We start from the raw sequence: 51,552 nt of genomic DNA, 5'->3' as shown, positions 1-51,552 counted from the left end.
AACTCCTCTTCATTCCCATCTTTTTCTTTATGAAGAATGGGTATGAAATAAAGAGAAAGAAAAGTATGAGAAGATATGATGGAGATAAATACACAATTAACAATGATAACTATGAATGCGAGTAGGATGAACTCAAAAGAGCAGAGAAAAATGTATTACAACTCAGAATACAACAAAAAGTTCTATATAAGAAATACACTTGAAAGAGAAAGCTTCACACAGAGTTAAAACAAAAAGTGGGAGTAAAATCAATTATACTTTAGTTGAAGCGCATTGGCAAAGGTGACCAAAAAAGGGAAAATGACAAATTTCTAGAAGCTGTGAGAAAAAAGTCACATTGTCCAGAGTCACAGAGCTAGAAAATATCGAGTCAGATTTGAGTTCCTAATTTCTGATGTCAAGTTCAGCATTCTGTTGAATGTTACTGTTCTGTTCTGCTTAGATTTGTGGTTCATTATTATCATTATATTAAATACCCTGGACTATGGACTGTACCATTGTAGTAAATAATCTTAGATTTTGTATATTTTGGTAAGTGTGTTACAGAGTTTTGGAGGGGAATGATTTGTACTAACTATACCATAATGATAAATACAGTAATTCTTGTTTCTAAAAGCTAAGTCTGACTAACATATACATGTTTATATATAATGTAATATACATAATATATATAATGTATATATGTATAAATCATGAGGAAAAGCATATTACTGGGGACTTGAGTACTATAGCATGAGAAAAGATGATCCCTGAATCTTTCAGTCTTCTTGGAGAATCCAACCTTCCATTTGAGAGTAGGCAGGATAGTCCCAGAACAATGCTAACCTAGGCTGCTGACTTTTGGCACCATCATTAAATCTAACAGGTATAGCTGGCCAATTTCTAGCACTCCATCACGCAGAATACTCTTTCCTTCCTTGTCACCAAACGCTGCCCAGTGACCTGCCATCATCAACATTTCCCTTTCCTAGGTGGAGGCGGCGGGACCCTGTTCACAGATTGTTAGACTTGAGTAAGAAGATGAGACTCACAGGTAGGACAAAGCACTTTGAATAAACATATGCTAACAAAGCAAGTTATCTGGAAGTAGAATTGCTAACTTGGGAGGAAGCTGATTTTTAAAAATTAAATATCAGATAAAGGCTAAATGATCATTTGTTAGGTGTATTTTAGCGGGAATTCTTTTTTCATGTATGAGTTTAGCTGGATGGTCAATGAGCCAATTTAGATACCTAATCTTACAAAGAGCTGCTGCATCAAAGTAATGTATATTATGTCTTTTGAAGATGTTAGAGTGATAGATAAATGTCAATTATTAATTCCTCTTCCTAAATGACCACTCTACAAAACTTGATGATAGTTTTTATGGATTCTGCTCCCATCCAACCACATCGGGAGTATTTTGTTCTGGACGCTGCCGTTTGACATTGATGATCTAGAAAGTGTCCAAGGGATATCAATTAGAGTGATGTAGGACTTTGAATTTATGCCATTATGAGGTTGAAGGAATTGGAAATGTTTAGTCTGGAGAAGAGCCCAGAGGGGGATATGCACCAGGGAAGAGTAGGTCTCAGACCCACACAAAGGACACCCCCAAACTGTCCTGGGGGTGGGGGGAAACCCCCAATGTCACACTGGAACATTGCAACAAGAATAGGTGACCCCTGGCAGCTTAGCAAACTCAGTCCCAGGTCATAGATCTAGGGTGAAGGGAAAAGGGAGCCCATGTGGTAGCAATGTTCCCAGAAATAAGAATAAGGGGGTGGATAGAGAAAGGAGGACATTCAGAAACAGCAACAGCAGCAGTGGTGTAGCTCAGACCTCAGGCAGAAAGCAGGGGTCTCACTTCCAAGTCTAGCTTAGCCTGAAGGGAATAATCAGGGAATCCAGCAGTATAATTCTGCTGCTGGAAGCCAAAAGAGCTTTCCCCCCGTTGGCTGATGGGGCAAGGTCCAGCAACAGTCAAAGCTTGGACCCAAATTCAGGTCAGGAACTTGTAGAGCTCAGAGTAGCCTGAAGGTGGGGAGTTAGAAAAAGCAATAATTAGACTAACTCTAGATTATTTGGAGAGCACTGAAAATCTAGATTTCTAGAATTTATCTAAAAAAACTAGATAAAATTCTAGATTATTTGGAGAGACTGTTCCTGATATTCTGGAGTAACACAATACTCAATGTTTCCAAGAAAACAGGAACAGGATCAGCCCAGACTTTCCCTCTAGAAGTTTTAGAAGACCAACATCAAGTTCAAAGTCAGGAAGTAGACTGAAGGAATAGGCAAGCAAAAAACACCCTCACCATAATGAGGTATCATGTTGGCAGGGATGCTCAAGCACAAACACAGAAGAGAATTATTCCAATTCCAAAGCCCTACAGGCATTACCACAGAAAAAAACATAGCATAGAAAAAACTCAGCTAGAATTCCTGGAAGAAATTAAGCAAGGAATTAAAAAGAATTTTTAATGTTTTTATAAAATAAATAAAAATGCTTAAAGAAAAAATTGGAAAAGAAATGAGAGCCATGGAAGAAAGAATTGGAAAGAGGATTATTTGCTTGGCACAGGAGAAGTAAAACCTTGCCCAAACAACAAACACCTTAAAAATTCATGTGAACCAAAAAGAAGCCAATGACTCCATGAGAAAAGAAATTTTAAAGTTTTCTTTAAGAAGTTCAAAAAAGAGAAGAAAACATAAGATATCTCATAGCAAAACCAAGTTGGAAAACAGATAATGGAGAAAAAATTTAAGAATCCTTAAGCTGAACACCATAACCAGAGTTTTAGACCAATTTCAAGAAATGTTAAAACTGTCTAGATCTTTGAGATTCAGTGAACAAAATGGAAATAGAAAGAATTCACTAGTAAATTCCTGAAAAATACACCCAAATGAAAACTCTCAGGAAGTTCCATAGCTAAAATCCAGAGTTTCCAGATTGAAGAAAAAAAATACTGTAAAACAGTCAGAAAGAAAGGATTCAAATATCAAGAAGTATCAGTAAGGACCACACATAATTAAGCAGCTACCACTATAAAGAAGCAGAGAACTTGAAATATGATATTCCAGAAGGCAAAGGATACGGGCTCACAGCCAATAACTTACCCAGCAAAATGGAGCATAATACTTCAGAGGGGAAAATGGGCTTTTTAATGAAATAGAGAAATTCCAAGCATTCCTGATGAAAAGACCAGAGCTGCAGAGAAACCTTAAAGTACAAACATAGGAATGAAGAGAGACATAAAAAGGTAAATATGAATGGACAATGATAAAGGACTAGGCGAAAAATAAATTGCTTACATTCAGATATGTGAAATGATACGTGTATGTCTTGTGAACCTTATCATCATAAAGTTTCATAGAAGGACTCCAATTAGACAAGGCCTAAGAGTGGTTCTATTATGCCTTGGTCTTTTTTGGTTTTTAGTCATATTTTATAATATATACATTTATATTTAGACATACATAAATAATTGTTTCTATTTATAATATAACTTACAAAGCACATACATAAACATATAAATTATTAGATATGCATATATTTTACTTATAATATATATTCACACAATATACATATGATGTTTTAGATTTATTTTGTGTGTTTATGTGTATGTATATATATGTGTGTGTGTGAATGTATGTGTGTATCTATCTATAGAGAGAGGGAAAGAAAGAGAGAGAGAGGTGGGGAGAGGAGAGAAAAAGAAAGAGACAGAGAGAGAGAGAGAGAGACAGACAGACAAAGAGTTTTCTCCTAGTAGAATGTAAAATTCTTGAGGACTGCCTTGATGATCTTAAGAAAAGAATGGAAGGAGAAGAATACACATAATGTGTAGAAAGAGGAAAAGGGAAGAAATGAATATGGGGAAGTAAAAAGTGAAGGAGATTAAGAGAGAGATTAATCCCAAACAAAACAAATGCTAAGTATATATAAAAAATTTTAATTCCTTTTGAGATGTCAAAGAATAGGAATTAGAAGGGGTGCCCATTAACTAGGAGGTGGATGAACAAGTTATGAGATATAAACATGATAGAATGCTATTGTATTGACTTCTAATCAGAAAAATGATTAACCGGGACTCCAGAGGTCTAATAATGAAACATACTACCCCCTTCTATTAGAGAAGGAAAGGCTGAGGATAAAGAAAGAGACAAATCTTTTTTAGAGCATGGCCAATGTAGACATTTGTTATGAATAACTATACGTGTGAGTAACAGGTCTTGTTTTTCATGTGCTCTCAATATGTGTGTATGTGTGAGCAGTAAAAAACTAATATTTAAAAATTAAAAAAATTATTTTTCTAAAAGTCTATCAATGGGGTAGATAGATGGAGCAATGGATAGATTACCAGTCCTGGAATCAGGAAGACCTGAGTTCAACTTCAATTTCAGATCTTACTAGCTGTGTGACTCTAAGGCAGGTCCTTTAATCCTGATTGCCTCCCCTACCACTTATGTCCTTCCTTCAGCCAAAATGCTATCACATGAAAGAGAGAAGAGAGCCCAAGAGGATAGAATTAGAAAAGATGGAAGTTGCAAAAAAAAAAAGCTCAGTTAGGCTAGTTAGAGAAGGATACTTTCTAGTAATTAGAATGAATAAAGTTGTAATGAGCTACATTAGAAATAATGAGTTCTTCCCCTCTGGAAGTCTTTAAGCAGAATCCAAATGACCAATTGCTGGTATGTTGTAATGGAGATTATTTTCCAGAGATGATTATGAAGGTTCATTCTAACTCATCAGCATCATCTATTTCTCACTCCCTATATATAAATGTATATAATACATATATACATTATACATAATACATAAATAAATATATATAAATATATAAAAGGGCTCTGTCCCAGGTCTTTATATTTTTCACTCCAGGCTCTCTTGTGACCTTATTAGCTCCTATGAGTACAATTATCACCTTTATGTAGGTGTCTCACAAGTCTATATATCCAGCTTTTATCTCTTTCCTTCACTCTAATTCTACATCACCAGCTACCTGCTGGATATTTCCATTACTATCTCAAAATATCAAAAATGGCCCTCATTATCTTTCCCCAAAACTAATTCTCCTAATTTCCCTATTGCTTGTCAAAAATACCATTATTGAGTATTGATTGCAATCCTAAAATATCAGGCTCTTCCTGAGTAAAGATCAGAGTGTGAACCAAGATAGCAGTGATCACACCAAATTATACCACCTCAGAGGCACGAAACATTTCCAAACACCCAGAACTAATAGTGAAAACAGCAGTGTGGAAAAAGCCTGAAATGTAAGCCAGATCCCATTCCCCACCGCACCTGGAATGGAGCCCAAGATTAATATAAAGTTCCAAATCAAGAAATGGAATATATACTAGTCAGTATCCCAAAGAGATTATAAAAGAGGAAAAAGGACCTATACGTACAAATATATTTGTAGCAGCCCTTTTGGTAGTGGCAAGGAATTGGAAACTGAGTGGATGCCCATCAGTTGAAGAATGGCTGAATAAGTGATAGTATATGAATGTAATGGAATATTATTGTTCTATAAGAAATGATGAGTAGGCAGATTTCAGAAAAGCCTAGAAAGACTTACATGCACTGATGTTGAAGGAAGTGAGCAGAATCAAATCATTATTCACAGTAATAGCAATATTATGTGATGATCAACTATGGTAGACTCAGCTCTTCTCCATGGCGCAGTGATCAAAGACAATTCTAATAGACTTGGCATGGAAAATGCCAGCTGAATCCAGAGAGAGGACTATGGAAACTGGATGTAGCTCAAAACATAGTATTTAAACATTTTGTTGTTGTTGGTTGGTTGGTTGCTTTTTCTTTCTTGTGTTTTTTCCCCTTTTGATCTGATTTTTCTTATATAACATGACAGATATGGAAATATGTTTAAGAGTACTGTACATGTATAACTTATATCAGATTGGACTTTGTCTTGGGGAAAGGGAGGTAAGGGAGAAAAGGAGAAAAAATTTGGAACCCAAATTTACAAAAATGAATGTTGAAAACTATGTTACATGTATTTGGAAAAATAAAATAATGTTGAGAAAAAATAGAGTGAAAATTAGCAAATAAACAAAAAAGGTAACCTGCCCATAAAAAGCTATTATGATGATAGGGAGGATCAAGATATAAACTTAAAAGAAGACAACGAAGTCAAAAGAGCTACAAGCAAAGTATTAAAGAAAAATTTCCGCAAGAATTTCTGGAAGAGCTAATTCAATAGAGTGTTAGAGGAAAAATTAGGTAAAGAAATGAGAGCAAAGGAAGAAAACTGTAAAAAGACAATTAACATCTTGGTAAAAGAAGTGCAAAAATATTGAAGAAAATAACATCTTAAAAACCAGAATTGACCAAATGGAAAGAGAGGTACAAAAAAATCACTGATGAAAATAACTCCTTAAAAAGCAGAATTGGGGGCAGGTAGGTGGTGCAGTGGGTAGAGCACCATCCTTGAAATCAGGAGAAGCTGAGTTCAAATCTGGATCTCAGACATGTAACACGTCCCAGCTGTGTGACCCTGGGAAAATCACTTAATCCCAATTGCCTCAGCAAAAAAAAAAAAAAAAAAAAAAAAAGCAGAATTGGCCAAATTCAAAACTCACTAAGAAAATAATTCCTTAAAATTAGAATTGGACAAATAGAAAATGATGACTTCTTGAGACACTGAGAAATAATAAAACAAAGTCAAAAGAATGAGGAAAAGAAGAAAATATGAAATATTGTTTTGGAAAAACAACTGACCTAGAAAATATATTAAAGAGAAATGATTTAAGAAGTATTGGATTACCTGAAAGTCATGATCAACATAAAAGCCTGGACATCATACTTTAATTAACAAGGGAAACTTCCCCTATGTCCTGAATCCAGAGGATAAAATAGAGACTGAAAGAATCTACCAATTACTATCAGAAAAAAGATCCAAAAAGAAAATTTCCAAATTCCAGAGTTCCCAGATCAAAGAGAAAATATTTCAAGCAGCTAGAAAGAAACAATTCAAATATCATGGAGCCATAGTTAATATCACAAAAGATTTAGCTGTTTCCATGTTATAAAATCAAAGGGTTTGAGATATGATATTCTCGAGGGCAAAAGAGCTAGAATTACACCAAAAATAACCTATTCAGCAAAAGTGAGTTTAATCCATCAAAGGAAAAAGTTGTATTTAATGAAAAAAAAGGACTTTCAAGCATTCCTGAAGAGAATAGACAATTCCAGAGCTGAATAGACATTTTATTTATTATTATTATTATTTTTTTGCTGAGGTAATTGGGGGCAAGTGACTTGCCTAGGGTCACACAACTAGGAAATGTTACACGTCTGAACCAGATTTGAACTCAGGTCCCCCTGACTTCAGGGCAGGTGCTCTATCCACTTAACCACCTACCTGCCCCCTGAATAGAAAATTTTAACTTTCAAATACAAGACTTGAGAAGCATAAAAAAAAAAAGACCTGGGAAGATTTATATAAACTCATGCAAAGTGACGTGAGCAGAATCAGAACACTGAACCTTAACAGTGATATTCTAAGGGTAATCAACTGTGAAACTTTTAAGACAATTCCAAAGGGCCCATAATGAAAAATGTTATTCACCTCTAGAAAGTGAATTGATGAACTTTAAGTGCAGATTGAGGATACTATTTCAAGCTTGCTTTGTTTTTATTGTTTTATTTTGTTTTGTGTTTTCTTTTGCAACTTGACTAACATGTATAATTGTTAGCATATGTATAACTGAAGTCAAAGTGTTTGCCTTCTCAAGAAGGAAGGAGAGAATTTGGAACTCGAAATTTTTTTAAATGATTGGCAAAAATTCTTTTATATGTAATGGGAAATAGTTGACAAAATGAATAAAATTTTCAAAAAATACAACTGTCTTTCTTAGTCATTCATTTCCTATCTGACTGCTCTTCTTTGGATTTCTTTAGGACTTGGTATCTCACCATCCTATAAGATCATATGAGTCATGGTACTTATACCTTATAAATACTTTCTTCCCTGAAACCCCTCTGATTGGAGAGTGGAACAAAGAGCATGTAGTTTCAATGACAAAATATAAAGGCTCTGACAATAAAACTCAAAAAATCAGAAAAGTTTATCCGTAATTACATGGGCTTTCTGGGGTATGTGCTGAGCTTCCTGGGTCCCTTTGAAATTATTAGAGCAACAGAATGTCACTAACTCCTTGTGTGAATAGTACTGTTTTCTTATATTCGCTTGGGACTGGGTCTGGAACATCCAATTAAAAGTTATAGTTTCTTTTGTTTTCATCCCAGTGATTCTTCCCATGCATCTCTTAACTATTTCATTTTATTTAAACTCATTTATAGTTACATTTGGCATAAAGTAGTTAATAACAGGTAAAAAAGTAGAAGCATAGATTATCCATTCCGTACATTCCTCATATTTTACCCAGGCATTTCTCATCTCCTAGGCATGAGAATAACTCACAGATTGTTAAATTTATGTTTATTTTCATTTGGGAATTGAGCAAAGACAAACTACATGTCTGTCTCCTTGTTATATAAAAAAAGTAAAGCTTCCATGTGGTTTGGTTCCACAATGATAAGGGCAGCATTTGAGTGAAAATAAATGCGAGCAAGATTAGAAGTAACATTGTAATTTGAGGATATTACAGACTACTTATTCAGGAAGAAGAAATATATAAGAAATTCAGTAAGCCATATTGGATTTACATATATTTTTTTTTACCATGTTTAACATATATTGGATTCCTTGCCATCTAGGGGAGGAGGTAGAGAGAAGGGGATGGAATTGGAACATAAGGTTTTGCAAGGATCAGTGGAAAAAAATTATCCTTGGATATGTTTTGAAAATAAAAAGCTTCTATATCCCAAAGAAATCTTAAAGAAGGGAAAAGGATCTGTATGTGCACGAATGTTTCTGGCAGATCTCTTTGTAGCGGCCAGAAACTGGAAACTGAGCGGATGCCCATCAGTGGGAGAATGGCTGAATAAATTGTGGTATATGAATATTATGGAATATTATTGTTCTGTAAGTAATGACCAACAGGATTTCAGAAAGGCCTGAAGAGACTTACATGAACTGATGCTGAGTGAAATGAGCAGGACCAGGAGATCATTATATAATTCAACAATACTACTATATGATGATCAATTCTGATGGACGTGGCCATCTTCAGTAATGAGATGAACCAAATCAGTTCCAATAGAGCAGTAATGAATTGAACCAGCTACACCCAGCGAAAGAACTCTGGGAGATGACTATGAACCATTACATAGAATTCCCAATCCCTCTATTTTTGTCCACGTGCATTTTTGATTTCCTTCACAGGCTAATAGTACACTATTTCAAAGTCCGATTCTTTTTGTACAGCAAAATAACCATTAGGACATATATGCTTTAACATACTTAACATGTATTGATCAACCTGCCATCAGGGGGAGGGTATGGAGGGAAGGTGGGGAAAAATTGGAAAAAAAGGTTTGGCAATTGTCAATGCTGTAAAATCACCTATACATATAACTGGTAAATAAAAAGCTATAATGAAAAAAAATTTTTTAAATAAAAAAAAAGCTTCAATAAAAATTTTTAAAAAATAAGAAATTCAGTAAACCAATTGCAATAAACTTAGAATAGAGATACAATGTTGTTAAGTTACTTCTCCGAAAGACCATTGAGGGGCAGCCACATAGCACAGTGGAAAGAACACAAAACCTTTGAAACTTGGAACAGCACACCCTGCACCCTGGAAGCAGAGCCCTAATTTTTTTTTGTTATAGCTTTTTATTTACAAGACATATGCATGGGTAATTTTTCAACATTGATCCTTGCAAAACATTCTTTTCCAACTTTTCTTCTCCTTCCCCCTTCCCCCTTCCCCTAGATGGCAGGTAGTCCAATACATGTTAAATATGTTAAAGTATATGTTAAATACAATATATGTGTACATATTTATACAGTTCTCTTGTTGCACAAGAAAAATTGGATTTAGAAAGAAAATAAAGATAATCTGAAAAGGAAAACAAAAATCAAGCAAACAACAACAAAAGGAGTGGAAATGCTATATTGTGGTCCACACTCATTTCCCATAGTTCTTTCACTAGGTGTAGCTGGTTCTCTTCATTATTGAACAAATGGAACTGATTTGGTTCATCTCATTGTTGAAATCATCCATCAGAATTGATCATTATATAGTCTTCTTGTTGCCGTGTATAATGATCTCCTGGTCCTGCTCATTTCACTCAGCATCTGTTCATGTCAGTCTCTCTGGGCCTTTCTGAAATCAACAGCAGAACCTTATTTTAACAAAGAGTTGAAAGTCAAGAAATAGACCAGGAAAATGAGCAAACAACTGAAAAATATTCTGATCACATAAAGTTACTATGGTGACAATGAAGATCAAAACAAACACTCAAATAACAAATTCAAAGCTCCTCCATCCAAAGCCTCCAAAAATGATTTGAATTTATCTCAGACTATGGAAGGGCTCAAAAACAATTTTGAAAATGAAGTAAGAGAGATAGAGGAAAATTTGGGAAGAGAAATGAAATTGACATAAGAAATTCATGAAAAATAAGTATGCCTTAAAAGCATAATTGTCAAATGGAAAAGGAGATATAAAAGCTCACTGAAGAAAATTAGAATTGAGCAAACAGAAGCTGCTAACTTTATGGGAAATCAAGAAACAATAAAACAAAATCAAAAGAATGAAAAAAATAGAAGACAATGTGAAATACCTCATTGAAAAAACAACTAACCTGGGAAATAGATTAAGGAGAGATAATTTAAAAATTATTGGACTATTTGAAAGCCATTATTAAAAAAAGAGCCTAGACCTCTTTCAAGAAATTATCATGAAAAACTGTCCTAATATTCTAGAACTAGAAGGTAAAGTGCAAATTGAAAGATTTATTGATCACCACCTGAAAGAGATTCCAAAATATTATATTATATTATAGCCAATTTCAGAGCTTCTAGATCAAGGAGAAAACATTGCAGGCAATCAGAAAGAAGCAATTTAAATATGTGGAGCCACAATCACAGTAACAGAAGATTTAGTAGCTTCTACATAAAAGAATAAGAGGGTTTAGAATGTCATATTCTGGAGGGCAAAGGAGATAAGGTAACAGAACTTTTGAATATAGTCCTTTAGGGGGAAAATGAATATTCAATGAAATAGAGAACTTTCAAACATTCTTGATGAAAAGATCAGAATAGAAAATTAGATTTCCAAATATAAGACTTAAGAGAAGCATAAAAAGATAAACAGAAAAGAGAAATCATAAAAGACTTAACTATTAACATTCCTACATGGAAAGATGATACTTATAACTTATTAGAATTTTCTCATTATTAGGGCAGTTAAAGGATATATATAGACAAAAGTCATGGCAGTGAGTTCAAAATAAAGGGATGATATCTTTAAAAATTATTTTTATATAATATATAAATATGATACTATATATAATAAATATATAAATATATATTTATATATAAGGAGTGAGAGAGCAATATGATAAAGGGAATAGGAAAGGTAAAATAGAATAAGTTATCTCACATAAGAGGCAAGAAAGAGCTTTTACAGTGGAGGAGAAGAAGGAAGTAAGAAGTAATGAGTGAACCTTATTCTCATCAGAGTTGGCTCAAAGAGGGACTCACATATATATACTCAATTGGGTATAGCAATCTATTTTATCCTGTAAGAAAAAAGGAGATGAAGGAGGTAGGAAAAGGAGGGGTGATAGAAAAGAGGGAAGATTGGGACAAGAAAAAGTCAGAAGTAAAACACTTGAGGAAGAACAGGGTAAAAGGAGAGAGAATGAAATAAATGGAGGGGGTAGGAGAGAGAGAAATACAGTTAGCAATACTAACTATGAAAATTTTACAACTTGAAGCAGGTTTTTCTGATAAAGGCCTCATTTCTCAAACATATAAAGAATGATGCAAATTTCTAAAAATAAGATCCATTACTCAATTGAGATGAACAGTTTTCAGATGAAGTAGTCAAAGCTATCTATGGCCATGTTAAAAATGTTCTAAGTTACTACTGAGTTGAAAAATGCAAATTAAAACAATTCTGAAGTACTAATTCATGTGTACTGGATTGGCTAATAGGACAAAAAAGGAAAATGACAAATGGTGAAGGGGCATGGGGGCAAAGTAAAACATTAATGCATTGTTGGTAGAGTTGTGAACTGATTCAACCATTCTGTAGAGCAATTGGAACTATGTCCAAAGGGCTATAAAACTGTATATACCCTTTGATCCAGCAATGCCATTTTTAGATCTGTACCCCAAAGAGATAAAAAACAAAAAAGAAAAAGACATACATATAAAAATATTTATAGCAGATCTTTTTTGGTGACAAAGAATTGGAAACCGAGGGGATGCCCATCAATTGGGGAATGGCAGAATAAGTTGTGATATGTGATTATGATGAAACATTATTGTGCTATAAGAAAGGATGAGCAGGATGCTCTCAGAAAACTTGGATAGACTTCCACAAGCTGATTCAAAGTGAAATGTACTGTGCACAAAATAACAGCAATACTGTAAGATGATCAGCTGTGAATGACTTAGCTATTCTCAGCATTATAATGGTCCAAAAAAACTCTGAAAGACTTATGATGAAAAATGTTATCCATCCCTAGAGAAAAAACTGATGGTCTCTGAATACATATTGAAGCATAGTTTTTTTTAACTTTATTTTTCTTGAGGTTTTTGTTTGTTTTGGTCTGTGTTTTCTTTCACAACATGACTAATATAGAAATATTTTGTCTGACAACACATGTATTACCTATATCAAATTGCTTGCCTTCTCAATAAGGGGTGAAATGGGGAGAGAGGGAGAAATTTGGAACTTTGAGTTTTTAAAATGAATATTAAAATTGTTTTTACATGTTACTGGGGAAAAATAATATAGTAAATAAATTCAAAGAAAAAAAGATCATTGAGTAGGGGAAAGTTACTGAAAGGCTGCAAGGGAATATATCCCAGATTATTTTAAAAGCGAAGAGATTCGTTTTTCAAAATGAACTTTGGGTTTTTGCTTAAGACTGAAATCAGTAAATGTAATTTCAATTCTTGGAAAAACTCTAGAAAATTAAAAAAAAACAATAAGCCATACTCAGTTCAATTCAGAATTGATAAAAATAGAAATAAGGCTAGGCAAAACCATAATAGGCTTAAATTATGTTCTTAAAAACCAACACATTTTATATCCTATATTCTTGACGTTATTATTTGGGGTCAAATACTCTGCTTCTCTCCTGTTCTCCTCTTATGTGTCCAAACAATTCAATTCAATTTAATAAAAATATATTAAGAACTAACTTTGTACTAGACATTGGAAAGGTAGAAGGAAGCCAGGTCACGAAGGACTTTGAATGGCAGAGCATTTTGTATTTGCTCCTGGAGCCAATAGGAAGCTATATTTTATTGGGGGTGTGTGTGACATGTTTAGGTCTGTGTTTTAGGGAAATCACTTTAGTGGCCGAGTGGAGAATGGATTGGAATAAGGGGACACTTGGAGCAAGGACATTTCCCCAGAAGCTACTGCAGTAATTAAGCAGTAAGAAGATAAGGGCACTAAAGTTCATTAGAGCTAATGAAGTAATATCAATACTAAATTTATAAGTACTAAATAGCATAGCACATGAAGTACCAGAGGAAAAACTAAATTACCACAGGGATAAATAGAAAGCAAAGAAATACTTTTTGAGAATTTTAATGTATACTTTTCAGACTTAGATAAATTTATCAACAAGATCAGCAAGAAAAGTGTTAAAGATCTGAATAGAATTTTAGAAAATTTAGCATGAGTTATCTATGAGAAGCTATGTGGAATAGAAGAGGAGGAGAGAGAAAGAAAGAGAGATCTTAAAGCCAAGAGATCCTGATCTTCAATGTCATCCCTAACACATTTTGGCTGTGAGAGTCTGGGCAAATAATGAATTCTCAATGTTCAAAGCAACTCTCCAAGATAACTGGCTATGGAGAATGTGATGACCTGTGCTAGTAAAAGACATTTTTTCACCCAGGAATTCTCTAGCTCCAATCCCTATTCCTTATGGTTATCAGTATATGTACCTATATAACTACATGCATACACACATACATAAGTGTGTCCATATGTATATATACACATATATAGTGTGTATGTGTGTATGTGTATGTTATATTGCTTAGACCTCTACAGAAAACTAACTATATACTAGGATATTAAACTATCATAAACAAAATTAGAAGTGCAGAGATATCAAAGGCATTCTTTATTGGCCACAGTACAATAAAAAATATAATCAATAAAGATAATTTGAAGAAAGGATTCATACTTAAATGGAAACTAAATAATATAGTCCTATGTGTATCAAAAAGCAAAAGCATAGGAACTATGTATTTTATAAAAGAAAAAGAAAACAATGAAAAAATAACCAAAACTTATCTTGTGCAGTTAAAGCAGACCATAAGGGAAAATTCATATTTCTAAATACATTCATTAACAAATGAGAGAAACAAGAGATGAATGAATTAGGCATGCAATTAAAACAAAACAACCCCAAAGAAACAAATTAATCCAGCTCCTCAAATGTAAAACACAAGTTCCAAAAATAAAAACCAGTGAATTAATAAATCAAACTAGGATTTTTTAAAGACTATAAAAATAGAGACAAAAAACCATTAGCTAATTTGGAGAGGGGTGATGTTTGTGTGTGTGTGTGAGAGTATGTGAGAATGTGTGTGTCTGAGTGTGTGTGAGTGTCTGTGTGTATGTGTGAGTGTGTGTATGTGTGTGTGAGTGTGTATGTCTGTGAGTGTATGTGTGTGAGTGTGTGTCTGTGTGAGTGTGTGTGTTGTGTGTAAGTGTATGTGAGTGTGTGTATGTGTGTGTAGGCAACATATACTTTTTAAAGGCAGAAACTAGATTAGAGAAAGAGAAGAGAGAAATGGAAGCAGCTAATGTAAATGGATTTTTTAAGGAATTAGAAAAGGAAGTGAGAAGTGGGCTGGGAAAATAGGATTTAATAAAAGCTGCTTGTTTTTTAAAGATGGAGTTGATATGAAATACTTAAGAATATGGAGCCCTGTTACACGGATCACTTTCCCTGCAGGGAATCACAGCGTCATTTTGCCCTAGTCTGGCCAGTGGGTCACTATCTCGGCTCCTTAAACAAATATGAGAGGAGAAAGGTATGGTCTGGGGAAAACTAGATTCTTCCTTTTCCTATTGGAAGAAAGGAATAACAGTTTCAATTGATCAAGGATGGACAGAAGCAGCTACACCCAAAGAAAGAACACTGGGAGATGAATATAAACTGCTTGCATTTTGGTTTTTCTTCCCGGGTTATTTATACCTTCTGAATCCAATTCTCCCTGTGCAACAAGAGAACTGTTCGGTTCTGCACACATATATTGTATCTAGGATATACTGTAACCTATTTAACATGTAAAGGACTGCTTGCCATCTGGGGGAGGGGGTGGAGGAAGGGAGGGGAAAAATCGGACCAGAAGTGAGTGCAAGGGATAATGTTGTAAAAAATTACCCTGGCATGGGTTCTGTCAATAAAAAGTTATTTAAAAAAAAAAGGAAGTAGGGAATAAGAAAATAAGCAGCTTTGCTGCACAGCCATTACATGTGGAACAGAGAAGAAAGCAGGAGATAGGGTAAGAGAGGAAGTTAACGAGGGCTGCGGAAAAAGAGTGACCAAGACAGTAAAGTACACACACATGCACACATAGTTACATTCAAATTCTGAGCATCCTCTGTATAGACACTTTTCCAGGTGGTCTTAGGGTAATGATCTATGCAGGTGAATCATGAAGGCAGGATGGCAGAGTGACTGTAGTTCTAGCCAGAGAACCAGACTTCAGCTTTCATCTGTGACCCTTATTGGCTCTGTGACCTCCAGCAGCTCCTTCACCAACCTTGGCCTCCTCTGTGGAGTGAGACATTTGGACTCTGTGGTCTGAGCTAGGATCTGACGGCTCCCAAGTCCCAATCCTCCTCTTAGAGTTCGGTCCCATTTCACCAACTTCACAAGAAAATCTAAAAGTCATCTTAAATTAATTACACCTAAAACAGCCTTACCTTTCCCTCTAAACTTGCTTATTCTTCTGGAGGTCACCACTGTCCATCTAATCTCCCAGGTTCCCAACCTTCTGGAGTCACCACTGGTTCCTTCCCCCTTCTTTGCCCTCCCATTGCCCAAGCCCATCCAGTTAGCTACAAAACCTGACATCTCCACAATATCTCACCTGTCTTGCAGTTGCTGATCACATTCAGGACCTCATCACCTTTCCCCTGGATTGTTACAATTAGTCTCTCCCTTCTTGACCAAGAATCAACCTAAAGACACAGATCTAATTGTACACATTCCTCATCTTATCATGGAAGTCCCTTCATAGACTAGTTCTCTTGTATCTTATAGACTTATTTCACATTTTTCCCCTTGATACATTTTCAGTTCCAACCAAAGGGATCTACTTGTGGTCCCCCAAATTTGGCATCCTATCTCCTATTTCTGAGCCTTTCCATAGGCTGTCTGCCATACATGGAATAATAATAATAATAACTATCATTTGTGCAGTATCTTCATGATTTTTCCCCTCATCCTCTATTCATTTCTACCTCATCACACTCATCTTTTTTAAAGATTCAACTCAGGACCATGTCCTTCAAGAAACTTCTCTTGACTTCCATACCCTCTCGACTCACTCTATTTCTTAGTGCTCTCCTTTCCAAATCAATGTAAATGGACTTCTCTGTTTATATAGTGTGTAAACTCAAAGGCCGGGTTTTAGGTGGGATATTTATGTCCTCCCATATATCACAGTGCCTAATATACAGTAGGAACCCAACAAATATTTGTTGAACTAAATGAATTAAATGCAACAGTGGCCACTCCACAGGACATGGTAGAGTATCCACCATGGAGCATTCCATGAAGAAAGGGATAAACTTTGGTTCCTTCCAGTGAGCCCTTTGATAAACATCATGTGCAACCAGGGGTTTTTGATTAGTCCTCCTGTGTGTACCTCTCCTGAAACTGGGGACTACATCAAAAATGACTGGCCACTGGGCCATGAAGAATGGTCCACTTGGTAGATTTACAAGGAGCGACTACATTCTCTGGTACACTCACTTTTCCTGTCTGAACCTCTTCCTTGGACTGCTCATGGGGAAAGGGAAGACCCTCTTCCTTCCCTCACACACACACATATATGGTCTGTGATGGCTTCTTATATCTAGCAAGGAGCACATAAGCTGTCTAGGTGAGTCTGAAACTGAATTTCAAGGACCAAACCACCTCCTCTACTTTATGTGTCTTTTCCTGAGAACAGGAGATTTAATAGTGATTGTGATGAAAGAGGGACTTTTCAAGCTTGATGACCATTTTTTCCATTTCTTGGAAATTCAAGAGTCCATAGATTTCAATATCAGTGACAGCTGCCCTGGGAGAGATGCTCCCTGCAGCTCCAGTTTCCCAAGGAGAAAAATTAATCAATAAATTGTTAATTAAATAAATTATTAAATGCCTACTATGTGCCATTCATTGTGCTAAGTGCTGAGGATACAAAAAGAGGCAAAAGACAGTCGCTGCTCTCAGAAAGCTTGCTATCTAATGGAAGAGACAACATATAGATAAAGCAAGCTGTAGATAGGATAAATGGGAAATGATTAAAAGAAGGAACATATTGGAATTAAGAGGGTTTGGGGAAGGCTCCCAGTAGAAGGCGGAATACCAAACAGAACATTTTGTATTTGTTCCTGGAGGCAATGTCTACAACCAGAATCAGGGAATGGAGCCAAAAGCCACCCCAGAATTCAAAAGAATAAGTACTAATTGCTTATGGATCCACTTCATCTGTGCTCATGCAGAGGAAAGTATGCTAGATTATAGAGTCAGAAGACATGAATTCTGGAAACTGAATGGATGCTCATCAGTTGGAGAATGGCTGAATGAGTGATGGTATATGAATGTTACGGAATATTATTGTTCTGTAAGAAATGATTGGCAGGATGAGTTCAGGGAGACCCGGAGAGACTTACAGGAACTGATGCTGAGTAAAGTGAGCAGAACCAGGAGATCATCATACATGGCAACAACAATACCATACGATGGTCAACTGTGATATGGTCGTGGCTCTTTTCAACAGCAAGGTGATTCAAGCCAGTTCCAATGGTCTTGTGATGGAGAGAGCCATCTGCATCCAGAGAGAGGATTGTGGGAATTGAATGTGGACCACAACATAGCATTTTCACTCTTTCTGTTGTTGTTTGCTTGCACCTTGTTTTCTTCCCCATTTTTTTCCTTTTTGATCTGATTTTTCTTGTACAACATGATGATGTGGAAATACATATAGAAGAACTGCACATTTAACATAGATTACTTGCCTTCTGAGGAAGGGGTGTGGAAGGAAAGAAGGGAAGAATTTTGGAAGACAAGGTTTTGAAAGCATGAATGCATGTGTTTTGAAAAAGAAGCTTTAATAATAATAAAAAAGAAGACATGAATTCAAATTCTGCTACTCTTTGACTACGGAACTCAGTATCCTTGGACTCAGTATCTTCATCTGTAAAACTAAAGGTGTTGCAATAACTTGTCATTCCTGTAATATTTTCCTGTGAGATTGCTACTCAAAACAAAAAAACATGAAACATTCTGTAGAACTGCTGAGCACATATATCCCATCTTCCCCTCGGCTATGCACTGTCTGAGCGGCTCACTCAAGCTTCCAACTTCAGGCCAGCTGAGGATACATGGGTCACTGTCCTGTTAAGGTCATCTTCTCATCCTGAATGACTTGACATAGCTAGTAAATGATTGAATTTGAACTCAGATCTTCCTGACTCCAGGTTCAGCACTTTATCTGCCCCTTCTACCTAGATACCTCAATTAAGTTATCTTTTAGTCACAAAAATTAAGGAAGTATGGGAAAGCCATTTGGCAGAAGGTAGAATTTTGGCTGAGACTTGAAGGAAGACGAGGAACCAGAGGCAGAACTGACACTAGGAATCTTATTATCTAGACAAACCCCATTAATTTTGATTTTTTATATCCACATTTTTTCTGGGACACATTTTCCAATTCTGCTTCAAGGTGAGTTGGTTGATTGGTTTCCTAAAACTCCCTGGTGGGTCTTTTAGTGGTAAAAATGTCAACTCCATTTTTAGCTATTGCTAAGGAACACCTAAATTCTGTCAACTATATTGATTTTATTAAGGATTAATAAAGATAAAACTAAATGCAATTTCAATGAGGGCTCTAACCTATTTTATGGCATTTGGGTTTATTTGCAAAAAGCTGAAGCACTAGTTTACAGACTCACAACATCACAACTTGGAGCTTACTTAAATACCAAAGGTAGAGAAATAGCCAAATTGTAAGATTTTTGTGATGTAAAAGGCCTTAGAGATCATTCAGTTCAGTCCCCTCATTTTACAGATGATGTCACAAGAATTGATGCTTGAGTGAATATTAAAAACAAGGTTCTAGGTCACATCAGATTTCATTATCCTTTTAACATAGGTTTATATTGAGTTTTAAAAATCTAACAGCCAACTTTATTTTATATACAAGTACCAAAATAAGAATAGCAAGCCATTTTTTAGCCAGCTTGCCTTGAACTCATCAGCTTTGAGAGAAAAAAATTACGTTTCTCAGCAGATTTATAAATTGCATGCACTTTGAGGATTCAAGAAGAAATGCATTGTAGTTGTGGAATCTGTTGACAGGTGAAAGGGAGCCATGTATTTTGAAAACTATCTAAACCCAAAAAACTTTCCAGAGCATTGCAAAGAATGTTTTCATATTGCAATTTGGCATGGTAAATAGATACTTTGTAAAATCCATTGAGCCTTTCCCCTCAATTTCCAACATCATAACTAAACTCCTGGGAGATTATTACAGCATGTGATGGTGTTTCAATGCTGTCTCCAAGCTCATATATCTGTTGTTGGCTATATTAACAGTCATTTTAATGAAGCTTGTTAGAAAAGCAGAATGATATTTTTATGCCCAACATTAGCATCACGGTTTCTTGTTTTTTTCCCTAAAACTATGAAGTCAACAGTGCAAAAAACCACACTCATATGAAGAGGAGAGGAAGTAGAAATAGTAAACTCAACAAATCCAGTATTTATTTAGTATTCTTATGTATGAGGCACAGTGATAGGTGTTGGGGCACTTTAAAGTAAGCAGGAAAATTAGGAGGGACAGTAGAAGGAAAAAGAGAGTTTAATATAGAATATGTTGGTGGGGAGGAAAGAGTCACAACTGAGACAAACTTGCAATTATAGAGGGCTAATTCTCTTAAAGATGGGATTTAAAAGGAAAGAGAGAAAGGAAGGGGAAAACCTAAAGATTTGGATCTACAATAAAGGTAGAGAGGAAGAGCAAAGGAGTGGGATCAAATCACTCCCATTATAATTAAGTTAGGAGGGTTTAATTTATTATACCCCCATTCTTTTTCTTTGTAAAGAGAAAGAAGCAAAGTAAGGAAACATTATGTTAAGAGATTATGGAAGATAAAAAACTTAATAATTATTACCATAAATGTAACTGGGATTAATTCACTCATATAATAGAAGAAAGTGGAAGAATAGATTAGAAAGCCAACAATATATTGTTTATGAGAAATACACTTGAAAAATGAAGGTTCACACAACATAAAAATGAGAGGCTATAGTACAATCCATTATGTGTTAGGTAAATCCAAAACAGTAGGATTAGCAATTCCAAACAAGGAAACAGTAAAAAAACACATAGTTTAAAAAGCTTGGAAATGACATTATATGTAAAAGGACCATAGTTAAGAAAGCAATATCAATACTAAATATACATGCATAAAATGATATAACATCTAAATATCTAAAGAAAAAGCTAATTAAACCATGAGGAAAAACAGTAGAACAATTATTAATAGAGACTTTAATGTGCCCCTTTCAAACCTAGATAAAACTAACAAAATATAAAGAAATTGAAAATCTGAATAGAATTTTAGAAAATTAGATAAGATAGCCCTCTATTGATCCACAACCCATTAACTTGTCCATTAGTCTGTAAGCTCCTTGAGGTCAGAGATGATAGTTTGTCTTTCTTTATATTTTAAAGCACAGCACATAGTAGGTACTTAATAAGTACTTATTAACTGATTGCTAAATGCTAAATATAAGAGTTTTATAACCATGACAGCTTTATAAAAATGAATCATGTAATAGCATATAGTCTCTCATATATAAATGCAAAAAAGCATAGCTCTTTAAAAACAAAAACTGTTTCCTGACCAAAATATAGTCAGAAAACAGTCAATAAACATTTATTCAGTGTCAAACATTGTGCTGTACACAAGAATACATAGAAAGGCAAAAGCACAGTTCTTTTCTATAAGGAACTCATATTCAAATGGAGAGACAATATTAAAAAATGTACATACAACATATTTACATAAATAAAAATCATAATCAGGGGAATTAATAAAGGATTCAGACTTAAATAAAAACTAAGTAATGACTTAGTCAAGAACGACTGAGTCAAAGAACAAATCACAGAAAGAAAGAATAATTCTATTAAAAAACCAGACAAATACATAACAAAACTTTTAGGATTTGGTCAAAGCAGTCTTTAAGGGTAAGTTTATATTTTGAAACACATTCATCAAGAAAAGAAAAAAGAAGAGATAAATAAATTGAACATGTCAATAAAAATTTTCAAAAAACAACAAATTAAAAACCCAAATAAAGACAAAATAAGAATTTTGAAAATAAAAGAAGAGTTGATGGACTCTTCCTGTTGGTGCAGCTGTAAATCAGTTCAACTATTCTGGAAAGCACTTTGATTTTTACACACAAAAATCATCAAATTATATATACACTAATCCAGCAATGCCATTATTATTTTTTTTGCTTTTTATTTTTTAATTAAAGCTTTTTATTTACAAGCTGTATGCATGAGTAATTTTTCAGCATTGACCCTTGCAAAACCTTCTGTTCCAATTTTTCCCTTCCTTCCTCCTACCCCCTCCCCTAGATGGCAGTTAGACTCATGATAAATATATTAAAGTATATGTTAAATACAATATATGTATACATATCCATATAGTTATTTTGCTGCACAAGAAAAATCGAACTTAAACATAAGGTAAAAATAACCTGAGAAGGAAATCAAAAATGCAAGTGGACAAAAACAGAGGAGTGGAGATGCTATGTTGTGGTTCACACTCATTTCCCAGAATCCTTTCACTGGGTGTAGCTGGTTCTCTTCCTTATTGAACAAATGGAACTGATTCATCTCATTGTTGAAGAGGGCCATGTCCATCAGAATTGATCATCATATACTATTATTGTTGAAGTATCTAATGATCTCCTGGTTCTGCTCATTTCACTCAGCATCAGTTCATGTCAGTCTCTCCAGGCCTTTCTGAAATTATCCTCCTGATCGTTTCTTATAGAACAATAATATTCCATAACATTCATATACTACAATTTATTCAGCCATTCTCCAATTTATGGGCATCCATTCAGTTTCTGGCCACTACAAACAGGGCTGCCACAAACATTCTTGTACATGTGGGTCCCTTTCCCTCCTTTAAAATCTCTTTGGGATATAAGCCCAGTAGTAACACTGCTGGGTCAAAGGATATGCACAGTTTGATAACTTTTTGAGCATAGTTCCAGATTGCTCTCCAGAATGGCTGGATGTATTCACAATTCCACCAACAATGTATCAGTGTCCCAGTTTTCCCACAACTCCTCCAACATTCAGCATTATCTTTTCCTGTCATTCTAGCTAATCTGAGGGGTGTTAGGTGGTATTGCAGAGTTGTCTTAATTTGCATTTCTCTGATTAATAATGATTTGGAGCATCTTTTCATATGGCTAGAAATTGTTTCAATTTCTTCATCTGAAAATTATCTGTTCATATCCTTTGACCATTTATCAACTGGAGAATGGCTTGTATTCTTATAAATTAGAGTCAATTCTCTATATATTTTGGCAATGAGACCTTTATCAGAACCTTTGACTGTAAAAATGTTTTCCCAGTTTATCAGCAATGCCATTATTAGGCATAAACCCCAAATAACTTAAAAAAGAAAAAAAATAAAAGACCTATATTTATAAAAAATTTTATGGCAATATTTTAGCAAAGAACTGTAAAGTATGTGTTCATAAATTGGGAAGTGGCTGAAAATAAATGTGAATATAAATTAAATATTACACTCTATAAAAAGGTGGATATGTTTAATTTGAAAAAGTGCATATGAAGAATTAAGAGAAACTCGAGGAGTTTTGGATGAATTGGTACAGAATGAAATGAGCACTATTGAGAGAATATTTTATGTGATGACTATAAACTATAAAAAACACAGCTTTGAAACATAACAATTCTAATCAACTATGACTTTAGGAAATAATTGGCAAAGCATGCCTTTTTTCTCTTGGCAGAAAAACGATGAACAGGTGAAGAATGAAACATACGATTTCAGATATGGCAAAAATTTATTTACTTGACTATACTTATTTTTTATGAGGGACAGCTTCTATTTGGAAATGAAAGAATAAGTTAGTAGGTATAATGAAATTTTAAAAAATTTAAAGGAAAAATGGCAATAAACCATTTAAAAATACACAGAAAGCAACAGAAAAATAGAAAATTTAGAAGTAAATACAAACAACCCAGGCAAATGTTGGCAAGTAAGGCAGGTTCAATTATCCCTGACCCTGGAAGGTCAGACTGCATTGGTTTAGAACATTCCTAGCAATACATTTACTTTTGGAAATATAGTTTTTCTTTCAAACTCTTTAGGCATTGTTTTGGTTACTAACCTTATACATTCACATCTAAAATTATTCTGGCTCATGTTCTTTTTAAAAATGTTTTTATTGATTTTTTTACTTCATTATACTTACCATCACTCTATATCCCTCCTCTTCCTCCTCTTAGAAAACCATTCCACATAAAAAGAGTATTTGTTAAGGCCAAAAAAAAAAGAAGGAAAAGAGGAAGAAAATTGATATAATTAACCAATACATTAAAAAGTATGAAAATATATTCAATACGTAGCTCCTGTGTACCCATCATTTTCACAAAAGAGTAGGTTGGGGGTATCTTCTCCTATTGCTTCATTCAAGTCTTGATCTTGATCTTCATAATTTTGTTGAATTTACTTTTGATTTTTTTGGCATGCCATTCTTTGCATTTTTATTGCTCTAGTTACTGGATATGTTGTTTTCTTGGCTCTGTCCACTTCATTCTGTATCAGTTCATAGAAATCTTTCCACGTTTTTCTGAATTTATCCCATTCATCATTTCCTACAGCACAGTAATATTTAATTAAATTTATTTATCACAGTTTATTTAGCTATTCCCCAAACAATAGACATCTACTTTGGTTTCCAGTTTGTTGCTATCACAAAAAGTCCTGCTCTAAATATTTTGGTGAGGATGGGAACTTTTTTGTTAGGATTGGCCTCCTTAGGGTATAAATGGCTCGAGCTCTTTTTACTAGGAACATCTTGGTCTTGGATTCTTTGTCAGACAAAGTCTATTACTTTTCCTTAATGTCATCTTTCAGTTTGGTTGCTATTGAACTAATTGTCTTCCATCTCTAGAAAGGAAACCACCAATTCTCCCTTATTGTATTTCTAGATCTGATTAATAAGTAAACTATAAAAAGCCACTCGGGTTCATTTTGTACAACACGTTTATAACAAAAGTGGCCTTTTAGGGAAGAGAAATAATACTCTCAAATCTTTCGTTTTCCTTTCTGAGTAGCCTAAGTTCCGGACAGAGACCAGAAAGGCAAAGTCTCTGCCATTTTAAGACCTTGTCGTTTCCAGTGTGGTTATTCATTCTCCTTAGCTCTCTCTCTCAAGAACTCCTTGTTCTCTCCCTGGGCTCTGATCAGTGAGCTTTATCCTTCCTTTCAGGTAATTTCCAGATCATGTCACCGTGTGGGCCCCTTTAAGAAAAGCTTGATTGATAGGTGTTGTCTTTCTCCATTAGAATGTAAGTTCTTTAGAGGGCTGTTAGGTGGCCCAGTGGATAAAGCCTCAGCCCTGAAGTCAGGAGGACCAGAGTTCAAATCTGATCTCAGATACTTAACCCACTTTCTGGCTGTGTGACCCTGGGCAAGTCACTTAATCCCAATGTCCTCAGAAAAAAAATAAAAAAAATAATAATGTAAGTTCTTTGAGAGTAGGGACCGTCTTGTTGGCTTCTATTTATGTCCCCAGTGTTCTAGTATGGTGCCTGAAAAATAATAAACACTTAACAAATACTTTTTAAAAATCCATTCATTTAAACAATCTATGGAGACATTTGGCTTCTCTCTGGAAAGAGGGAATGGAAGAAGTCTTTCTTTCTTTCTTAACTTGCTCAAGAAGCAGAACCGATTTTGCTGAGGTCATGATACACTTTGGGGGTCCTCAGCTAAGTAGTCGTTCTATCTACTTGCCCTGGGCTAGATCTCTGTTGGATGTCTTCCATGGTCCTGCACTAGTATCTCTAGGTTGTTTCTCTCAGTTGTGAAGGGTTCCTGGTATCTGTTTGCTTATAATACCTTTCTGCTTCTTCTCCCACAAGGTTCTTCTAATGTCAAGATCAGCAACACTCTCAACAAGTATGTCCACAGCTGCCAGAGCTTGGAGAATGAAAGGGCAAAGCCATTAATGGGCAGAAGGCTCCTCGGCTTCCATGCTCTAGAGTAAAGATTCTATGGCAGAGTCAAAAAGGTAGAGCTATACTTCTTAAAATTAATATCCTTTTAAAAAAAACCAATTACAAGTGGTAAAAATTCACTATTTCATTTATAATCATTTTGTTCTCTTTTGTAAAGTTTGTAAAATAAAATGTTTGCATCTGTTGATGATTAAGTTCCTAATAAAAAATAAAATATATATGACTTTATGTGGTTGCTACTTTTTTGTATTCATATTATATAGTTGGACAAATACACAATAAAAGTCATTTTGGCAGAGAGGTTACTAATAATCAGAAGGATCAGGGTAGCCTTCCTATGGGAGGTAGTACCTGAAGCGAGCTTTCAAGGAAGCATAAAGGTACAGATATATAAGATAAGATGAAATATATTCTAATCAGTTAATGAAGAAGCTCTTTCTAAGTGCTTATTATGTACCAGGAACTGGGCTAAGCTACAAAGATGTGCTAGAACAATTACATTCATTAGGGGAGACAAATAGGTACATACAGAGCTGTAACCACTGTGGTTCACAACAGGTTTGGGCTCATGGTCTGAAGGGGTATGTATATAATAAGGTAAGGTATATGTATATAAAGGCCTAAGGTGTAACAATCCTTCTCAGGGAAGCTAAATTATGAAACATATTTATGATTTTTTTAATGATGTCTCTGATCAGAGAGAGAAAAACTCTCAGTCCTGGGTCAAGAAAGGTCTCTGTTTCCTAAGTGGTTCCCCAAGCTGTCCAGAGTTCTCGAGCCATAAACAAAAGGACACACAAAAATGAAAAGAACGGGGTCAGACAGAGATGTTCAGGAGAAATAAGATCAGATGACTAACAGTAAAAAAGCATAGAAATGGGAATGACATTCATCTTAAGCAAGGCAGTAGAAAGGGACCCATACCCCGACTTCCTTCATATCTTGGTCCCCCTTCCTCTCAGAATGCCTGAGATGTTTTTTAAAAGAGTGGAGAGAGGGGAAAGGAGAGCTAGTCTCATATTTTGCTACTTGATCTTTTTTCTCTCCAGGGTCCCTAAAGGAAGCATGGCTCGAGGAGAGGAATTACAAATGTCTCCATCAGTCTGGGGTGGTGAGGAAAGGGAAGGGAAGCATTGCACCCTGTTCTCTTGGTGAGTCCCAGCCCGCTCTCTCAAGGAACTCTTAAAGCTGCCCTTCAGGCCTGATCCCATATTAGCTTCCTCAATGCCCAACCTGGGGAATATAATTGTTGGGGACATTGACTCCGTAGCAAGATCATGAGCCTAAGCCACACCAGAAGGTCTGTTATAGTATTTTAATATGTGTGTGTGTGAGTGTGAGTGTGTGTGAGTGTGAGTTTGTGTGTGAGTGTGAGTGTGGGGTATGTGTGTGTGTGTGTGTGTGTGTGTGTGTGTGTGTGTGTATGGTCAACTGGACTAAACTGACTTTTAACCTGTGGATGGCCAAACCCAAACAAAGCAGCCTAGAGGCAAGGAAGAGTCAGGGACAAACTTTCGGAGTTTAATTTCAAAGTGAGCTTGCAAGCAGAAGTTGGAGCCCCATCTAATGAAGGGGGACAGCTCTAGTGGGGCTAAACCTTAATACTTGGACCAATGGCTACACAGTGAGCTAAAGCCCTGACAATGAGGGATAACAGTTTGATACAAGTTCGATTCATAGCAGGACTTCATGACTGAAACAGGTCCAAGGGTGAGAACATCCAGAGGGTGAGCGCAAAGGATGATTGTTATGTCAGTTGTTTATTATTATTATTATTATTATTGTTAAGCTCAAAGTACAGTTTGCTTGCTGAGCTTTTGCTCTAGAAAACAAAGTATTTCCTAATATTTTGACAATTCCTCCTTTTAGCCAAAAGGGAAGAGACCTTCTAACCTTCTGACCAATAAAGGATATAAGCCAAAGTGCCATGAAAGGCCAGTTGGGCCAGGAAAAGATGGTGGCCAAGGGATTAGCTCCTTGAGGAGACCTACGGGAAAGTACGCCCCAGATATCATTGCTAACCATTGTCTGCTTGCCAAGAAAAAAAGAGAGGGAGACCACGAATGTAGGGGGAGAAAATGTCATTGCTTGTTGAACTGGGGTCTTGGTGGTTAGGCACATAACAAAAGGGAAGAGGGAAAAAACAACGACAGTATACTCAGCCCTTTTCCAGAATCTTGGGACAGTTGTCTCCTCTGGCTGTTGGCTGCTTCTGGGTCTCTACTAGATGAACCTTGAGGACCCTGGAGGATGCGGTTCCTGTCCTCCAGTCTAGGGCAGGGGCTTTCTTCTGATGATCCAGGAGTCCGCACTCCTAAGTTTGGCAGCTTTGGGAGCAGTCAGAAGCACCTGGTAGGGTCTATTAGAGAAAAAAGATTCAGCTTTGAGTCTGAGCTTCCGGTCAGTATAACGTAAGTCCTTAGTTAAGAGTCTCTAAATAGCACATAGAGATGATCCAGTTTCCCAGACACATAGAGCTGGGTTCAAATGATGCAATAAAGTTTTTCCCATAATTTCCATAATTGCCTAATTACATTAAATCAGGGACAGGTTGGGGCAGCTAGATGGCGCAGTGGATAGAGCATTGACCCTAAAGCCAGGAGGACCTGAATTCAAATGTGACCCTCTGACACTTAATACTTCCTGGCTGTGTGGCTCTGGGCAAGTCACTTAACCCCAATTGTCTCAGAAAAAAAAAAAATCAAAATCAGGTACAGGTCAAACTATTTAGAGGTCTCATAATGGACTAGTTCTGAGAAAGATTTACATGTTACCAAAGTAAGCAAGAAAACTTCAACATAACTAAAATCGTCTTGTATTCTGGTGACCCATTCTCAATGTCCAAAGGACCGGCACATTTTGAGTCCCAGATGTCTCATGTAGTAATCTGGTCCTTAGATATCTTTCCTTGGCAACATGCTTATTCTCAGGACGGCTCTAAAAGGGGCTTCCTGAGTCCAAATTTAGTTTCCTGGATAATTCTGCTAGTACTATCATTTAAATTTGGTTCTCCAATTTTGAAATTTCAGAGAAATTCAGTTCACATACCATTTGTTGTTTCTATCCTTATGTATATTCTGTACCTGATAAAAGAATTTTTAAAAAATTTATGAGGACCCAACCCTAAAATGAGTTTTTCTACTTTCTAAAATTATCAGAAAAATACTTTAATAATGGGAAGATAATTTTACTTTCTTTCCCATTATCCTTACAATTTATGTATGTGTAAAATCCAATTTTTAGAAATTATTAAACCATGCTCAAAGTTTGAATTTCCATGATAAACATATTTTTAAAAAACAATCATATACATCAATAGTTTTTAGAAAATTTTTTCTTGCTCAGAGAAAACAGCCTAATCCTGTTGCTATTCTCAAAATTTACTGTTCCATTTAATTAAAAAACTTTCACATTAATTTTTGTTTTATTATTTTGTTTAATCACTTCCCTCTTGGGAGAATATCATCCCTACATTTTAATTTGACATAAGTATATAAAGTTGTAAGATGTTTGTACTTGTATCCTATTATAGTACCTCAGTGATATTCCAATATCAGCCTATTATTATGTAGATTTAGAAGAAAGAAAATAGCACAATGGAGAAATAGAGTCAAGAATATTCTATCCATGCTAAGGTCATCCACAAAACTTTTCCCAGGTGCATATATCCACCATTAGCAGTTCCCAGACTGCAGCACATGTCATTTTCTATTGTTGGCTTCATAACAATTCAAATAACTATCCCTATAATCAAACTTCAAAACAATGGTAAATTACAGTCACAGGAATTTTTACCTTAAATAGCAAAATTTTATCAACCACAAGTTAACATCTTTCCTGATGTTTCCCTAACAGTTAACACTTCATTTATCCTAAACTCATACATTAAAACTAACTATATTCTGGGACGTCAGACAAACAGCAAATACTTGATAGTTGACTCATCATTAATATGTTGAAACTATCTTTAAACCATCATGGATAATTTCATAGTAGCTAAGAATTTTCAATTTACCCTGGGAGGTGGGTACCATTATTATTATTATTATTTACAGATCAGGAAACTGGGGCAAACAGGGATAAAATAATTTGCTAAAGATTATACAGCTAATACATTTCTGCAACCAGAATGTCATTTAAGTTTCCCTATATTTTTCCAGCATTCTTTTCTTTTTATATATATAGCTTTTTATTTACAAATATATGCATAGGTAATTTTTCAGCATTGACAGTTGCAAATCCTTTTGTTCCAACTTTTTCCCTCCTCTCCACCCCTTCCCTCAGATGGCAAGTTGACAATACATGTTAAATATGTTAAAGTATAAGTTAATTACAATATATGTATACATGTCCAAACAGTTATTTTACTGTACAAAAAGAGTCGAACTTTGAAATAGTGTATAGTTAGTCTGTGAAGTAAATCAAAAATGCAGGCAGACAAAAAGAGAGGGATTGGGAATTCTATGTAGTGGTTCTTAGTCATCTCCCAGAGTTCTTTCCCTGGGTGTAGCTGGTTCAGTTCATTACTGCTCTATTGGAACTGATTTGGTTCATCTCATTGTTGAAGGGCCACGTCCATCAGAATTGATCATCATATATCTTGTTGCTGAAGTGTTTAATGATCTCCTGGCCCTGCTCATTTCACTCAGCATCAGTTCATGTAAGTCTCTCCAGGCCTTTCTGAAATCATCCTGCTGGTCATTTCTTACTGAACAATAATATTCCATAACATTCATATACCACAATTTATTCAGTCATTCTCCAATGGATGGGCATCCACTCAGTTTCCAGTTTCTGGCCACTACAAACAGGGCTGCCACAAACATTTTGGCACATACAGGTCCCTTTCCCTTCTTTAAGATCTCTCTGGGATATAAGCCCAGTAGTAACACTGCTGGGTCAAAAGGTATGCACAGTTTGATAGCTTTTTGACCAGCATTCTTTTCAATATTTGGAAATCTAATTTGTAATTTTGAATATCAAGCTAGGAGACTTCCCAGTGAAAAGAACCAAACTTCCTTCACAGCACTGTTAGTTGTCCTTGAGGAAATGAAATACATATGGATCAATAATACCTTGAATTAAAACACAGTTTTCTCCAAATGTCAGCTTGTAGAGACTAGGTGTATAGCAACATAAAAATAAGTTTTAAATAGAGAAGCTTTGGAATAGATACTGACTTGCCTTGGGGGAGAAGGGGAGAAGGACTATCATTTTCAGCAAACAAAAAACAACTATTCAGCCCCCATTTGTAGCAGTGGTGATTGCCTTGGTCCCCAGAAGTTCCTCTTATTTTTGTTTCTTGGTCATCCCATGGAGGAAATCAGGCCTTTCCTAAACACCTTGCTCTTTTCTCATTTCCTGAGAGATTTTAGCTCCCCATTCCTTCTAGGATGAAGCCCAGGAGCCACTGTCTTTTCAAGTAGAGAGATGATCCCAAATCTGGGAAACAAGAAGGCTAGTGGTACCCTGGAAAAGTATATAAGGGAGATGGATTTAAGGAGAAAGAATGAGTTCTGCTTTGAACTTCCTACAGAGCATCAAGTCCTGGCATCCCATTGTCCACGGATTTGGCCTTCAGCTTCTCCCTCACATCCCCTGTGTCGGGGGCCTTCTCTTTCTCACCCTCTCAGTTTTCTTTTGTGCATTATTCTGTGATTACTTGTCCCATTGGATTGTAAGCTCCTTGAAAACAGGGACTGTCATTCTTTTTTATGTTTATATTTGTATCCCCAGCACCCAGGTACATAATCATCACTTAATACATGTTTATTGACTATCAAGTTTGAAATGTCCAAAAGGCAATTGGCGATGCAGAATGAGCACCCATGAGGGAGAATAGGTTGAATATTTAGATCTGAGGATCATCTACATTAAAAAGTGTATCGTGAAATCCATGTGGGCTATGAGGTCACCAACTAAAAGTGCAGAAAGAAAAAAAAGAGGATGTAGGACAAAGTGTTGGAGGCAAATCCACAGGTAAGAGTATTATATGAATGATGATCCAATGAGAGGACTGAAAAGGATGATCAGGAAGGTAGGAAAGCCAAGAGAGATGCCATGAAAACTTAAAGAAGGATGCAATAACCTGGAGAGAAAGAAGGGAAGGCAATAATGTTAAATGCTGAAGAGTTGGAGATGGATGAGAACCTAGAGAAGGTGATTAGATTTGACAATTAAGAGATAATCAGTAATTTTGGAGAAACAATTTCCATTAGGTGATGAGGAAGGAAGCTAGATCTGATCTGAGTGAGAGTAAAGGAAGGGGAGACCGAGGCAATGATTTTAAAGAGCTTTTTCTGGGAAGATGGCTGAAGAAGGTATAAGATAATAGCTTGAGGTGATGGTAGGGTCTGGGAGGATTTTTTTCAAGATAGTGGTGACTTGTATAAGTTGGTAGGCAGTAGAGAAGGAATAATCACATAGGGAGAGATTGTAAATTCTAAAAGGGGCAAGAATTGTGGACACGGAAGAGGACAAATCCCAAAGCACAGAGATGGGAGATGTAATATTGTGTCCTGAGAACAGCAAGGAGGTCAAATTAACTGGAATTTATGAACGAAGTTGATGTGCCTGGAAAGGTCTGTAGGAACCAACTTGTGAAGGGCTTCTGTGGCCAAAAAAAAAAAAAAAAGGAATTATTCTAGAGAGTGAGGGGAGTCACTAGATGTTCTTGAATGAGGAAATGACTTAGACCAAATGAAGAACAGAATGGAGACATTAAAAACTGAAGCAGAGGCTATTGTAGTTGTCCTTCTCAGTCTCTTTTATAGCATCTTCAGCCAAGTGGTGCTTGTTAATCATGAATAGCTCCGAAAGCTCCATCCTGAGCCCTCTTGTGTCCTTTATGGTTTTGTTTGGTGATTTGCTTGGTGATTTGAGTGCCATCTCTATGCAATTGATTCTCAGATATATTTACCCCTGACTTAAATTCAATATATCCCCAACTGGACTCCCCAAGTCCTCCCTTCTTCCCAAGTCCCTATTGCTTTGGAGGGCATCCCTACTCTCCCAGTCACCAGGAAAACCAGGGATTCCAAAACAGGCTCCCAATGTAAGGGTCTCTCTGGACTCATCACGCTCTTGCATTCTCTCTGTCCAAGTCCTGTTAATTCTACCTTTCCAACATCTCTCACAAATGCTCTCTTCTCTCCAAAAACACTGCTATCCCTATCCTGGCTCAGACCTGCATGACCTGGTGCTTAGGTTAGTGCAACAACCTGCTAACAGGTAGTTGTGTCTGTCCTGGTCCACCCTTCACCTCGCTGTGGGAGTGATCTTAAAGCCAGGATGAACACTCTCCCGTTCAATAAGCTCCAGGCTAAAATGTGATTCCTATCTGATTTTAGTGGGTTGATATAGTCATAAAAAATGTAAACCTGTTTGGTTTTCTAAGTCAATGTGTGGTTCACAGGGATCCTTATTTATTGATTGAGGTTCTCCCTATCTCCATTTCTTTTTGAGTTTGATTACACTGTTGGGAAGGATCTTGCCAAATTCATTCTACTACTGTATCCTCTGCAATAAATGTTGACAAATATTAGAGTGGTTTTAAGTGTATTACTATAATAAATTTAATAAGCACTTAATAAATTTACCTAAAACAATTCATAACAGAATTCATAAAGAATCTATTAGCTTAAAAAATTAATAATCAGAAATTCACTTGTCTTCAAACTTAAAAAAACAAGAGTTCTATTCTATCTCCAATAGTTAGCACAGTGTCTGACACATTGTAGGTTCTTGATAAATGTTTATCGATTGATTGGTTGGTTGATTTTATCCCTTTTGATATTAATATCTACTTTTCCAGCTAACACTCTAGCAACTACCTGACAATGGTGGGCTCTCAGACACCATGTCAATTATTTATAGCTCCTTATGATGATAGCAGTCTGATTAATAGACTATTACAAGTATTATTATTATGTTGGAACACATAATGATCAACAAAAAACAATTTAGTAATTCTGATCATTCTTGGATGTGAGTTTAAAATATTATTAATATTTTGAATATTATTATTGCTTTATCATACTAATTTTCCTTTAAGTTTTCTTTTCTCCAGTCTACTTTTATTCAGAGGATGATTTTTTTAAATAGGAAATTGCATCTTAATTTTAAAAATGAAAGTCAAATGAAAATATACTTACCAGAAATTTGCATTGCTAGCATGGAAATAGCACTTGACAAAGAGCCAGGAGACCAGGCTTCTAATCCCAGGTCTGAATAATTGAGATTTAGGCCAATCACAGCTTCTGTTACTCAGTTTCCTCCTTACTACCTGGAGGAGATTGAACAACACTCTTCTGAGCTGCCTTTCTAGACTTGACAATTCTATGAGCCTTTCTTAGAACATATCAATTCCATTATACAGGTAATAGTCACCACAAAATGTAACAGCTTGATTATAATCTTATATAGCATTTCCAGTTGGATGTTTATTCAAAGACAATTTAAAAAATATTGCTTCTACTTACTTGTATGTACAGCAATTAGTTGACCCCTAGGGGATGCAAAGTTTAGATAAAATATGGTCTCTGCCATCTCACAGGGGAATATGATAATTATGCATAAATATAATCTTATTAATCTGCAAAGAACTGCAAAGAACGGGAATAAACAAATTTCCAGAATATTTTAATTAGTCATTCAAATCCAATAGTAAGGGACCATTCCAGTCCACATTGAGCTCTCCTCTCTTCTTCTGGATTCTGACAGTATTTTTAACCCACGACACTTATTTATCCATAATACACATTTTTAAATTGCAAATTACATTGTTTTTAAAACATTTCATGAACTAATGTCCTACCTCCCCAACTCAACTGCAGATTTCTTTTTTTTCCCTCAATAGTATTTTACTTTTCCAAATACATTTAAAGACAGTTTTCAACATTCATTTTTGTAAGATTTTGAGTTCCAGATTTTCTCTCCCTTTCTTCCTCACGTCTCCCCTCCTCGAGACAGCAAACAATCTGATATAGATTATACACGTACAGTACTTTTAAGCATATTTCCATATTTGTCATGTTGTAACTGCAGATTTCTTGAGGTCAAGCACTGGGTCTGAGATTTTCTTTGTTTTCCTCTCTAAAGCTTAGCATGGTACTGGGCAGAGAATAGACTTTCAGTAAATACTTGTTGAGTGAATGAATAATTCTCCATGAAAAGAGAATTAACTATACAGGGCATTTTAATTTACATATGTATTCAGTGAGTAGGTAGTAAATATCATATGGAACAATTATTTAGTTGGCTAACTTTTTTATAAGGACCATGTGAAGGAATTAATAAAACAAAGACCATGTGTTAAATTTTCCTTGAAGTGAATATTAGCATTCTTCAGACTATTGCAGTTAGCTGTAGTGGAGACCCTGAGTTTGGAGAAAGAAGCCTGTGATTTACAAGCTATTATGACTTGGATCAAACCACTTCATGGCTCTGCATCTCGGTTTCCTCAGCTATAAAATGGAGATAATTCATCAGGCATTTATTAAGTACCTCCTGTGTGCTAGACACTGGGAATACAAAGACGAAATGAAAAACCAATCCTGTCCCAGGAAGCTTACATTTAACTGGAGGTATGTGTACAAAGATCAGTAAATACATAATTTTAGAGACTGAGAACACTCCCCACTGGGGGAATCAAGAAATAAAATAGCTAACATTCATACAGTACTTTCAGGTTTACAAGGCGGCTCGGTGGCTCGGTGGATAGAGCATTAGATCTGGGATCAACAGAACAGAAATTCAAATCCTGCCTCGGATACTACCTACCTGTGTGATCCTGGACAAATCATCTAACTACTCTCAATCTCAGTTTCTTCAACTGTAAAATGGGGGTAATAATAGCACTCACTTCCCAGGGTTGCTTAAATGAGACAATACCTGTAAGTACTTTGTGCTATATGAATGCTAGGTATTACTATTATTATTATTATCACCTCAAATGATTTCCATATCCTTTTAAAGTGGATTCTAATATTATCCTCATTTGCTAGAAAGGGAAATTGAGGCTTCCGGGAAGAGATGGCACATAATCTAAATCCTGACCATATTATTTTACTTTTCCCAAACTTTCCAATATTCCCCATTGCCTCTAGGACTTAAGCATCCCCAGATTGGGATTCACCATCTTTCCCAAATCTCCCTCCAATTAATTCAGTTCACAGAATCATAAGTAGGAAGAACATTGGAACAAATGACAAAGTATGAAAGGCATTTTTAGAACTATGAAATGCCATATAAATATTAGTTATTATGTTTCATTACATTGCTCATATATGTCAGTAATTTTAATGGAATTCAAATAGAATATGTGATCCAATATATAAATTTTGCCACAATGGTTTTCAGGATTATAAAGTGAAACCAAAATATATGCTTTACAATGGCAATTTTAATAAGAACTAATATTTTTATACTTAAAAATTGCCAGAGAAATCAACATCTTCATGAAATTGTCCTCTCCTAAGGTCCTTCTCCCAGGTAGCCTTGGGATGCTCCAGTGATCCCATATCTGTGCACTCTGGCAGGTCCTCTCAAGCTGTGTACTTTGGGTTTTTAGAGGATGAAACATGGAGAGAACCATCAGCAGCATGGCCAGAGTATGATTTTTTTTGACCACAGCAATATTCCAACCTCATTGAGGGAATTAAGTGGGGCCATGGAAGCTCCATCCTCCCAGGATTGTCATGAGACTCCAATGAGATGACATTTGTGAACTGTTTCACAAACCTTAAAGGCTCTCTTGGGGGGTAACTCTTTTGACCAAGCCATTGGGAATTGGGATCAAGAAGACCTGTCCTGATAAAATCAAATCCCTCAAAGTCATGGAGCATGACAATATCCCTTTAATAAACACTTTTCTTCTGTTTCCCTAATGAATTTTACTTAGCCTAATCTCTCGGCTCATGGTTTTATTATAAACAATCTGTCATTCTCACTCCCCATCTTCTATATTCAGTGTCAGACATAATATAAAAGTATACAATGATGTAAAAGGAGAAAAATAAGATAAACATTCATTTATTTTGTACAGAGCTCTGCAGACAAAAACACTGACTCAGCCTATGTTAAAGTCCAAATTGCATACCTTATTATAAGGACACAAATCAATAACTCCTCCAGGACTTAGTCTAAGGAAATCATTCAAGTCACTGGAAAACTCAATGATTTGACATATACATAGGACTCAAAGCCTAGCCCTCCTTCAAACCCAATGCCATCCTGCCTCTCACTCCTTCCTGTTAGAGGAGCTTAAATTACTGTTTCTAAAGTCAGACAATTTTTGCACAAACACACTAGATTTTTTAAAAATACAAATTTATGCTTATTTTGTGTCCTAATAGATTTCCCTGCTCTTGTGTCACTTTTCAAAAGAGTACCCAAGGCCGCTCCTCGGAAGGCGAAGTCACTCACCTCTGGGTTCTTCCATCCTCATTTTCACTCAGCCATTTTCCCACCAGACTGCTGTGGGCTCATTATTTCCTAGGCCCTTCTCTTTTTCCGATCACTGCTACCTCTGCCTCTGAAAAGCGGTCTTCAGTGTGGTTTCTCTTGTCCCCCTTACTATCTTCGAGGCTTCCCAAACTACAACTAATCTTCCACTCCATTGTAGTGTGTTGTCTCTCTCTCATTAGAAAATGAGCAGTTAAATAAACTTAGGGAACTTCTTAATTGTGCATTTGTATTTTTAGACTCAGTGCAATTCTTGGCACCCCATAAGGGCTTAACAAATGCATTTCATTCTTTAAAAAAAAACACACACACAACACTAACTTTAATTATAGGTGCCTCAGTGGCCTCCAGTGCTAAATAAAAGGGTTCGATTATTGGAACTCTGACGTACCTTCCATTTCTATGCCCATGAGCCTATAATCCATGTACAAAGGCATACATAGCCTTCTACTGCTGTGGCAAGAATATGCCAGATGAAGGGTGCTCTTTATTTCACTTCGCCAGCCTAAAACTAACCAGGGAGGGGACACCTTTGCACTAGTGTCCCTTTAAACCTTTGTTCTGTTTATTGCTGGCCTCTCCCTTGCCTTTTTCATTACACTCCCAAGGGAATAGCTTTCTTCACTTGACACACAGAGCTGCCAAACAGGGCACAGGACTGAACTTGAAGCAATTCTCTAAAATTAGGGAATCAAAAGTCAGAGTCAAAAGATTTTATATTAACTGATACCATCCTGGAGGGCTTGGGAATAGTCCCTGACTAAGAGGGTAATGACCACCAGAAATCAGTTCTCTTTGTCAGCAGAGAGCTGAATGACCAAAAAAATGACCAAATGACCAAAAAAAACCCAACTCATTACTGCATATTGGAATCAGTCAGACAACAAATATTTAACAAGTTCTTACTATGTGCCAGACTCTGTGTTAAAAACTGGGGATTCTTGGATTTTGGAGTTCTTGAAGCTAGAGGATTTTTTTTTACATTGAAATTTAAATTGTTTATTGAGGAGCAAAGTAGAAAATATGGACTAAAACCAATTCATTTACATATTCTAATACCAAAAGAACCATATCATATACATACAGAATTTGGTTGTCAAATAAATTCCAAATGGTAATGTCTTGTGAGAGATCAAAAACTGATCCCTTATACATTAGCCCATTAATGAACTAAGAATCAGTAGCTAGGTCTATTATAAACTCAACCGGTCAAATAATTAAGAAAGAATTAGCAAGCATTACATTCTGCTACAATTCTTTATCATCTTTAAACTTTTTGAAGAAAGATAGTCTTGCTCTTTTGTCCCATCTCGCCTCCTGTAAGTGAAAGATCATCCAAACTTTTTTTTTTTTTAATTTGCTAAATCAAGTGATGATATTCTGGGCATCAAAATTAGTTCCAGAATCTAGAGAAGTAATGACTATATTATTTCCTGCTGTTATTGCACAGTGTTTTGTGGTTTTTTTGTCTTCAATATTAATGAAACATTAAACATTAAAAGCAATCAAACCGGATCCACACTATATGTCCTGCAAGCTGTCCACATTAAAAGAGTCATATCATCGGGTCCATCATATCTACATTCTGTTCTTTTGCAATCAGATAAGCAACAATAAAAATATGGCCAAACTAGGGAGCCAGGTGAATATAGCGACATCTTCCTTTATCAGTTAAAGAAGGATCTGCACCATTGATAAATGGCTTTATCTTGTGACACAGTTGACTTTAGATTTCCTCCTATTTGATACACAATTTGGTTGTTGCTGTTTAGTCATATCTGATTCTGTGTGACCATTCTCTTCAGGGGATTTTCTTGGCAAGGATATTGGAATGGTTTGCCATTTCCTTTTCCAGAGGATTAATGCAAACAGAGCTTATATGATTTGCCCAGAGTCGCAGAGCTAATAAGTATTTGGGATTGGATTTGAACTCAAGGTCTTCCTGAGTCCAGGCTCAGCATTCTATCCACTGAACAACCCAATTGCCTCCTGATGTGCAACAGCACTTTACAACGTGCATTATTTTACTAGATATATTCTGTTATTGATGTCAGTGCAATGGAGAAATGTGACGTTTTCTTCATCTGGTCGCCTCCCATATAACCGGTTTCCACCATTCTTGAATTCCCTATTGTATAGCTTTGAGTAAGTCCCACGTGCCTTTTGCTTCCAAGGGATTCATCATATTCATGTTTAAAATGGCTTTAAAGTTTGATTGCCTCGGAATGCAGAACGGAGACACGGCCCACTTCTGCACCCAACTGGGTCGTCCACCATCTTGATATTAAGTCCTCCCCTCGGCTGACACGTTCTTGCCTGAGCCAAATTAGAGGCTACATGCCAGAGATGGGCAGGAACATTAACCAAGCATGAGTTGAACACCTAGCACTGACTGAGGGAGACCAGCGGGGTTGACAGGACAGGGACAGATTTCAGCGATGTCATAGTAGAACATTCCTGTCACGCACATACAGCTCTGCTGGGGACAGCCCCCGAATCCCGGACCCCATCGGCCTCTGACCTTGTGTTCTGGATTTTCTGAAGATGGAGCAAGTAATGAGAAGCGTGACCAGTATCATCCCTCAGCTGACAGAAACTGGGCAACTCTAGCTCAGAAGAGTGCTAAGGGAAGAAATGGTGACATGAGAACGCTTGCCTTGATTGTCAAGATCCTCACCTGGGAGATGTTGTTTGGTTAAGGAGCCTCAGCCATCCTGGGCCATCCATCTCTACTCATCCATTTTCCCAGTAAAATCCCTTAGAATTAGCTGGAGTGGAAAAGATTCATTTACATCCCAATCCTGATGAAGGCAATGCCAAAGGATGTTCACATTACCGAACAATTGTGCTCATTTCACATACCAGTAAGGTTATGATTTCAGCAATTAGTGAACCAAGAATTACCAGAAGAAGCTGGTTTTTTGAAGAGGCAGAAGAACTAGAAACCAAATTGCCAACATTTACCGAATAATGGAGAAAGCAAGAGATTTCCAGGAAAAAAAATCCATTTCTGCTTCATTCACTATTCTAAGGCCTTTTACTATGGGGATTACAAGGCAATTAATTCCTTTAAGAGATGGAGTACCAAATCATTGTGAGGAACCACTATGTGAGCCAAGAAGCAACAGTTGGAACCAAACAGGAAACAATTGATTGGTTTGAGATCGGAAAGAGAGTATAACAAGGCTATATATTATCACCTTATTTATTTAACTTGTATGCAGAGTACATCATGTGACAGGCCAGGCCGCTGGCATTTAGATTGTGGGAAGAAATATCAACAATCACAGATATGCAGATGATACAAAAAGGAAAAGGGAATTAAGAAATCTTTTAATGAAGGGAAAAGAGAAGAATGTAAAAGTTGGTTTGAAACAATACTTTTTGTTCTCAAATAAACATTTTTTATAATAATAGCTTTTTTGTTGTCAAATAACCTTTTTTTTTCTAATAATAATTTTTTATTTTTCAAAATACATCCAACGATAATGTTTTTTTTTTTTTTTGAGGCAATTGGGATCAAGTGACTTGCCCATGGTCACACAGTAGGAAAGTATTAAGTGTCTGAGGCCAGATTTGAATTCAGGTCCTCCTGACTTCAGGGCTTCTACTCTATCCCCTGCACACCTATAGGTGCTGCCCCACGATGATAGTTTTTGACATCTACCCTTGCAAAACCTCCAAATTTTTCTCCTTCCCTTCCTTCCTCCCACCCCCCTCCCCTAGACAGTGAATAATCCAGTATAGATTAAACATGTGCAAGTCTTCTAAACATTTTTCCACATTTATCATGCTGCTCAAGAAAAGTCAGATCAAAAGGGGAAAAAATGAGAAAGAGAAAAACAAGCAAATAATTAAACAACAACAAAAAGGTGAAAAGACTATATATATATTGTGATCCACATTCAGTTTCCGTAGGCCTCTCTCTGGATGTTGACAGCTCTTTCCATCACAAGTCTATTGGAATTGCAAAAAGTTGCATCCACTGCTCAGCCTCTTCCTTCAGCTCTCCAGGTGATTTCACCTATTTCTGAGTTTTCTCCAACCTAATCCTACGACCATAATGCCAATGTAGCAGCAAGTATAGGGGACACATCAGATATCCTTCTGCCTGGACCCCATCTACCTTCTTAAGTTTTGTCTTCATTTTTTCCAGATTTTAGGGAAACGGGTAAATATCCCAAGATAGAGATCTGCAGGCTCGGAGGTAACCTTGTAAATTCAAGATATGTGGAGGCCTCGAGTCCCGTGGGATTGAGTTACATGGTGTCAGGACAGGAGACTCTGGAAACTACTCCAGCAAGCTTGACTCTATTACTGAGAGTGTACGGAGCCCTGTTTGGGAAGTACAGAGCTGAAATGAAGTACACAATACTAAATCAGGAGTCTCCCAAATGCCCTCATGTTCTGATGAGATTTAAGCATCAGTCCTCCAAAAAGCTGTAACAATAGCTAAGTTGCTGAAAGTAATTTAAGTTGTTCTAACACATGCTGCGAGTCTTTTGTTTACTATGTCTTTGGGATTCAGGAAAAAAGTTATAGGTTGCATATGTGATTCATACAATACATTGTGTACCTTTTTGCTACCCCCCAGATATGATCCATAAGTTAAACCATAAGTAAATTTGTCTCCAGAGCACCAAAGTAGGAGTTAAGTGAACCAGCGTAAGAACAGGGAACCTAGTTCACCCTCTCATTAGAGGCTGGGCCCCCCAAGATTGAACTTATTCCAAGCTGCATTCCTGGGAATGGGTACAATACTCCAGCTCCTGTGGGCACAGAAGTGATTTCTTAATGTGAGAACTCAGAGATTGTGACTTTCGAAGCTTTGAGTATACACAGAATCCTTAGGAGAATAAATGTGTTTTAAAAAAGATATTTTGCAGTGGGAAACTTCCCGCAATCATTAAGAGCACTGAACAATGTTCCAAATGCAATCTAACCTAGTATCTTTCTCCTATCCAGTTCTGAGCCAATGGAGAAACTACTCCAGCAAGCTTACTGTAGTGCTGAGTATTGTTTGAATAATACAGAGCTGAGGTGAAGCAAAAAAAAAAATCAGAGGATGTGAGTGTTGGGACTTTCCCCACTATAACATATACAACAAGTGGGCATCCAACCTCTGCTTGAAGAAGAATCCATCACCTCTCTGTAGAAAGCCCCTACACTTTTGGATAGCTCCAATGTTAGGATTTCCCACCCCTCACCCCGGCTTTGTTCCTAAATCTCTTTTTATAATTTCTTCTCATTGACTCCTTGCTCCTGGTTCCATCCTCTAGGGCCAAAGGGAACAAGTCTGGTTACAGTTTCCTATGACAACCTTTCAAATAGTTGAAGCCAGCTCTCAAGTGCCTTTGGAGTCTTCTCAGGACCTGAGGGTTTAGTTAGTTTAAACTAAATTATCTGAATTCATTAAGAACAACCGGGCTTTTTAATAGCCTCCTCACTGATCTTATATATCATATATGATATTTGATCTTATATGTATCAGCTCCCTAGGAGTCATTTCTGTCCTGTCATTTTCAATATTAAAATCAATCTCCTTTAGAGAAAAAACAAAAATAAAACAGGAACTAAGCTTTTCTGCCTTTTCTCTATTTTAAGGTATTATCATCCCATCAACCTAGTGACCAGGTCCTTCTTGTTAGCAAGAAGCAGATCCAGAATAGGATTTTTCTTTCTTGGTTTCTCCATATTTTAAAGCATGAAATCAAATCAAGAAATTATCGATTGCTCTGCTTTAGCAGAGAGCCCCATCAGAAGTCTGGATAGCTGAAGTCCCTCATGTCATGCTCTTTCCCATACTTCTCATCTCTCTCTCTTTGGTCTGTAGTCCACATGTTCTGTAGTATTCTCCAGGGATAGAAGTTAATGCTATTTCTTCTTCTTTTAACCATCACCCAAATGCTCTTCATCATGGTTTCTCCCTTAGATTCCTGAGTCTCACCCCTCCTCTTTTTCTTATTTCTTTTGAATAAAGCATTCCATCCAATCCCGTCATGGTTTTCAACTTACCAAGTCCCTGTCTCATCTATGAGTTCAGAATTACCTCCCTGCATTTTGGTCCCTTTTGTTTGTTTCCAAAACTTGGGTATTTGAGGCCACGAATTTCATTTCTGACTCCTTTACATACATATTATATATGTAATATACATATTATATGTGTGTGTTATTCTGTGTATATGTACCCTATGTGCATGTATATATACACAAACATACATAGATGTGCACACATAGTATACACACGTGTGTTGTATGTGCAGTTTAATCCTTCTTTTAGTATAAAGCTCTTTTGATTAGATTTGAAAGACACCAAGGAAAGACATTCTTAGTAGCCTTTATCAGGTATACTCCATCTCTGGCCAGGAACCTTTCCACCCTCTATTAAAAATGAGCTAATCTGATGTTAAATGGTTAAATAGAACTGAGGTGCTAGTTACTGGCCTCTAAAAATGGGAGAGCAAAATTGTGGGAGGTCAGAGCCAGTGGGGGAACAGAGGCCCCTCTTCCTCAGCTCCTTCAGAACGTTAGTTCCCCTAAATTCAAGTCCAAAGCCCCGCTGGTGGAGATATTCTGCAGCTTTGTTCCTCGGCTCTTCTCTGCTGAATTGGCTGTAACATCTGGATTCCCCGGCTCTGGGATGCTCATAGCTTTTGCATCTCAGTCAGAGACAGCCCAGACCTAGAAGGACAAAGGACAGACTGAGAGTAGGGGGAGGAACCACCAGAAGGCCAGAGCTTGCTTCCATGGTCCCTGAGCAGCAGCCTGCAGCTAACACTGAGCAAGTAGGTGTCTGGCCTGGTGGCCGGGCTAAATCGGGTCTTCCCCTGGTTGTCTTTTAAATCCGGTTATCACTACTTACTCACAGGCTCAAGCATCTTCCTATGTTACATTGCATCCAATAGCAGGAGGAGATGCCAGAATGGTACAATGTCTCCAGGCCGGCTCCAACCATCTGGCAGGTGTGCAGAGGCTTCGGCCCTGCTGTATTATTGCCACACAATAACTCTTTACACTTGAATCAACAGAAAATGTTTTCGGCGTCACATCAAAGTTTTGGAGACAAAAAACCTCCATAGCTCTATTAATTTTTTTTTCGCTTCTGGATTTTATATATTAAAGCTTGAATTAAAAAAAAATAAAGGTTAAATGGATCCACGGGGCATGACGGTGCATTCATTTAATTGTGAAATGAAAAAAAATTAGAAACTGAAACTAAAATTTACAAAGGACAGAAACTGGCTGCTAGTCAACAGTTCAAAAATCAATGTAATATATCGCATGTTAAAATCTACAGTAGTTGCTTGTTTTGGCACAATTTACATCTGAGAGAGTTTCATCCATTAAATTCATATTTGTTTTTATAGTGGTATGATTTTAATTTTTTAACCAGAAGTTCCCTAGAACATGCTGCACAATCTGTTACAGTTTTGTCTAAATAACTTATGAGGTTTTAATAGCAGGAAATCCTGTTACTGGACTTTGCTTCATATGCATCCATTTCGACTAGGATTTTAATGATGACTTTGCTCTTGTAAACACAAGGCAAAAAGAATTAGTTGGCAACATATATGTGGGACTAAGAAAGAAAAATGAACTACAGTAAACTCTTAGAACAGAAACATAATTTGAGAATAATTTAGAAATTTATCACTTGAGTGACACAACAAATCAGTATTTCTCTTAAGAAACCACCTGTAACGCATTAAGTATAAATCCTGGTTTCTCAAGCACTGTTTAGGGACCTTTATGTTGCAATTCCAGATGCATACGTTAGTCGAGCAAGGGCACAGTTGCTTTGGAGGGGGTGAACAAATAGAAAGTGATGAAAGACTGGCCTTGAAATACGCTTTTAAAAAAATTTGGAATTTCACTTAATGTCGAATAAAATGCTTACACATCAAATAAATAACAAGCTATTTTTATATTAATGTTTAATGTATCATGGGATCGTTCACATATATCATATACACTAACTGAACATTTTGATTTGAAAAGCCTCTGAAAAACTCTCCCTCATTTATAAATATACTCAGGTGACGCAGTCTAAACTGTAAGGAAATCTTTATTTCTGATATTTCAAAGCCCTGTATCAACTGATTGAATTCAGAGCTCAGGCTTAGCTCCCAGGACTACCAAACTTCTCATTAAAATGAATATATACTTGTTAAATTTGTAAATGACATTGATTTGAGAAGAAGAGATTATGATTGGATTTAAAATAGCAAGGATAATTCCCCACAGTAATTTCATCTCTCTAGGTTTTAGTTTTCTTATGTACAAAGTGAAAAAGTTGGTCTGGATTATTTTAAAAGTCTTTTCCACTCTGAATTCCAAATGGTGAGAAAAGTAGAAAGCATTTCAAAAGGGATGATGGCAGAATAGTACATATAAATATATAGATGTATGTATACATATATACATATATATGTATATATAAATCTTATGGGGATTAGAAGCTTCTTGAAGGCAAGCAAGTTCTGTACTTCAGCTTTCCATATATCTCTAGACTCTAGCATAATGCTTAATTTTTAATAATAAAAGCTTTTTATTTTTCATGCAAAAAATGGTTTTAAACATTCATCCTTGCAAAACCTTGTGTTCCAAATTTTTCTTCCTTCCTCCCCACCTCTCTTCTCCTCTAAATAGTAAGCAATTCAATATAAGTTAAACATGTTAACATAGTTTTTGAACTGAATTATTGAAACTGGGCACTGACTAGAGATCTGTGTGCATTTCTGATGAAAAATGGATTTTAGGGTTTGTAATGAGTCATTTGAAAGAGGGCAGGTTTCAAGGGCCTCCTCTGACACACACTTTTTGTGTGACCCTGGAAAGTTGCTCAGCCACTCAAGTACCCCAAACAGCTCTCTCCCACCAATAGAGAGGGTGGTACACTGATCTGCATTAGCCAAGGGGGTGTTTCTTTACATGGGAAGGCCCTGCAATGACAGAATGTTGGGTCTGCACACACACCAAAAATTCAGGAAGCCTGCTCAAAAGTGAGCTCCAAACATAATACTGACATATATAGGTATGAGTGTAATTCGAAGCAAAGAGAATATAGCACTAAATACTGACCAGACAATTCCCAAGCTAGGGTTCAGCTTCAGAGGAATGATAAACTATCATGTTTACATAGTACTTTTAAGGCTAACAAAACACTTTCCTGACAGATTCCCTGGGAAAGAGGTAGCACAAATATGATTCCTATTTTATTGATGAGGCAACTGAGGCTCAGGAAAGATGAACTCTCTTTCCCAGGCATAATTAATGGCTGACTTAGGGATTTCATCCTATTCCTCTTTCTGCAAAATCCAAGTCTCTTTTCTTCTTGCTCTACCATACCAGTTCCATATTATTCATATTTTAATATCAACTGATAGTTTTCTATTGACTTAAAGTTTGTCAGCATGTTCTATGTAAGCCCAAGGTTATTTTATTAGATATTATTAATTATGTTAATATTATAGTTATATTAATTACATCAGTATATCATCAAATATATTAATTATGTTAATTAATAATATTACATATATATATAATTCTATATTTCCTCCATTTTAGAAGGTCCCAAGCCTAAGGTGCTTCCTGGTACTGCTTCTGATTCTCCTGACCTGGCCTCCAGATTCTGCAGCTTTCTAACCCTAAAACTTCCATAGGATCTTCTTATCTTGGAACATTTCTTAACTCTGATGTCCTCTTCTCCTGTTGGTAAGTTCCTTCCTGGGTCTTTTTAGTTGGGGGAGAGACAGTAAGGGCAGGTATGGTTCTTTCTTCTCATCCTGACTCTACCCTTGATTTTCTGGATTTTGTCACAATAAGGTGGGCCCCTTACCCCATCCCCTTATCAGCAACTTTTTCTGTGTCCTCCCCCATTAGAATGTAAGCTCCTTGATGATTCAAGCCAGTTCCAATGATCTTATGATGAAGAAAGCCATCTACATACACCCAGAGAAAGGACTGTGGGAGCTGAGGGTGGATCACAACATAGCATTCTCATTCTCTCTGCTGTTGTTTGCTTACATTTTATTTTCTTTCTCTCTTTTTTTTTTTTTTTTTTACTTTTTGATTTGATTTTTCTTGTGCAGCAAGATAATTGTATAAATATGTATGCATAAACATATTTAACAAATATAGGACTGCTTGCCATCTAGGGGAGGGGGTGGAGAGAGGGAGGGGGAAAATCAGAACAGAAGTGAGTGCAAGGGATAATGTTGTAAAAAATTACCCTGGCATGGGTTCTGTCAATAAAAAGTTATTATAAAATAAATAAAAAATAAAATAAAATTTTTTTTAAAGTATGTATATATTGGACTTAACATATATTTTACCACATTTAACATATATGTAAATCCAATGCAGATCATGATGTAGACATATAGGCAGTAGACAGACTTTATGAGTTATTGTCGGAAATAAAATCACTTGGTGGCCACAGCTCTGGTTATGAAACTCCAAACTTAAGAGAAACTAGTTCTCAGATCATACTCATGTAGTGTATTTCTGGTTCATGGTCAAAGTCTTTTTCATTGTTAGAATCATTTTAATAGTTTTTTGTTTTTTTAAAAAAATTTTAAATGGAACATAAGGAATTATATTAATGGAAATATTTAATTGAAATATAATAACAAAAACACCACATTGCTTCCCTTTAGACTATGTGAAGTATTAACAATGATTTTTACATTAATTTTTTTCATTTTCTATTTTCAACAAAAATTATTTGATAGCTTTATTGTGCCATTAACAGATTTTTCTAAATCTGAGCAATAGTTCACACTCATTTTTAAAACCATTTGTAGAACTGGATTTCATAATTTTATCACTGAAGTTGTAATTTGCATTAATTTCTGGTCATTCGGTATAAATGCAATAATGATGCTTCAGTTACTACCATTCATACATATAGGGGGACATAAATCAAACATTACATAAATCAACACATAGCTAAGTGAATTATACACATCCTACAGGATACCGCAAAGGTTCTAAATAGTTTCCTGTTCATATTTAACATTTGTCATCTAATTGCTTGCTCTTTGTTCTGCATTAAGTATGGCTTCAAAGAATACGAAAAAATGAAGACTTTGTTAAAGCAAAAGGAATAAATTGAAAATCCACTTAAATTCAAATTAATGTTAATGTTTTTAAGTCTGCTTTAACCAGGTATTAGAACTGTTTTAGTATACAGAGATTGCATAACTGCTAGATTTATATTCCAAAGATACAAAAAAGAGGAAAGAACTTATTTTTATAAAAATATTTATAGTAGCTCTTTTTGTAATGCCTAAGAATTGAAAATTGAAGGGATGCCTATCAATTGAGGAGTGGATAAACATGCTGTGGTATGTGATTGCAATGGAATATTATTATGCTCTAAGAAATGACAAGCAGTGGTTTTTTTTTCTTTCTCATTTTTTTTCCTTTTTGATCTGATTTTTCTTGTGCAGCACAATTAATGTGGAATTACGTTTGGAAGAATTACACGTTTACACTTTATTGGATTACTTGCTATCTAGGGGAGGGGTGTAGAGGAAGGAAGGGAGGAAAATTTGGAACACCAGGTTTTACAAGGATGAATTTTGAAAACTATCTTTACAGTATTTTGAAAACAAAAAGTTATCATCAAAATAAAGAAAAAAAGACATGATATGCAGGATGATTTCAGAAACACCTAAAAAGAATTACATGAACTGATCCAAAATGAAGGAAACAGAACCTGGAGAATGTTACACACAGTAAAAGCAATTTCATATGATGAAGAACTGTGAATGACTTAGCTATTTTCAGCAGTACAATGATCCAAGACAATCCCAAAAGACTAATGATGAAGCAGACTATCTGCCTCCATAGAAAGAACTGGCATTGTCTGAATAAAGACTGAAACATGCTATTTTTCATTTTCTTTCATTTTGTTGTTGTTGTTCAAGTCTTCTGGTATAAAATTACTAACATGGAAATGTTTTATATGATTGCATGTTTAACCTATATTGGTTCACCATCTCAAGAAATGAGTGATAGAATTTGGAACTCAAAACTTTTAAATAATAAGTAAATGTGAAAAAATTGTTTTAGCACATAATTAGAGAAAAATAAAAATATATATCTTAAAAGATTGCTATGGTTTAAAACTGTGCCATTCAGTTACAACCACTATCAGAGTTGCTTTATCATTCCTTCTAGTCATTCCTATAATCATTTGGTAGTAGCAGCAGGCCCAGTTTCACCTCAGATTTCTCATCATCTGTATGGAGACAACTATTTCTACACTATCTTAATGCTCTCTTTTTCCATTGTCCCTATATCAAAGTTTGCTCTAAAGGCTTGCTCTAAGCTTATGGGATATTGTACTAATAAAACTGCCAAGGTTCTGTACCCAGCAGGACTCAGGGAACCTTAAGGTGGCAAGTGAATGCCAGGCAAATAAAACCTCCTCTTTCACCCTGATGGAGACAGTTTAGGACCACGTCCCCCAAAGCTTTGGGAATAGCAATGCCTTCGATACCAAATCTGCTTCTAGCCCAGCCCCAGCCGCCATCCCCCATCTTCATCATGGCCAGTAGTAGCTGCTGACCAATGACGCAGGCAGATAAGTATAAAAACCCGAGGGATGGCCGCCCTCCCAGACCCCACTCCTGCTTCTCCCATAGCCATCATCTGGCAAAGCAATTTCTATGAAGAAGGTGCCAGTCAGACTTACTAACAGCCAACCAGGTACCGTCCACAGGCAGACAAGCCAGTGGAACTGAAGCAGCGAGGCACCTGAGAGTCAGGAGATTTGGAAGTTCAAACCTTACCATACTCTCCCCTCAGATCCCAATAGAAATGGTCCAGGACCTTCAAACCCAGGAGCCTTGGGGATAGCAATGTCACCAGGTCAGTGTCCCTAGCGGTCATCCTAGAAAGGACAGTTCTAACCCTGAGGAGATGGAAATGCAACTGATGCTGCAGGTGGTCCAGCCGGAGCTAGCTGCTGATGACCCAGAAACAGAGTTCTTAATACTAAAAGTCATTGTTACGTGGTTCTACATCAAAAACGGATACAATTTTATCAGCAGAAATCACATCAAAGAGGTATTGGGTGCTTTGCCTCTGAACTCTATGAATCACAAGATTTTTCTATCTGATTTGTCAGTGAAAGCTTCCATGTCTCCTCCATTAAAATGTGAGATCCTTGAGAGCAGAGGCTGTCTTGCTTTTTCTATTTGTATTCCTAGCATTTAGCACAGTGCTTTGCAAATAGTAAGTCCTTAAATAAAATTTCACTGATTCACTCATTCCAAGTACCCATACACCAACATATCATGGATTCTTATGCTCTCTAACTCACAGAACCATTCTTTTTTTAATTTATTATTATAGCTTTTTATATACAAAACATATGCGTGGGTAATTTTTCAACATTGGCCCTTGCAAACATTTCTGTTCCAACTTTTCCCTTCCTTCTCCCCACCCCCCTTCCCTAGAGTCTCATACATGTTAAACATGTTAAAGTACATATCTTAAATGCAATATATGTGTAGATATTTATACAGTTCTCTTGTTGCACAAGAAAAATCGGATTTAGAAAGATAAAAATAACCTGAGAAGAAAAGCAAAGATGTAAGTAAACAACAATAGAAAGAGTGTAAATGCTCTGTTGTGGGCCATACTCATTTCCCAGTGTTCTTTTGCTGGGTGTAGCTGGTTCTGTTCATCACTGATCAATTGGAATTGAATTGGATCCTCTCATTGCCAAAAATAGCAATTTCCATCAGAATTGATTATCATATAGTATTGTTGCTGAAGTGTATAATGATCTCTTGGTTTTCTCATTTCACTTAGCATCAGTTCATGTAAGTCTCTCCAAGCCTCTCTGTATTCATCCTGCTGATCATTTCTTACAGAACAAAAATATTCCATAACATTCATATACCACAATTTACCCAGCCATTCTCCAATTGATGGGCATCCACTCAGTTTCCAATTTCTGGCCACTACAACAAGGGCTGCCACAAACAATCGTGCAATACAGGTCCCTTTCCCTTCTTTAAGATATCTTTGGGATATAAGCCTAGTAGTGACACTGCTGGGTCAACAGGTGTGCAGTTTGATAACCATTTGGGCAGAGTTCCAGATTGCTCTCCAGAATGGCTGGATCCATTCACAACTCCACCAACAATGCATCAGTTCCCTCCAACATTTGATATTGTCTTTTCCTGTCATTTTAGCCAATCTGACAGGTGTGTAGTGGTATCTCAGAGTTGTCTTACTTTGCATTTCTCTGATCAATAATGATTTGGAGCATCCTTTTCATATGAGTAGAGATAGTTTCAATTTCATCATCTGAAAATTATCTCATAGAACCATTCTTAAAATGAACTGGTTAAGTACAGTGAAATTACATCTGTTCCATAAGTTGTCTAATCATCCCTCAATTGAAGGGCATCTATTTTTGTTTA

At 36.2% G+C, this 51,552-nt stretch overlaps 1 long non-coding RNA gene across 1 annotated transcript; it reads left to right on the top strand.

The window, feature by feature from the left end:
• Positions 1–721: 721 nt before the first annotated feature.
• LOC127563335 (uncharacterized) lies at positions 722–47,299 on the top strand. Its single transcript, XR_007953949.1, has 5 exons — positions 722–1,033; positions 25,550–25,698; positions 26,695–26,796; positions 46,676–46,822; positions 46,991–47,299. It is a non-coding gene; the product is annotated as an uncharacterized LOC127563335 (long non-coding RNA).
• Positions 47,300–51,552: the final 4,253 nt, after the last annotated feature.

Source organism: Antechinus flavipes, chromosome 4 (assembly GCF_016432865.1).
Source record: "Antechinus flavipes isolate AdamAnt ecotype Samford, QLD, Australia chromosome 4, AdamAnt_v2, whole genome shotgun sequence".
In the NCBI taxonomy this organism is placed as follows: domain Eukaryota; kingdom Metazoa; phylum Chordata; class Mammalia; order Dasyuromorphia; family Dasyuridae; genus Antechinus; species Antechinus flavipes.
Note: the sequence above shows the minus strand (reverse complement) of the source record. Positions and strands in the feature narration are given on the sequence as shown.